This window comes from Dromiciops gliroides, chromosome 1, assembly GCF_019393635.1.
Source record: "Dromiciops gliroides isolate mDroGli1 chromosome 1, mDroGli1.pri, whole genome shotgun sequence".
Lineage (NCBI taxonomy): Eukaryota > Metazoa > Chordata > Mammalia > Microbiotheria > Microbiotheriidae > Dromiciops > Dromiciops gliroides.
In genome coordinates, this window is record NC_057861.1 from 761380347 (window position 1) to 761451209 (window position 70863).

The 70863-nt window shown below is 48.6% G+C and overlaps 1 protein-coding gene across 2 annotated transcripts; it reads left to right on the top strand.

Moving 5' to 3' along the window:
* The first annotated feature begins 996 nt into the window (after positions 1 to 996).
* Positions 997 to 43622, top strand: DCLK3 (doublecortin like kinase 3). Of its 2 annotated transcripts, none has more exons than XM_043978652.1 (6): positions 997 to 1308; positions 25176 to 27061; positions 32867 to 32999; positions 34421 to 34588; positions 36118 to 36258; positions 42657 to 43622. In XM_043978652.1, the coding sequence occupies exons 1-6, from the start codon at positions 1233 to 1235 to the stop codon at positions 42854 to 42856; spliced, it is 2604 nt and encodes an 867-aa protein (XP_043834587.1). In that variant the 5' UTR covers positions 997 to 1232; the 3' UTR covers positions 42857 to 43622. The 2 variants fall into 2 exon arrangements, with proteins under 2 accessions (XP_043834587.1, XP_043834588.1); XM_043978653.1 differs by having other exon boundaries at positions 1001 to 1308; positions 36118 to 36314; positions 42657 to 42789.
* The last annotated feature ends 27241 nt before the right edge of the window (positions 43623 to 70863 follow it).

Genomic DNA, 70863 nt, shown 5'->3' on the forward strand with positions numbered 1-70863 from the left:
AGGGGCAAGGGTCCTGTCCAGGCATCCTGTCATCTGCCCCTCCCCTTTGGCTGCCCAAGGGAATTTGGAGATCCCGGGAAGGGGACATTGGTGTCTGGGATATGAAGGGAGAAATGGAACCTCAGTTCCGTGTGTGTTCGTGCTTGGGTGGGTGGTCTCGGTGCAGCCATGATGTCTGGGCCATGGCGCTAGGGCTAGGGTGCTTCTTGTAGCCGGCTCACACTAGTGTCCAGGGCGTGTGTGTGAGTCTGGAGTCTCCCTGGTGTAGCCCCGGTGTCCTGCTCATAGGGCCGAGGTGTGGTGTCCCTGAGTGTAGCCAAGCTTACCTTGCTGTCGGGGCGTCGGGAGGTATGCCGGATATCAGTCTAGCGGGTTGGGACAGGGCGGGGCAGCAGGAGAAGAAGTTCCCCAGGTGTTGCCTCCGTTGCACTGGTGCTCCGTAGTGGGGTGGGGGTGGGGGGCTGGATGTCCCAGGTGTCTAGGTCGTTCAGGGGTGGGCATAGTGGGACCCAGACTTGGAGGGGGCGGACTTGATCTCCCTGGTGTCCCAGTCAGTGGAGACCTGGGGCTTGGAGATGTTGGGGGTGGTTTCCCAGGTGTCAGGGTCGTCGGCGTGTGGGAGGTGGTGTGTGTGTGTGTGTGTGTATGTGTGGCCGGGGTTGGGGGCGGAGGGGGGCCTGGGCGTGGAAGCCTCAGCCCAGGGCGGGGCTGGACCTCAGTCGCCCCCTCCAAGGCAGAGCCACGGGCGGGCGGACGCCGGGGAGGAGCGAGAAGGGAGGAGAGAGGAGAGAGGCAGGAGCAGAGGAGAGGAGAGAGGAGGAGGGAGCCTCTCCTCGGCTGTTGCCGCCGGTGCGGTTGCTAAGTGCCCCTCCCGCGGCCCGAGGGCTGTGCTCCGGGCGGAGCCGTCAGAGGAAGAGGAGGAGGAGAAGCAGGGGTAGAGGAAGAGCAGCAGCAGCAGCTGCAGGAGGAGGAGGAGAAGGAGGAGGAGGAGGAGGAGGAAGAAGAAGAGGATCTCGGTTGCCCTCGTTCTGCCCGGGGGCAAGGAGGCTCAGGGCATCGTCCGCAGCCCGGGCCCTGGAGGAGGCCAGCTCCCTGGGTCGAGGCCGTGCCCGCCCCCGCGCGCACGTAGGCGTCCGTCGGGCGGCCTCCCTCCTGGCTGGCACCTCTGCGTCCCCTGCCGCGCAGCAGCCTTCCCGCTCCGGCAGCCCCTGGTTGTAGGGAAGGGTCGCGCCATGCCCGCGGCGCCGCCCCCGCCCTCGCTGCCCGCCCCAGGACACCCTCCGGGCGGCGCCCCCCGGCCTGGCCCCGGTAAGTCCTCCCGTACCTCGAGGGCGGCCGCCTCCATCCAGTCTAGTCCGCTCGGAGGGAGCCTGGGCCCGGGGCTGGAGTGATCAGGCTCCAGGTTGGGGTCGGGGGTGGAGGCATTCTCGCTCCAGGTGGGGTCTTTCAGCCGGGCGGGCGGGGCAGGAGGGCGGGGTTCCAAACCTTTAGTTCTGGGCGCCGTCTCCGTCAGAAACACTCCGGGGAGGAAGCCTGGGGGGATGATTTTGTGGGTGTCAGGCAGACCCATGGACCCGCAACCCAGAACCCCGGCGCCTTGGTCCAACCTCTTCTCCTTTGGGATCTTGCCTCCCCCCCTCCCCCAACACACACAATGGGGTGGGTAGAGGAAACTCCAGCTGGGGACTGTGGTGCTGTCCACGGTGCTGTCCACGGTGCTCGTCGGGAGAGCCGGAGGCACCTGGGCAAGGCCAGGGCCCTGGTGAGCTGGCTCCAAACGATAGTCGTCGGTAGAAATCCTCTCTTGCCTCTGGCCAGAGCCCAGAGGTGGAGGTTGCCAGGAGTCTAGGAAATGGAATGGTGAAGGTGGGGGCTGGGTACTAAGAGCTGGGTGATGGCTAAGTCTGCTACTGTGGGGTGTCCCAGGGGCATCTCCAGGCCTGGGACTGCCCCATCTAACTGACTAGCCTGGACATCTGGGACCCAGACAAGTACCACAGTGAAGAAGTTGGGATGGTCAAAGAGGTTAGGATTTCAGCTCCTTCCCAGGAAGGGGGAGGGGGGGCTATGGAACTATGGAGTGTGTTTGTGTGTGTGTTTGTGTCCTGGTACCTCTCAGCATTTTAAGTGACTGTTTGGTTCAGTTGATAGAAACAACTTTTTTTTTTTTGGGTGAAGCAATTGGGGTTAAGTGACTTGCCCAGGGTCACACAGCTAGTAAGTGTCAAGTGTCTGAGGCCGGATTTGAACTCAGGTCCTCCTGACTCCAGGGCCGGTGCTCTATCCACTGTGCCACCTAGATGCCCCTTAAGTGACTGTTAAACGTCATTTTGTCTCACCATGAAGTAAATACCTGATGGACAAAAACCGAAGGAACCCACAGGAAGAAAATGAGAGAGAGGCCCAGAGAGCATAAAGCTAGCTTCATTTAGACTTGAAAAGACTCTAGCCTAGGACACTTGTGCAGCAGCAAGATGAAAAGGGAGGAAGGAAAGGCTTCCCTGGGTGTGAGCTGCCGAGTCGGGGGTGGGGGGGGTGGGGCAGGAGTGAGGAAGGGCCTTCACTTCTGAAGTCATCTCTTGGTAAATTTTTGGAATTGCCTCTCCCACAACGCCTTCCCCCCCCCCCCCGCCCCCATCCTGTCCCCAGCAGGACTGGAATATGGTCCTATCTCCCTTTGAGTTGGAAAGGGGAGGGGCAGGTCAGTATTGTAAAATACCCTGTGCTTTGTGGTTTTGCCCCTGCCAGCAAAGTGCCCGTAGTAGCCACCAAGTCTAGAATGGAGGGGCCGCCTGGCAGTGGGGCAGGAGGTCTCAAACCAAAGCATCAGAGAGAGGTGCGATGGTCAAATCACATGTGCTGTGTAAGTTCTGCACCTGGAGCAAAGGGTCCCAGGACCATAAGGTCACAGGGCTTAGAGACCTAAGATGACCTCTTAGGTCATCTCATCCAATTCTCTTATTGGACAGATGAGAGAAACTGGGCTCAAGGGATTTGCCCAGAGATAACCAATGGATAGTCGGGTGTGACCCTAAGCACACGTGCTCTTTGTCATCCACCATGCTGTGGCACCTGTGAGCCAATGCATGGTCTTCCCATGTCTCCTGAAGAGGACCCTCCTCCGAGTCTGCCTACAACCGGAGCTCCTTGGGAGCAGCTTTCTCTTTGAATCCCTAGCTAGTGCTCAGTCCAGGCCTTGGGCCATAGTCATTCTTGACACAATACCTTTGCAGCCCAGCCCAGCCCGGCCCGGCCCAGCCCAGCCCAGCCCAGCCCAGCCGATTCTGAAATAGCTGGAGGTCTGAGGGAAGAGCCCAGTGTTTAGGGACATGGGGGAGCCCCTGTGGAGGTTCGATGGGATAATGTGGACTAGAGGTATTCAAGAAGAGAAATCAAAGTCCAATCTGGATGTGGGCCTTGCAGGGTGTGCCAGCATGGAGCAGGCCATGGGCCCGGTGAAGTATCAAAGGTAGTGAAGGAGGAGGACTTGGCTGGTGGATTTGGGGCTGGAGAGGCCCAGATGGGGTGCCCTCCGTCACTCCATTCCCAAGCTTGGCCAAAAGCTCTGGTTCCAAGGTGTGGAAGGACACGTGCTGGAGAGGGGCTGGAAGGAAAGGGCTGGGGCAGCGGCGGACAGCCTCCTGGCCCTGGTCATAGCAGGGGAGCAGAGGGGCTGGGGAAAGCCTCCCAGGAGTCAGCAGTATTCGTCCCTAGACAGCTTTTGGGAAGCGTGGCCTGGAGGGGCCTGTTACTTCTGGATCCGAGCCAGCCCCCTCAGGTGACTGGAGGCCAAGCCTGTCTCAGGCCCACTGCCAGTGGGAACTGCTCTGAAGCTGATGTCACCTACACAGGACTGGGCGTGAACTGGATGTGCAGGCATGGATGTGTCGAGAGAGAAATGACTCCTAGAATTGAGTTATTGGGGGGGGGGCTCAGAGATAATCGAGTCCCTTCCTCCCCTCTCACAAATGAGGAAGCTGAGACCAGCGGAGGTGAAGTGACTCGCTCAAGGTCTCACAGGTCATCGGTTCGATGGCTGCATGTTGGGTTCTGGCCAAGTCTATGTGAGACAAACAGAACACCTGGTAGTCTTTGCCTCAGTCACCTCTCCCCACTGTGCTCCTCTCTCCTCCCAAGCCTGTCTCCAGGTTTGGCTGACTACCATGACTTCTGGGAAGAACTCTTCCCTCAGGTGCCTAGCATGGTTTTTCCTTTCCCCTTTCGAAACCCAAGGAGGCAGTGGTTGGGGAGGTTCTTGGTTCTTCTGCTGCAGACTCCCCCTTTCCTTTGCTTCTGCCATGTTCTTTGCCTTCAGTTTGGGAGAACGCAAATGGACCACTTCCCAACAAGCCTCTGGCCTTGCTAGCAATATGCAGCTGTGCTCTGGGGAGCACACAGCCTGCAAGCAGGGCCAGCCATCTCTGACGAATCATGCGGCAGGTAAGATGGGGGCCCTGGCATAGGAAAGTCATGGAGAGCAAACCCCAGCCCCAAACCTGCCCGCCTGCTGCTTTCTCAAGAAATAGCATGGCTTGGCCCAAGGGAAGATGCTGGAGATTTAATTTTCAAATGTCACTCCGTGTTCCACATGGTGTAAATGACTTAGCCCAAACTGACAGGCCAAACACAACCTTGCCTTTGGGTTGACCCACTGTTGGAAGGATCAGCGTGTATCCTATCACCTAAACTGCCAGGATCTAGAATCAGAGGGCTCAGTCCTACTGCTTCCCCTTTCACAGAGGGTCCAGCTCAGGTGCCTTTGGGAGCAGAAATGATTCAAGGTAAGTCAAACCCAAACAGCTACCAAGTACAGGGCAGGTAAATTCAAGAAGAGGGAGGGGAAGCACCACTGCACAGTAGGAAAAGTCCTGGCTTTGGAGCTGGGGGACCTGGGTTTAAATCCCCACATCTGCCTCTTCCCTTGGGAGCTGTGTGATCATGGGCAAGTCACTTGGTGTCTCTGGGCATTTAATGCTTTCTGCTCTATAAAATGAGAGGGTTGGGGTAGGTGACCTCTCTGGTCCCTTTCAGCTCAAAATCTCCAACCCTGTTATTGGAGGTTAAGTGGATATTGAAGTCAAAAGGGGAAGAAAATCTCCTGAAAATGCCTCCAGTCCCCATTGGATCCCAGTTTTGGAACCTGAAGGGACATGGGTGAATACACCCCACCCCATCCACCTGGGCCCAGAGAGGGGCCGTGACTTGGGATGTGTAGACACAGCCTGGTTTTGTCTATGTCGGCAGAGAGAATATTTTTGAGTCCTTTCTGCATGTGTTGTCTGTGGGGAGTTAAGGAGGGTGTCAATGAAACTTTGCCGAGGATTGTGAAGTGCTGCCCCAGAAACTGAAGGCTTTGTGGTCCCTGGTGGTGGTTTGTCACTGCTGCCAATGGAAGGTAGGGGCTTTGGAGGAGAGAAATGGATCCTGGGGGATGGGAACAGGTGGTGAAGAAGGTGGTGTCTGAAAACAGGATAGAGATTTCTGAAATGCAATTTCCAATCTAAGAGTGATAGGCTCCTGGCCAAAAGCCCAGGTACCTGATGAGGACCAATACAATTGTGCTTTGCCTCAGTCTTACTAGTCTAATTATAAGGGGGCTTTAAACTGAGTATCGAGGGGGAGGGCAAAGCTGCCCACACCCATCTGTCATGGCCTGAGGCCCTAGAAAGCAGCACCTACACAGTAGAGATAGTGAGGACAATTAATTCAGAGGGAAAAAAAACCCAAGAAAGGAAACAACACACGAATGACGAAGTCTGGGCAACAAGAGAAGTGAACTGGAAAGTCTAACTGAGGAGGCAAACCTGACCCAGCCCCGATTACTGCCACTTGGGGGTCAGGAATGAGACCAAGGCTGGAAGATCACTGGGGAAAGGGATGCCTCCTTTGAAAGGAGCAGAGGACTTCCAAGGGGTCATGAAGGGGCATGTACAGCGAGAAACGTTAGGGAACATCAGGAAATCCAGGGACTGGAAAGGGAAAGAATGCTACAGTGCAGCTGGCCAAAAGAGAGTCATACATGAATCAGCAGCATTCCCAGAGCACTCTAAAGCTTAGAAAGCATTTTATGTCACAACAACCCAGTGAAGTTGACATGACAAATAGGATTACCTTAGATTATAAAGAGATGCAGGAGACCGAATGCCAAAGAGCCACACAGCCTTGTGGAGATAGCATCAGAGGTGCGTTCACCCTAACCCTGGATGCGTGCTGACTGAAGGAAGGCCTGGGGGGGCATTGCTGGGGACAGAAAAGCTCCAATCCCCATTTTGTGAGCTCTAGGAGGGGAGGGTCAAGGGAGGATGGGATTACTTCTCATGATGTCTGGGACAATGAATGTAGAGAACAGAGACCAGGCCGAACTACACCTCTCTCATTTTTCTTCATCTTCTGAGTCAATGAAAATAACAGACCATCAAGGCAGAACAAAAATGGTTGATGGGTCCTTGTGGATGGCTAAGACACCTAAGGAGATTTTAAGAGAGCTCCAGTTCACCACTATATGTGTGTCCAACCCTGATGATCTGTGTCCTATGGGGCTGAAAGAGACGGCAAATGAGATTGCCAAGTGGCTGTTAGTGATCTAGAAAGATCATCCATGTGTGCTCTTTGGTAGCGAACACTCAAAGAAATAGAGATTGTGGAGATGGGGAGGTTTGTAACTAGTCTGGAAAAGGACAAGGACTTTCCTGATTTCAGAAAAGGGAAGAGAATGGAGTCTGAAAACTTGAAGCCACTGAGCTTGACTTGGATCCCTGTGAGGATTTCACAGCATGTTACCAAAGGCATGGTTTGTGAGCATTTAAAAAAGGAAATGGCAATCAGTAGGAGTCAGGGGGACTTCACCAAGAACAGGTTCTGCTTGCCTAACCTCGTTGCTTTTTTGGACAGGATGATTATGCTGAAAGATCAGGGTAATGCCTAGTACCAGCAAAGCACTTGACAGCCTCTCTTGCTATTCTTCTAGAAAAGCTGTTGAGGCAGGGGCTAGATAAGAGTACATTTCAGTGGACAGAGAAGTGCTTGAATGGCGGACCCAAAGAGTCATCCTGAATGGTTTGATGTCCACTGGAATGGGGTCTCCAGAGATCTGTGCTTGGGTGTGTGCTAGTCTGCAGACAACATGAAGCTGGGAGGGAGAGCTAATTGATTTTTTTTTGTCGGGGCAATGAGAGTTAAGCGACTTGCCCAGGGTCACACAGCTAGTAAGTGTCAGGTGTCTAAGGCTGGATTTGAACTCAGGTCCTCCTGAATCCAGGGCTGGTGCTTTATCCATTGCACCACCTAGCTGCCCTGGAGAGTTAATTGGGCAAAAGAATCTACATCCAGAAAGATCTTAACACACCATGATTAGAGCCTGAATGAAGTCAAGAAGAAATTTGACAGAGACACAGAGGTTTGAAATGATAGAAGTTCGTCCCAAGTAAGTTGTATCTGGACAGCAGTTCCTGTGCTCTAGACATCTGCAAGTTCAAAGGAGTCAGCAGTGCCACATGGCAGCCACAAACCACAGTATGCACTTGGGCCAATGAGGAGAGGCATCGTGGGCAGCACAGGGCCTGGCACAGAGCGCTGCTTCGAAGGTGCTTGTTAATTGACTGATTGACGGACACCCCCTGCATGCTCCTTGGGGCAGCTTGCAGATGAAGGGTTGTGGGGAGTTTTGGTGGCCAGAGTTTAGGAGGGATATTGCATGGCCCAGTGAAGGTGACTGGGACGGAGAGATGGGGACACTGGAAGCCATGCCATGCTCAACTCAAGGCAATTGAACGTATATATATGAAACACCTATTTTGTTCAAGACCATGCGAGATACGAAGACAACAATTAAACATGCCCTGCCCGCAGGGAGCTTCAGGCCTGGGGGCGTCATGGGCAGAGTACACAGCATGGCCCCAGCTCAGGAACACCAGGTCATTTGAGATGGGGCATTAGGGAGGGCTTCGTGGAGCTGGTGGTCCCTGATGTCAGCTTTGAAGCAAGTCAAGGATTCTGAGAAGCAGAGACATGTGTGAAGGCCTAGCAGTGTGAGATGGGAGGCTGAGCTAAGAGAACAGTGAATACTGTTGTTTGCCCAGAACACGTTTATGAAAGGGGTGTGTGCGACTAGACTGGGAAGGTGGTTGGGATCCAGATTGTGGAGGGCCTTCAATGCCAGGCCAAGGAGTTATCCTGTAGGTAATAGGGAATCCCTGAAGGTTGTTGGGGTCCCTTCAAGGTCTAGGCTCCCGTGACCACTGAGTTCTCTCGTTGTTTCAAGTCACCCCTCCCTCTGAACCTTCCTCCGCTTGCCCAGCAGAGATCTGCACCAGAACTGACGGTGTCCTGCTCCCTCCCCAGTCAGCTCCGGGCTCTTCCAGCACCACCTCCAGGTCCAGTGTCAAATCATTTGGCCTCTGGCGCCTCTTCCAGCCCGACCTTGGCCTTCCACTTGGCTGTCCGTCCTCTGGAGGAACCTTTCTGCTCTTCCCTGCACAAGCTGCTCCCTTTCCCGATGGTCCCTTTGTGCTGCTCTCCTCCACTCCTGGAGTGCTCTGCCCCCTCACCTCCACTTTCTGGCTTCCCTCAAGATTCAGCTCAAATCATTCCTTCTGCAAGGGGCCTTTCCTGTTTCCCTCCCCCCAGTGCTAGTGCCTCCCCGCTGAGAGGATCTTGCCAGTTAGGGCAGCTGGGTGGTGCAGTGTATAGAGCACTGGCCCTGGAGTCAGGAGGACATGAATTCAAATCCTGCCTCAGACACTTGACACTTAATAGCTGTGTGACCCTGGGCAAGTCACTTAACCCCCATTGCTTCAACCATCTGGTGCCATCTCCAGTCATTCTGATCTCTATCTTGCCACTGAACCCAGATGGCTCTGGAGGAGAGAGTGAGGCTGGTGACTTGGCACAGCCCTCCCTCACTTGAATCCAATTCACTGCAAGTGATGACATCACCTCCTGATGTCCTGGTCCTCTTGGAGAATGAAGGATGAACAACATTTCCCCAGTTATACTGTTCTAGGTCTTGTTGGTGCCTGGTTGTTTTCATGTTGTTTCCCCTACTAGACTGTGAGCTTTCTGAGGGCATCTCTGGAGCTCAGTATATAGTTGGCACTTAATTAATGCTTCTTGTTAATGATGGTGAAAGGGAGAGACTAGAGATGAGAGGGGAGCAATTGCTGGGATCAGCTCCTGTGGGAGTGAGGAGAGGGGAGGCACCAGGAGAGGAAACAGCCTTGGTGAAGAGAAATACCACTTCTTTATCCGAGGCTGAAGAAAAGAGTGAGTGATGACGTCGGGGAGATGCAGGCACTCACAGAAAATGGTGTCAGTTTTCTCAGTAAAGTAGGAGGTGAGGACATCTGTAGAGAGAGGTTTTGAGACAGCTGCTGTGGGGAACGCGGGGGATAAACATTATGCAGGGTGATGGTGAGGAACCAGCTGTGATGAGATGGCATGTCTTTGAGTGGGTTCTGTTGCACAGTGGGTGGACAGTGGTGGTCAGGGGGCATCCAGGGTTGAGCACTGGCAGAATGAGAGGACAAGGGAAAGGTGAGCCAAGGATAGAGAGAATACTTGGCTCATTCAACAATGGGGTCTGTGAAGGGAGGAAGGTGAGGTGAGGGTAGGAGTGATGGAGTAGGAAAGCAGAGAAGGAATGAAGGCATCAGAGGAAAGAGAATGGCTCCTAGGAGGAGTGAGGCTGGGAAGGGAGAGAGGCTGGGAGGCTGTGGTCTGAAGGACGGATTTCAGAGTCGGAGACCAGGGTTAGGGGCGAGGGTGACAGCGCGGTCTGCTCCAATGGGCGCCAAATCAGCTCTGGGGCTTTCAGAGGAGCCTGTCCAGAGAAGTGGGCTGGTCCACAGTGCTGCCCACCCCCCAGGGGCCCTGTGCTGGATGAGACGCACTCGGCAGGTGGGTTGTCTTCCCCAGTGCCATGGTGACGTGCCGGTCTGGAATGGCGTCATCTCTGTTAGGAAGGCTGCCAGGAGCAGCCTCCTCACGGGCACACAGAGCTGCCACCCTCCTTCTCTGGGTCTGCTCTGCCCTTCGTTTCCCTAGGATTTTCAGGCTCCGGCGCCCCGGAGGGCCTTGGTATGACTGACCGAGGAAAGGCATTGACATCAAGGCATGGAGCCCCACGCTCCAGAACAGAAGCTTTGCCTCCTTGGGCACACAGGAGGTTGCAGCTTTCCACATGGGCCTCTTGGCCATGGGAATAGCACCTGGGCTCTTCAGCCTCCTGCTTTCTGTCTGCTCTCAAGAGGCAGCCTTCTGTTTTGACCTATAATTGATTGGCAGTAGCGGACAGCTCATTCATTGAGGGAGCCAGAGGCAGCTTGGCTCAGGCGGTTCCATGCCTTGGACACTGTGACTCTGTCACTGACAAGCTAGAGGCTTTGACATGGGGAGTCTTTGCTGTTGGCTAGGAAGGCCTGTCCTGGGCACCAGCCTGAGCCGACGGCTTCACATTTGTCATGACCTGGGGATGGCGAAGCTCAGACCACCAACTTTAGATTCAGATTCCTTAATCAGTAAGTGCCTACTGCGTGCCAGACGCTGACCACCAGGTGCAGAGAAGCCAAGAATCCCACAGTCCCTGCCCACAGGGAGCAGCCATTCTATTCATCAGTGGCCAAATGGCGGTGGCCACCTTAGGCAGGGCCAGAGCTCTGAGCACACATTGTCATAAAGATTTGAAAGCATTCCTTCTCCTTGAGTCTTGGCTTTCTGGGGCTGCTTTTCTTCTGAAGCCAGTGTCTCCCTACGGGCAGCAGCGACTGTCTTCAGGAGCTAACAACAGGAGCACCCCAGGACAGGGTTTGATTTTTTCTTTGTCCCTGGCCCAGTGCTTGGCACATAGTAGGCACTTGATAAGTGCTTATTGAATGACTAAACAAATGCCAGGGGTTTCCTTTGGCCAAACTGAAGCAGGGAGGCCCTGTCATGGGCATCCTATACTTCCCTCCAGGGACTTATGGGAGGAAAATGAGCATGTCTGGGGGTGGCCACACTTTCCATGACTGATACGGAAGGGTGTGGTTTGTCTGAAACTTGCAGTGATCCTTACTGTCGTGAAGCAGGAAGCAAGCACACCATTGTCATTGTTATCTTCATTTTACAGAAGAAGAAACTGAGGCTCAGACATTGTCAGTGATTTGCCCAAGCCTGGTAAGTGGCAGAGTCACTTCCCTGCAGTTTGCTGGGGAGGGGCCAGGACCTGGCTTTGCCTCTAACCACCCATATGACCTCTTTCTGGGCCTCAGTTTCCTTGTTTGTAAAATGAGGGGGATAGAGTGGCTCACTAGCCTTTCCAGTTCTATAGCCCCAGGATCTGACTCTTCCTTGTCATTCAGTTTAGTTCTCTGACCATTTTGTCACGATTCCTCTTCCCTGCCACCTTCCATCACAGCACACACCTTGGGATGTCATCCAGAGTAGGGCGGAGCATGGGAGCGACCCTCAGCCTGGCTAATGTGATAGTTACTGATAGAAATGCTTCTGTGGACCCAGAAGAGGACCTCTCAGACATTGGAGAGATAAGCAGGGGGCGCTACCCTCATTACCTGTGCCCCCTGGCACTGGGGCAGTTTTCTGTGGGCTCTCTGAGGTGTCAGACCTTTGTAGTTGGCATCTTTCAGGCTGGTGCACCTCAGCACTGCCACATGCTGGTGAGTGCCGCAAGGAGGTGGGTGCAGGGCTGGGCTAGTGTGTGGGTCAAAGTTTAGCCTCAGTTTCCGGAGTCCAAGAATATTAACATTTGTTTGGGCACCAAATGGTCAAAGCTGTTGACTTCCAGACAGAGAAGTAAGTTCTCCCCGCATCTCTGTCTTTTCTTCTGGACTCTACACACTTGGGGCTGGGGGCAGGGTTGGGAGGGGTTTTTGAAGCTTCTCCTCCCCAGGCATCTTTAAAGGCCTGGTCTTGTCTCTGGAGATGCTGACGTGTTTAACAGTGAGGAGGAAGTTAAATCATGTGAGACTCATTATTGAGCTGCGAGGATGGGGCTGGGGCAGTGCCTGGGTTGGGTAGCTGTGCTTGACTGGGCTCCAGGGGCCTCTGGAGCTGTCCAGGGTAGAAGTGCTGAGGCTTCGTGAGGAAGGAGCAGCACCGATACTGCCCTGCCATGGCCTCTCCGAGGTCCCTTGCTTCCAAGGCTCAGTGACTCATCTCCCTCTCAGAGCCTGGAAAAACAATGCTCGGTGCTTCTGGCCCAGCGGGCCCCAGGAAGGTGGATGACCTTTCCAGTCCAGCATGTCCCGTCGGCCATCACTGGACTGTTTCCTGGTCCCCACCCTTTAGTCTCAGCCATGACAAGGCTCTCCAGCAGGATTCTCTCCTTGGCAGTGTGACTTGGGTTTGGAGCTGGTGTTTCTGCAGGGGACAGGCACAACGGGCGGCTGCCATCAGATCCTCAGAGCCTGTGGGGACCTTGGTGATGACACACCCACCACGTGGGCATTCAGCCTGTACTTGCGGACCTGTGGGGGTGGAGAAGGCAGCGGCTCCACTCGGGACGGCTCTGATTGTTGGGGAAGGTTTTCTTACATTGGGTCAAATGGCGCCTCTTTGCAGCCTGCCTCCGTGGCCCCTGGTTCTGTCCCCTGAGGCCAAGCAGAGCACATCGAATCCCTCTTCCACTCGAGGGCCCCTCTCATATCCTTCCTGAGTCTTTGCTTCTCCATTTGAAACATGCCCATTTGGCCCAACCAATCCTAGCCCGATTTCGATCTGGAAGGGGCCTTAGCACCCATCTAGCCTCGGCCCCTCACTTTACAGGTGAGCAGGCAGGTGCAGGGTGGTTGAGTGACTTGTGCAGAGCCCCACCCATGCTAAGGGGCAGGGCTGGGATTGGAATCCAGGTCCTCCTCTGAGCCTCAATCCAGGGTTCCTTCTATCTGGACATTGTGCTATCCCCTGCCTCCCATGTCTTCCTCTCCCCATTAGGTTCACCTTCCTTGGCAACCATCCAGCTTAACAATGTACTTGCTAGAACGTGGCCCCTAGAATAGAAACTCTGTTGCAACCGCAGGGCTCTGGAGAGATGTGGGTTCACTCACTGTGGGCAGGATCCCAGTCCTGTGAGTTCACATCCTTAAAGTGACTGGGATTCAGCCCATGTATTCCTGCTCCCTCTGTCCCTCTCACCCAGTGAGAGACCAACTGGCCCACCTGAGTTAAGTGGATAGAAAGGAGGCAGGCAGTCCTGGGAAACACCTGCTTTCAGTTAAATATTATCAGCAAAACATTCACAGTAGAATGAATAGCACTGAAGTCATCAATTTGTAAATATGATAGTATAAGAAGCCAGGTTGTGGTCCACCTGGACCCCTAGAATGTCTTTTTGGACATTCCTCCTTTACCAAACCCACCAAATCAGAAATGGGCACCTGTCCCTCTGATTAGGTTGAACAACAAATAAGACACAGGATGAGAAACACTTTCGAGGGGAAAAGGTGGGAGACGATGGGAAGGTGAAAGTGGTACCTTCATTCTCAGTCAGCTTGGCATCAATGGTCTTCTGAGAATAGTGTGAAGATGATGGGAGTGAACAAGGTAGAAGGGAGAGAGCAGTGTAGGGAGGCATCCAAATGTGACAAAAATACGTGTGAAGTTCCTCCTATGAACAAGGCACAGTGAGAGGTTCTGGAGATAGGAAAACCCATCAGCCCCTGCCCTCAAGTGGCCTACATTCTATGGGTAGAAACAACAGGTTCACACCTTGGAAACACAAGGTAGCCCCTAGGGTGATGAGGAAAGATTTCTGGTAGGATGTTGCACTTGATTGGAGCATTGAAGGGAGCAGGGAGTTCACTAGGGGGTCACAAGGAGGGGTGACATGCTGGGCATAGGGGACAGCCAGTGCAAAGGGACTGAGCTGGAAGAGGGAAGGCTGAATTGGAGAACAGCTAGTAGTCAGTTTGGCTGGAAGGCAAAGTGGATGAAGGGGTGTCTGGAAGGGTCAGTGGGTGCTGGATTGTGAATGCCAACATGACCATTTTACCTTGGAAGCAATGGGGAGCCATGGTAGGTCTCTGAGAAGGGGAGTGACATGGTCAGGTTTGTGTTTTAGGATGATTCATTTGGCATTAATGTGTGTGAAGCTGTTGAGGGTCCTGGAAAAAATCAGATGGCCCAGAACAGGAAGTGAGGAAAAAGAGAAAATGAGCAGATGGAAGGTGTGCATGACTAGTGCAGAGGAAGGGAGTGAGAAAATCGGGGGAGAAAAGACAAGACGGGTAGGTGGGAGCAGAGTGATAGAAAGCCTGGATGATGAAGAAAGCAGTTTAAATATATTCTTTCCAAAATACAGCGGTTAATAAATGAGGCAGGACGTGAGATCGTCTGTATGCCTGAGTGGCTGAAATAGTGAATTAAATATTTAAATGCATCAGCCCCTGGGGCATAGCAGAAGAGCCAGGAGGCAATGAGACTTTGAAATCCATCCATCTATCAGTCAAAGCAAAGAAAGAAGCACGAATTGTGAGGACGCTCTGAGTCCTAATGGGGCAGATGCTTTGTGAGTGACTGACCTAGGGTGAGGGACCATGGGAATATCCTGACATGAAGATACAAAGTTCACAGGTAAGAGAAATAAGTGTCCGATGCCTGGGGACCTGAAAGGAGCCACTGGGAAAAGGGCCTCGTGGCAATCACAATAGTTGGTGTTTGTTTAGCGCTCATGGTATTTTACAACACAGCCATAGACCCCCCTGATGCTCCCAGCATCCAAACTGGTCATTGCGGAGAGAGTATAAATGACTTGTCTAGTGTCACGCATCTGGTCAGTGTCACAGGGAGGACACATTGCCCTCCTGCCTCCAAGTCCAGCACTCTGCAGGGATGGCCTGTGAGCCCTATAACCCCATTAGAGGAGCAGATCCTGGCCCTCACTCAGGAAATGGTCTTTTCTCACCAAATGGTCATTGACCTGCCAGGCTCGGGTGGGCACCAATCCAAATAAACAGTTATGGGGGCTAGGAGTTAGCTCTGCCCATTCATTTTTCCAGTCCCGAGGAAGATCCTGCTGGCTTTGAATTGGAACAGAAGAAAACAAAATGGCCCGGAAAAGGCAAAGAGGTGTATTTCTTCACATGCTGAAAATCAGCTTTGTGCCGGGCTTAGCCCAGCATGATTTCCAGGGTGGATTATTTTTTCATCCCTGGCACCTTGCTTGGTGCCTTGCACACAGTAGGCACTTAATAAATGGACTTTGGGGACTGTATTGGAAAATAACTTCAGCCAATAACTGTTTTCTATGAAGGAGAGAATTAGAAAATTCTCACATGCCCCTTTAAGGCTTGGACCAGTGGATAATGTGAAGTTGGTCAGAGAAAAAAGGGAAGAGAAGATCTTGCTCTTCTTTCTTTTGGGGGTCTGAGTCCATGAGATCATTGGCATAGAGAACTCCTAGTGAGGAAGTTCCCCCTTCCCACACCGACTGGCCTCTTCTCTGCGCTGTGACGTGACTTGCCCATACTGTGTGAGAGGTGAACTGACACCCTGGTGAGGACCCTTCATTGGAAAGCTGCTCTCTACCCACTGTGCCCTCTGGCCCCTGTGGCTTTTATTGGTCAGTCCCATTCTAAGATCTACTCAGCTTTTCCAGATGCTAAATAGTACTGTGGAGAGAGTGCCGGACCTAGCATCAGGAAGACCTGAGTATGACACTTATTAGCTAGCTGTGAGACTCTGGCGATGTCATGTGACCAATTTCCTCATCTGTAAGGTGGGCATGATCAAAGCGACTCCCTCCCAGGGTGGTTATGAATGCTTTGCTGGCCTTAAAGTGCAATATAAATGTCAGCTCTTATTATAATCTTTCCAAAGTTTAATTTTCATGTTGTTTAATCCGTGCTTTCCAAATACACACAAAGCGATTATGTAAGAAAACCTTAAGATAACCCCTTGACATTCACAGAGCTTTTTACATGCATGATCTCATTTGGCCTCAACATCCCTTTGGGGGTGTCTGGAGGAAACAGAGGCTCAAGTAGCTTAGTGATTCATCCATGATCCTGAAGCCAATGAGTATCTGTGGTAGGACTGGAACCCAGGTCTTCCTGGCTCGGAGTGAGACCCTCTCTCTGCTGCCCTGCATTGGCTTATTTTCTGTAGCTACTTTAATGTTGCTTTTCTCTCAGTAAATGGAGCCAGCCCCTCTAGTTTCCAGCTGGAAATGTCTGGGAGCCTGGGTTTTCTCATTTATCTTGATGTCGCCCCCAGCTCCTACCAATCCATCCGTCACCGAAATCCTCGTCAATCAGCCTCTTTCCCATGCAGAAGCACTAGGCAGCTGAGAATGCCTTCTGTGGAGGGACTCTCAGCTATGTCTCTGTCTGTTTCAGAGCAGACCAGACTTGGGCTGTCCTGTGCACGGGGATGCTGCTACTGAGGTTGTCACCTCCCTTGCCGACTCCCTCAGCTTTCTTCCTATCCATCCATCCATTCAAAAAGTCCTACTTGATTTATTGTCATTTTGACAAGGCATACTTATGCTTTGTCAAGAAAGAAGAAATCAGGAGGCAGCTAGGTGGTGCAGTGGATAAAAGCACCGGCCCTGGATTCAGGAGGACCTGAGTTCAAATCCAGCCTCTGACCCTTGACATTTACTAGCTGTGTGACCCTGGGCAAGTCACTTAACCCCCATTGCCCCACCAAAAAAAGAAAGAAGAAATCATTAAGACCCTGTTAGGAGACTGGAAATACTGCCTTAGGAGGAATGAGCTCCCCATCACCCCTCGAATTCAAGCACAGACCGAGATGCCATGGGATCCTTTGGACCAGATGGTCTCTGGGCTCCCTTCCGCTCTGAAAGCCTGTGGCTCCATGCCTTTACATTGGCCCCTTGAGGACCTTTGCTTCCATTACCAGAACATTTTATGGGAATCCCAGGAAGATGCAACCTGGTCATAGAGGGTGGCTGGGGGGCCCTTCTCAAGGGCAGCACTGTGCCCCCAGTGCCTTGGGCACGGACATTACTCCAGGTGAGCAGGGTGTGTTCCGTTTCTTCCAGGCTAGTTCAGTCTATTTCTGGGGTCCGGGAGGTGTCCAGCAGGGACCAGCCCTTTGGTTATTTGTGGCTGTGAGAGGGGAGCTTGGGCCAGTTTCTCATGTGTCACATCCCAGCCGGAAGTCTGGTTTGGACATTTAACAACAACTCTTGGGTGCCCAGTGCCATGGTGGGTACTGTGAGGGGGACACCCAGAAGAGGAATGTGTGCCCTGCCTTCAAGCGTTGATGCATCCACACAGAGTTTAGAGCCTTGGGGTTCGTGTTCAAAGGGAAAGTCTGAATGTCTGGAGTGGTGGTTATGAAGGACTCAATCCCCACTGGGCTTCAGAGACAGGGTGAAGAGGCAGCCCCTCCCTCCTCCAGCTACGACTCTAGACCCATTTCTCCCCTTCTTGCTGTTCCTCAGTCCCTCCTGGGCTGCTGGCAGAGGGATGTGGAGAGGGCTCTTCCTCTTGTCTCTTAGAGCCCAGCACAGAAGGGTCAAGTCCAGATGAACCTCCAGCCTTCCTGAGGTCCCTGCTTACAGCATTGTTCTTGGCTTACCCAAAGGGCCAGAGGCTCCATGTCCTTCCATGACCTCCATGACTTTACAGGGGGCTTCATGAGTTATAGTAGCCCCAAATTCCACTTTTTCTGGCTTATTTCTGGTTGCCTGATTCATCCATTTATCTATCTAGTCATCTATTTATTTATTCATTCACTCACTAATTAATTAATTAGTCCATTCATTCATTCATTTGTTTGTTTGTTTTTGCAGGGCAATGAGGGTTAAAGTGATTTGCCTGGGGTCGCACAGCTAGTAAGTGTCAAGTGTCTGAGTCTGGGTTTGAACTCAGATCCTTCTGAATCCAGGGTCACTGCTTTATCCACTGTACCACCTAGTTTCCCCCACCTGATTCATTTAGCTGGGTGGAAGGATTAGATCCATCCTGGAGCCAGCAGGCACAAGGGCAAAGGGGCTGAGACCAGAAGTGGTGAGACGTCTCTTTTGGTGGGAAGGGAGAGTGTGTCAAGGGCCATACCCCGCAATAAGCCTCAATATTAAGTGGAAGTGTTCTTTTTCTGTTTGGTAAACAGTGGTTAACACAATCCAAAGACACAGCCAGATATATAGGTTAGGGAGAAAACATTGGCAGGAGTGAGAGATATGGATGGGAGAACATGGGATGAGACAGAGGGACCACCGACAAAGCAAGTACAGGCTGGGCCAAAAGTGGCCAATATTTAGTGGACCTCCTTTATTTTTTGTTTTTAATGTAAAATACCATGCCGTCACATACAGCATATATAGGACATGGATTTACATTACAGGTGGAAAATCAAATCTCATAAATGGCAAAAAATAAAGAATAATATTTTTCAAAAAGTTATTAACACATCAGACTGCTTTGTGACTTTTGGCCCCACAATCCCTGCACATTATGGGAGTCCTGCCTCCCCATGCTCCTCTTTCCCGTGTCATAAGCAGATTCTACTAGGGAAAAGGAGGGGGATACAGAAAAATGAGAGCACAAAACAGGTCTTGGTGAGAGAAGGCTTGGCTTGGCCATGCCTGGGAGGAGCTGCACTTTTATTGGGGTGCTTCCTGGGACTATGGCCCCTCAACCCCAGCCACTGTCCCCCCTGCCCCTCTCCTTGTCTCCTTCCTTTCCATCTCCAGCTCTGGGAACTACAATCGATTCATCATGACTTCTGCCTTTGGAGACTGTGTGTTAACTGACTTTCTCATCCTTGTGACTCCCTTCTTTGGCCACCACTTCCCTACATGGGCTGTCTCCACCATTATGATGCCAACTCTCACTTTTGTATTTGTATCCCTAGCACTGGGCAACAGAGTCACGGTCAGGGCTTTATAAATGCTTCTCATTCACTCACTCACTCACTCACTCACTCACTCACTCACTCACTCACTCACTCATTCAATCATTCATTCATTAACTCCTTGAACCATGATAGTGGTGCCTCCTTTGGCCAAGGCAGTGAGGGAGTTGGGCCAGGGATGAGTTAATAATAATGACAGATTTTGCCCAGAGAGTCCTGTGAGATCCAGAGAGAGCGATGTCTCCCTACATCTCCTCTTTGGATGTGTTGCCCATAACTTGTTATGATCTAACGTCAAACTCTGCTTACTCACACAGCCAAGGGAGGGGCAGTGTAGATTAGGAGGGTGTGTGCTGGGTTTGTGGCAGAGGTAGGGCTGTGAGTGGGGGCTGGGTTGAGGCTCAGCTCCAACACTCACCAACTGTGGGAGTCTTGCCCGGCCTCTGTCTATTTTCTTCTCTGTAAAATGAGAACAATCCTTTGTTGTTCTGGACATTCGCTCAACGGTCTCCCCTCCCCCAAGAATTCTGGCTAGTACCCAAGTCATGTGACCTATATGATTTTTCCCTGTGTATAAATGCATAGACATTTGCACATCTATATGTGTACAAGACAGGAACTGGATCTGTGACTTCACTGGTTTAGGAAACTCATGGGGGAGGAAGGTCTCTGCCAATGGAAGCCAACACCTTCTTTACAACTGAGTCTCCGAGCCAAGTGCCAGAGTACTGAGCGGCTGAGGGACCTGCCAAGGATCGAACAACTATAATGTGTCAGAGGCAGGATTTGAACCCAGGTCTTCTGGGTACTTGGTGACATCATCCAGTGACTGGTCACTTCCCCCCTCCCCACCTGGCAAGTTCACAATGAGCAAACGTTGAAAGAAAAGTGGTTTATAGGCCAGAGAACACAGATTGAGCCTTTTCAGAGTTTATGGTCGCTCACAGGGGGCCCTCTGTCCCTCTCATGGCCACTCAGAGTTGGCACCTACAGGGGCCGCCCATTGTCTTCTGTGCCGACCATGGCTCCCAGCAAGCAGAATGAGGCCCCTGTGTTTGGCCCTTCCCAGCCTGGCAGGAAGGGGCTTCAGCATTCTGGTGTTGTAGAGGACGGTGGACGGGAGGCCTTCCCCTCGATTCCTCTCCTGTTCTTGGGCCTTGAGCATGAGTTTGCTCAGCAAGCAGGTCCCCCTCATTTCCCACTGGTTGTCTGTCCTCAACAACCGCTTGGGTCTTGGGCATAGCTCACAGTCCGACATCCTCTTTCCCTGGTGCCTGGCCAGAAGCCTTCCTGCACTGGCCAGGTCCTCCCAGGACTCTCAGGGTGTAGAGAGCTACTACTTTACTTCCAGAAGTTCCTTCATGCCAGGGTCCACTTGGGAGCTAACTGGGAGAGGTTCTTCAGATGGTCCTGTGAAATGGGGACAATGAGAATGCCCACCTCTGTTTCCTCATCTGTCAAATAGGAATAATGATAGCTTCTATATCTCAGGGTTGTTGCATGGATGGGACAAAATCATATTCATAACGGACTCTGCAGACCTTAAAACTCTATGGAAACATATACTGTTCTTTTCCTGGCTTCTGCTTTATTAAATTCCAAGTTCTTGACATGTCTGTGAAGTCCTGTGAACAACGAGGCGTGTTGTAGTAACACTTAGTTTAAACTTTGGTTAATTTTTTTTTAATTCAATTTTATTTTTTTCAATGAAAAAAATATTTTCTTTCCTTCCCACCTTCTCTGCTCCAAGAGAATAAATGGAAAAACAAATTCTCATAACAAATAAGTACAGTCAAGTAAAATGAATTTCCACATTGACCATGTCCAAAGAATCCATGCCTCATTCTGCATCCTGAGTTCATCATTCAATACTTTGTCTAAGTTACTTTTTACTATTTTCCTGTGAATGGAAAATGTGTCCTCTCTCTTTCTAGTAAATTAACAGCTCAGTGTAGTCACTTTCTGCTCCCCAGGGCTGGGCCCAGAATTCTGTCGTGACTGCCTGCTGTGAACCCAAAGTCTTGGCATCAATGGAGTGTGACGCAAGGCTACTATCACTTGTCGCTTCTGATCTTCAGGCAGATACCAGTTGGGTGACAGGAAGCAGGCAGAGCATGAACTGAAGTGGCACCAGAGCTTCATGAGTCACTTGTACCTTGCAGTCTTGTCTTCTGTTTCCAGGCGCCATGCCGTCATAGCAAGGGTCCGCTTACTGCATCACTGAGTAGGTGTTGGTGTCTACATGGGACACATTTTCAAAACGGCATCTACCTAACTTTGAAGAGGCAGGGCTGTTATAGAAGTGGCCTTGGCTCTGCCATTTTCTAAGTGGATGACCTTGAACAAATCCCTTCCTTTTTTTTTTCAGGGCCCCCATGTGAAATGAGAAGGTTGAATGGGATGAATTTGAAGAGTTTCCCCAACCATGCTGGGTGCATCTCGTTACCCATATGAGTATATTGGTGTTGGAGCCACACCTTTTAGAAAAGCCACACCTTGGGTTGCTGTTTGTTTCAATACATGGCCATTTCTCCTTTCCCTGCCCCCCCCCAACATCAGACCAAATTAGACCCCAAATTCATGGAAGCAAGTCCTTCCACTAGTCTTCTGCACTTGCAGCAAGGTATGATTCCTTCCACATCTGCAGTCTTCTACCAAGAGGAGAAAAGATTTCTTTGTCCGTTCCTGGGGACCCAGAGAGTTTATGAGAATTTATCAGAGCTGGATGGCTTCTTGGGGTTGCTATTGCTTCCGTCACTGGTGACACTGTGCAGACTCTTCTATGGGTCCCACTTTCTCCACTCATTTGGAGACGCCTGTGAGGTGAGAGTGTGCCTTGCTAGACTATGAACAGTACATTCAGGGGCACATACTCCTGACTCTCACTCCTTAGTCTGCTACTGGTGCATCTTGAAATCTTTCTCCCACCAGGTTCAAAGTAGTCTAGGCAGGGCAAGCCCTGCAATACTCTCAGAAATTGCCAAAATTCCAGAAAGTCCCTTTAATTGGTTCAGCACCCACAAAGAAGCAACATTTGGGAAGTTTCATCCTTAAGTTAGTTTCCTTCCTTTTCATTTCAACCAAATTTATAAGCACAGGTCAGTCAATCAAGGAACACTTGTTAAGTTGAGCCAGGCCCTGTACTAAGTGCTGGGAATACAAAAAGAGGCAAAAGACACTGACCTCAGGGGCCTCACCATCTAATGGGGGAGACAACATGCAAACAAATATATATGAAGCAAGTTCTATACGGGATAAATAGGAAATAATCAACAGAGAAAAGGCACTAGAATCAAGTAGGGTTAGGGAAAGCTTCCTGCAAAAGATGGGATTTTAGTTGAGACTCAGACAAAATCATTATTAATGGCCTAACAATTTATTATTAGTACCTAGTAATAAAGAAGACCAGAACAACATTTAAATGAGGCATAGGCTGGATGGGGCTTGTAGCCAGTTACCTCTATGCTCTTAGGAAACAGGGGAAGGATGAACTAGTGCCCTGAATTCCTTTCAACAGCTGTAGATGTTCAGCTCTTCAATTAGGTAGCACAGTAGGTAAGATGGCTGGACTTAGAGTCAGGAAGACCTGAGTTCAAATCCTGACCCATACACCTAATAGCTGTGGAAACCTGAACAAGTCAGTACTTGTCTGTCTCAGTTTCATGAACTGTAAGATAGGCATTATCATAATAACACCTACTTCCCAGGGTTGTTGTGAGAATCAAATGATTTAATATTTGTTTTCTTTTGCCAAATGATTTAATATTTGGAAAACTCTTTGCAGACCTTAGAGTGCCATTCAAATGTTAGCTATTATTACTATTATCACTATGGCTATGACCCTGATTATTGCTGCTGCCACCCCTCTGGTTCATTAGTATACAGTGTGAGATGTTGGTCTGTACCTAGTTTCTGCCATACTGTTTTCCAGTTTTCCCAGCAGTTTTTGTCACATAATGAGTTTTGTTCCAAAAGTATGGCAGAAACTAGGTACAGACCAACATCTCACACTGTATACTAAAATAAGGTCAAAATTAGTACATGATTTACACATAAAGGTGATACCATAAGCAAAATGAGAGTGTATGAAATAGTTTATCTGTCAGATTTATGGATAAGGGAAGAATTTAGGACCAAAGGAGATATAGAAAGCATTATAAAATGTAAAAAATGATTATATAAAATTAATAAGGTTTTGCACAAACAAAGCCAATGTAACCAGAATTATAAAGAAAGCAGAAAATGGGGAAATTTTTTGCAACAAGTATCTCTGATAAAGGCCTCATTTCTCAAATATATAGAGAACTGAATAAAATTTATAAAGACACAAGTTATTCCCCAGCTGATAAATGGTCAAAGGATATGAATGGGCAGTTTTCAGACAAAGAAATCAAAAAATGCTCTAAATCACTATTGATCAGAGAAATGCAAATTAAAACAACTCTGAAGTAACACTTTGCACCTATAAGATTGGCTAATATGACAAAAAGAAAAATGTTGCATGTTGGAGGGGATATGGGAAAACTTGTACACTAATGCACTATTGGTGGAGTTGTGAAGTCATCCAACCATTCTGGAAAATGATTTGGAACTATGCTCAAAGGGCTATAAAACTCTGTGTACCCTTTGACCCTGTGTCTCCTTCCTTTCCATCTCCAGCTCTGGGAACTACTGATAGGTATATATCTCCAAGACATAAAAAAGGGAAAAGGACCTATTTGTACAAAAAATATTTATAGCAGCTCTTTCTGTGGTGGCTAAGAACTGAAAATGAAAAGGGAATGGCTCGGGGCAGCTAGGTGGTGCAGTGGATGGAGCACCGGCCCTGGATTCAGGAGTTCCTGAGTTCAGGTCTGGCCTCAGACACTTGACACTTAGTAGCTGTGTGACTCTGGGCAAGTCACTTGGCCCCATTGCCCCGTAAAAAAAAAAAAAAAAGGGAATGGCTGAACAAGCTGTGGCATACGATTGTAATGGAATATTATTGTGCCATAACAAATGACAAGCAGGATGATTTCAGAAAAACCTGGAAAGACTTATATGAACTGATGCATAGTGAAGTGAGCAGAACCAGGGGAATGTTGTGCAATGACAACAATATTGTTTGATGAAGAACCGTGAAGGACTCAGCTATTCTCAGCAATCCAGTGATCCAAGACAATCCTGAAGAACAAATGATGAAGCATGCTATCCATCTCCAGAGAAAGAACTGGTATTGATTGAATACAGGCTGAAGCGTGCAATTTTCCCACTTTATTTTATTTTTGTATTTGAGTCTTCTTGTATAAAATGACCAATATGGAAATGTTTTACATACTTTCACAGGTATAACCTATATCTAATTGTTTACCATCTCAGGGAGAGAAGGAAGGATAGAATTTGAAACTCAAAACTTTAAATAAAAATGTTTTAAAAATGTTAGCTAACTGTTCAGCCAAGGATTCTTTCTTATGTAGGAAAATTTTCCAAAGTCTCTGTGATCCTGTGCCTTGGCAGCCATGGTGTCTCCATGTTTCTCTGAATTCCTCATGTTTGTTAAATATGATGGTTCAATCTATTATGTTCATCACAGCCACAATTTGTTTCCCCATCAGTGGGGCATCTATTTTATTCCTAGCTTTTCTATAGTAGCCATCATGCTTCCCAAATACCTATGTTTATATATCTAAAATCACTGGAAGTCATTTTAGAATGTTTCAGATGCAGGTCACACATACAAGATAATATTTATAAGGGGCTTTGCAGCCCCTGAAGTGCTATATCAGTGTTAGCATTGATGATGGCTAAGGTGACAGCGATGATGACAACAATGGTGGTGAGCCTGAAGAGTCCTTGAAGCTGAGGTCATAGGTCTCCCTGGAACCCTGGCCTGACTTCTATGGAAGTCAAGAGGAGGAGTCTGTTGGTGTTTCTCTCTCACAGGGTGCTGACTGTGGGGTGGGGAGAGTGGGCTCACATATTGCCATTGGTGTGTAGGATCTTCAGGTATGTTGGCCACACTCCCTCTGTTGATACTGTTCTTACAGGCATAGGACTTATGAAGGGAGGACCCTTGAAGATAGAGCCTGTCCAGATCCCCTGTGTGATGACCAGAAGAACCTATATCTGGGAGAGGCCAAGGAGGCTGAATTGGCTTTAGGGCTCTTCTGGTTGGTGGTTGGGGTTGGGGGTTTGAGGAATCTGGGAATCTTAATGCCAACCCTTCCCCCCCCCCCAGCTGCCCGTAAAGTCTTAGACTTCCAAAGTGCAGCAGCCACAGAGGGGACAGGAGGAAAAGAGGCTTCCCCTGGTCACTGAAAACAAGAGTATTTTTGGAATAAGCCTTGAATGACAACCTAGTTTCCTTTTCTTTGTTTCAGGACACCGGGGAGGCCTTGACCATTCTTTAAAGTACTTGAGCTCAAGAATAACAGAGAGACGGCTGCAGGGTTCCTCTGTGCCCAGTGGTCGAGGAGGCCTCTGTGGAAAACCACTGGTAGGGGCTCAGAGATCTGTGTGCCCTGTGTTCAGCCCCCAGAGTGGCTTCCATCCCATCCACGCGGAGAACAGCGTCATGAAGCCCAGGGTGGTGACGGTGGTGAAGCCGGGGGGCCCCCCTCTCAGGAAAATCACCCTGCTGCTAAACAGGAGGTCAGTGCAGACCTTTGAGCAGCTGGTGGCTGACATCTCAGAAGCCCTGGGCTTCCCTCGCTGGAAGAATGACCGGGTAAGGAAGCTGTACAGTCTGAAAGGCAAGGAAGTCAAGAGCGTGTCAGACTTCTTCCGGGAAGGAGACGCCTTTATTGCCATGGGAAGAGAGCCACTGACCCTGAAGAGCATTCAGACGGCCATGGAGGAGCTATCTCTGGGCAAGCCGCGGGCCCTGACGCTGACTCAGCACAGCTGGGCACCTTCTCCTCGGCTGAAGAGCAGGCCGCACAGCAAGGCCTTGAAGGCCGAACAGCTCCTTGGGGACGCAGAGGGCCCTAAGAGCCGCAGCCAGGCCTCCTTCCCCAAGGTGGGCCCCAAGCCCGAGGGGAAGGCTGAACTCCAGCCAGGGGCCGAGGAGAGACTGCGGACCCAGAAGAAGTGGGGCCCTGAACATCATGCCAAGCCAGACCGGAAGGTGGGACAAGAGGAGGCCCCGCCCAATGGAGAGAAGCACCGAGACAGCCCGCTGGACAAGAGTTCGGGTGAGATGATCCGGTGTGAGAAGTGCAAACAAGAGAGGGCCCTGCGGAGCACTCCGCAGCGGCAGAGGCTGCCCGAGCTGTCTCTGGGCAGCAGCGAGCTGGACCTGGGCAAGGGCCCCAGGGGTCAGCCAGAAAGGATGGTGAGGATGAAGAGTTGCAGAGGACCCCTGTGGGGCACGTCTCCAACTGGGGACGAAGTCTGGGGGAAGGGCGCCAGCTGGAGGGACAGCCCCAGGGCCCCCAGCCTGGAGCTGGAGAGGCCCCCCAGAATGGCGGACAAGAAAGAGAGGAGGGACTTGGAAGCGCACGAGCGTGCCGAGCCAGCTCCAGCACCGGGACCAGCCGCCGCCAGAGGCAGGAGGGAAGGCGCTGAAGCTCAGCCCATCCCAGAGGGCGCGCCCCCGCAGGGAGATCCGCGGAGCGGCCTCCGAGCTAGACAGAGTGGCTGGCTGCTGCGGGAGCGCCAGGCCTCAGCAGAGAGGCCGCCGAGAGGCCCTGAAGCGGAGCGGGAAGACAGGGGTCAGCGGGGCTGCCTCCAGGGAGGCCGGCGACAGGCGCCTGGGGAGGGGGCCCTGAGCAGGCCAGACAAGGAAGCGAAGCTCTCCGTGGAGGAGCCCAAGCCGGGCCAGGCGGCGGGCAAGAAGCTGAGACTGGCCGACGGCAGCAAGGCCAATGTGGAGGCTCATTACGAAGTGGGCAAGGTCATCGGGGATGGGAATTTCGCCGTGGTCAAGGAGTGCAGGCACCTGGCCAGCCAGCGAGCTTACGCCATGAAGATCATCGACAAGTCCAAACTGAAGGGCAAGGAAGACATGGTGGACAGTGAGATCTTCATTATCCGCAGCCTCTCGCACCCCAACATCGTGAAGCTGCACGAGGTGTACGAGACCGCCGCCCAAATCTTCCTGATCCTGGAGTATGTGCGGGGCGGGGACCTCTTTGACGCCATCCTGGAGCACGTGAAGTTCAGTGAGCAGGATGCTGCCTGCATGATCACCGACTTGGGCCGGGCGCTGGTGCACATGCATGACAAGAGGATCGTCCACCGCGACCTCAAGCCGGAAAACCTCCTGGTGAGTCTAGAGCCGGGGCGCGGGGCACAGACTTTGGGGGGGTGGCTACCGGGCAGGCAGCCAGGGGAGGCCCGTGCTCTGTGGGGGGCCCCAGGCCAGAAGGCGTTTTGTTCATGCTTTTAACTTGGGGGGGGATCACTACCATTTCTCAGTTATCTTTCCCCCACAGCCCTTCCTTGGAATAATAGGAAATAGTGTTTCCAACGGAGCTTTCCACTCATCACCTCATTGGTCCTTCCAACGTCCCTTTGAGGGAGGCACTAGAGGTAGCCCCAGTTACAGACGAGGACGCTTAGGCTCGAGAAGGAAAATGACTTATCCATGATAACTCAGTTTGTTAGTGGTAGAGGCAGTATTTGAACCCGGGTTCCTGACTCTAAGTCTGACCAACACTCAACTATTGCCTCTGCTGCCTCTCTTCTGGAGCTAAGAGGAATGAAACAAAGCAAACGGAGGCATCAACTGTCTCTGACTTGTCACCTTTTGGACAAGCATTTGACCGGCTGTTCCAGGAGCCTGACCCTTTTCTCTCTCCAGGTCTCTCCTGGTGACCGTTTTCTCATACCATGATTTCACGATTCAGGGAGTCTCTCCCTCCCCTGCTCCCAGCTCAGAAAAGAAGCTAGCATGTGTGGTGGAAAGATGCTTGGTGGTGGTTGTCCTGCCTGCTCGTGTCAGGATCAAGGCACAGTGTGGCCAAGTGTGGCCGATCAGACCGATAGGAGCTCAGAAGGTGCTGCCACAGGTTGGGCACAAATAGTCCACATGAGCATTTGGAGGGGAGGTGACTGTCATTTCTGCTTCTCTATGGCAATTCTGCCTCACTCAGAAAGCACAGCGCCTTCTTGGATTCAGGTATGCCACACTGGGCAGTCCTGTACCACTGTCTCCCATGTTACGTAACTGATTCCACAGTTCTTCAGAGAGACCTTGAGAGTGTCCTTGTATGGCTTCTTCTGACCTCGCTGTGAGCACCTGTCTTGTGCGAGGTCTCTGGAAAATAGTCTTTTAGGCAAACGTATGTTTGGCATTCACACAATGTGTCCGGCCCATCAGAATTGTTCTCTGCAGTAGAGTTTGAATGCTTGGCAGCTCAGCTCTAGAAAGGACCTTAGTGTCTGCTCCCTTATCCTGCCAGGTGATCTGCAGAATCTTTTGAAGACAATTTGAACGGAAGCGATTCCGTTTCCTGGCATGCCTCTGGCAGACTGTCCAGGTTTCATAGGCATTCAACAATGAGGTCAGCACAACAGCCCTGTAGACCTTCTCTCCCACACTTTCCTTTGGAGCCTCCCCAAAATGGAGCTAACTGATAATCTGTGTCAACCTCATTCTCAATGTGTACATGCCTGGAAAATATACTGCCAAGGTAAGAGAACTCATGCACAGTATTCAGAATTTATCCATTTGCTGTAACTCATGGTTCCATAGGTGATGGTGTGGTGCTGACTGGGGGAGAACCTTTGTTTTCTTGGTGTTAATTGTCAGGTCAAAATTAGCCTAAGCAGCAGAGAATCGATCCATATACTCTGTTGCATCTCAGTCCTAGAGGCTGCATTGAGTGAACAATCATCTGTGAACAAAAAGGCATGTACCAATTCTCCTTCTACTTTAGTCTTGGCTTGTAGCCTTTTCAAGTTAAATAATTTGCCATCAGTGTTTTAGCTGACCTTGATACCATTTTTGTCCTCATGGAAGGCATCTGACAACCTGTCTGAAAACATTCTAAAAAGCAAGCATACAGCCTTGCTTCACTCCACTGGTGACTGAGAAAGTGTAAGAGCATCATCCATCATTCAGGACCCGTGCCGTCATGGAACTGACCATTCCTTGGATGCAGAGAGCCAGGCTTTTAGCTTCTGTGGCGTGACCAGCCAGAGGCCCACCAAATCTCTACCTCCTCTGGTGCCTGTAGGGAGTGAGCTGTTGAGGTAAATTGGCTCTAAACATCAAAGCCTCACAAGTCCAACTTATCCCCAGCAGTTCTGGTGCAGGCACTGGCCTGGGCAGCTGTCTGTCTCCTCCTGACCCTGGCCTGGAGTTAGGTGACTTGTCCAGGTTCAGCTAGTATGTGTCAGGGGCAGGACTCAGACCTGCATCCTCCTGGCTTCATTAGACTTTGAGGCTCTCAGATTCATAGAACTCGCCCAGCAATAACCCTGACAGTTGGCAGCAGGGCATCGACTGGCCGGCACCTGGCAGTACCTTTGCCTGTTGGCCTTCTTCCCTCGACTGTCAGCCACCTGCCTGTCTCTCAGTATTTCTGTGTGGAAGGGGTGTCGAAGCTGCCTCTTCTGCACTGTCTGCTCCTCCTTGCATGAGGCTTGCTCAGATCTAGAGGACAATGGGACCGTGTTTGTTCAAGAGTCTATTTATAGCTGACTGAGGAGCAGGAGAGACTCCATCTGTGAGCCTTCAGGGTTCCAGGCTCTGGCTTTTAGGAAGGTAGGCCTAGAATGCCAGTCCAGAGGTGGGGGTGAGCTGACCTTGTGGGGAGGAGTCCCCCCACCGTCCTTCCTTACCCAAGGTCCCCTAATAGCTCTTGGATCTCAGCCTCCTCTTGTGGACAGCAGAGGCTCTGGCTTGTTGGACACAAAACCACCCATTCATAGAGAGAAGAAGACTTGGAGGGGCATCGACAGGGGCTGCTTGGGAAGTTTAAGACTCAGAAACAACAGAGGGAATAAGCTGCTTCTGGATGAAGGAATCGACTTCCCGTAAGTCCATCCTTCCTTCAGCATGCATCTCTGCTGGTTCATGTGCACGAATGCTGAGTCTTAGTGCTTGCAGACTTGCACCTGTCCTTACCTCGTGGTAAAGTGAGCTCAATGGACTCTCATTTCACTAATGGCTTCCGTCTTCCATAGGCCAGTCCTAAGAAGAATGGAGCTGGGGTGGGGCAGGGGTTAGGTGGACTCGAGATGGTGGGCTCTGGCTAGACAGCAACAGCAGGAACTGGTGACAAGCATTGGCACTTCTCCCTGTGCCCGGCACTTAGTAGGTGCTTGCTAAGTGCTTGTTGACCCACTAACTGGCTGCAGCAATGGGCTCTCCTCTTCATTAGGACGTTTCCATTTCTCCCCTCTATTTCTGTGGGTTTTTTGAGAAGGGGCAGAGCTGGCTGTCCTGAGTCTTTCTACCTTCACAAAGGCATTTGTTTTTCTCAGTCTCAGGTTGCATTTGTGAGTTGCAAGGGGTCTCCAGCCCCTACATGGGAGGAGCCTTCACTCTAACATCTCCAACAAGAGGCCACCTGCTCTCTGCTTGAGGACCTGGGGGGAAGGGACTCACCACATTGGGATGGCTCTGTGGTTACAGAGGTTTTCCGGCTCTCAAGCCTCAGTTGGTCCCTTGGCAGTTTCCCCTCAGCTCTGCCCTCTGGGGTCAAATGGAACAGGCCGGTCCCTCCACAGACAGTCCTCAGTTCGGACCAATCTCATTCTCTCTCTGAGTCTTCTCTTCTCCAAACTAAATACCCCAGCTCCCTTAGCTGGACATCACAGGACCTGGACTTGAGGTCTTTTCCCATCCTGACTGTCCTTCTCTGGACACTCTTTGGCTCCTCAATGTCTTTCTTCAACCACAGTGCTCAGACGAGGTCTGAAAGGCAGCACACTGTGGGACTGCTGCCTACCCATTCCTGGAAGTTCTGCCCGTCTCCATGGATGCAACCCCAAAGGACATGAGCTTCCTTGGTGCTCACGTTGCACTGACGACCTACATGGCGCTGGTGGGCCATTCAGACCTCCGGATCTTTGCCAGAACACCTGCCTTCTATTTGGAAGCTGGTTTTTGAACTTTGGGTTTGATTTCGTTCTGGGGTCCAGTGCGCTCTTACCACTTCCTCGCTCATCTTAGCCCAGGTGGTTCGGCCCTTTCCTGCGCAGAGGCCGTTCACCTCCACACGGCAGAAGCACAAAACTATTCTGAGCATCTGTGTCTTCTTTCTGGTTTCAGTTGTCACGGTCCCATCTACCCCAAGTGGAGCTGGTGACCTGGCTCTCCGTCCCTCTGCTCTCCCTCCATCCCTGTTTCTGTCTCTGTCTTTGGATCCCACCCCCCCCACCCCCAGCTCCTCCTGAGATTTAGCATTCCCAACTCTATTTCGGCCTCCCGGTCTGGGCTGAGTTGGGCTGAGCAGGCCACAGCTGGGCTGGTGCACATGGGAATGCAGGCACTTGCTGCCACCTTGTGGCATAGCATTGCAAGCATTGCAATGGCTAAGTGGCCCCATGGCCACATTCATTCAACAAATCGAGGGCCTACTATGTGCCTGGGCCTCCTCCAAGGGATAAGGAGATGAAAACAATTCACACCCTGCATCTTTCTGGAATAATTCCCATCTGATTGGAAGCATGTGTCTTATTCGAGTCATTCCACTCCAAAGTGAATCCCATTCAATAATCCTCGATTCAGTGGGAAGGCCCTCTCAGGGCATGGGCACACAGAGACAGTAGTGCCCACATGCCTTGGGGGAATCTGACCCAGGCTCTTCTTAATGCCAAGAAGTTACACAGACCACTCCTTTCCTCTGAGGGTCCCCATCAGTAGCCAGCATTGACTGGAAAAGTGCAAGAGCATCTTGGACTCAATAAGTGGGTATGTGTGTCATGAGCCCCAGAAGCCTCTATGGGAATGGAAAATCAAAGTTCCCATGGCTGTTCTGGGGGTCTACATGGACCCCAAGCCTCCTTGGCCCACAGGCCAGGCACTACTGGCCTGGGGCGGGGTGTTAGGGGCTGGTGGGGATGGTCCAAGATGCCTCCAATATTGGAGGAAGGGTTAGCCTGTTTTTCCTTGATTATTGTGGGTAGAACTAGCAACAATGGGTGGGAGCTAGGGAAGGCGGTGTAAACAAAGTTTGAATGAATAGAGTGATCCCGGAAGGGAAGGAGCTGCCTCACCAGGTAGTGAGTTCCCCATCACTGGAGGCCTTCAGTGAAGCATTTTCCTGTAGGGAAGAGGGGATGACCTGCTCGGCTTGAGGTCCTCTCCAACCCTAGGACCCTAAAGTCCTGAGGAGCAGAGAGACCCCCGATGGGGTGGGGGAGGGGCAGGGAAGGCTTTGTGAAAGGTGTCTGGGCGGGGCCATAGGGATGACCAGGATGTTGAGGGGTGGAGTGTTCCAGGTAAAAAAAGGGCACAAATACCCAATGTTCAGGTTGTCTGGAGTGAGTATGATGGAGAGGACACTGGGACACAGGGTGAAGTGACTTGTCCAGGGTCACACAGGTAATAAGTGTCTTTGGGCTCAGGTCTTCCTGACTCTGGACTCGGTGGTGCCACCTAGTGGCCCTTCTGTGTACTAGGAGGCAGCACCATGTAGTGGAAACAGTCTGGTCATGAGCCCTGCATTCCAATCCTGCCTCAGACATTTTCTAGCTGTGTGAGCCCTCCCTTCTCTGGGCCTCTCTTGTCTCCTCTAAGGTGAGGCCTTTTCCCTCTCATGAGGCATGACGGCCCTTCTAAGGTATCTGTGAGAGGAGACTTAAGATATTTGCCCCAGGTTTGGGGCAGGCACAGATGTGCTGGAGAGGGAGCTGGGCCTTCTCTTGTGTGGTTCCCATTCCTGGGCAGTGCCCGGCTGCTCTTGTGCCCTGCTCTGGCCCCAGATTCTGTCTTGGAGAAGCAGCTTGGTGTGTTCCTGTGTGCAGACCTGCCCCCAGACACTTGGCCCTCTCTGGCAGATCCTGCTGCACATGTGGCTCCTTGCTAGGGCTGCTGGTGTTTTGCACATAGTAGGTACAGAATCACTGACTGTTGCACGGAGTGGAGAATTGAACCCGGGCCTTTGTTTCACCACAGGTCCAGCGAAATGCAGACAAATCCACCACCTTGAAGCTGGCTGACTTTGGCCTTGCCAAGCATGTGGTCAAGCCCTTATTTACCGTGTGTGGGACGCCCACCTACGTGGCCCCAGAGATTCTCTCGGAGAAAGGTAAATGGGAGACAACTGTGGGAGGGGCTCTCGAGCTGTGTGCCCCATTTCCTGACCAGTATTCTGGGGCTTCCCGCCTGTCACCTCCTCTGTGACTCCTGGCTACCTTCTGCTGGGTGGTCATGTTATTGTTTCAAGGTTGTTGGTGCTTTTGGTGAAGTCGAGCTATTTGGGAGGAGGCCTGCCACAGGATCACTGGATGGGAGGGCCTCTTGGACTTGGCACACATTTGGGGACAAGTAGGAGCTGGGATAAGGTGGCTTGGGGAGCAAGATCTGGTTCTTACTTTATTCCCGGCTCAGGCCGTGTCTAAAGATGGAGTGAACCATTTATCAGAAGGACCGCCCGAGCCCTGCTCTGAAAGGGAAAGGGAGACCTAAGGGCCTTGTCCCGGCTTCTTTGCTGTTGATAACGATTGTTATGAATTGATTATACTTAAGTGATCAATGAGAGATACCTAGTGTATCGATTATATCTCACTGAACAAAGGGGCAAATGGAGAACATTGAGACTGGCCTCCCCAGCACCCGGCCTGTCCTTTTTTTAAAAAAATAATTGACATTTTAATTTAAATTTTTGAGTTCCAAACTTTATCCCTCCTTCTCTTCCCCCACCCCCTCCCTGAGGTGGTAAGTAATCAGATGTGGGTTATACATGTGCAATTATGTAAAACATTTCCATATTAGTCATTTCATACAAGAAAACTTGAATAAAAGAAAAAATAAAAGAAAGAAAGTGAAAAACAGCCTGCTTCAGTCTGTTCCATCTATATCAGTTCTTTCTCTGGAGGTGGGTAGTCTGCTTCATCATTAGTCCTTTGGGATCATCTTGGATCATAGTATGGCTGAGAATAGTTACGTCTTTCACAGTTCTTCATCCAACAGTATTGCTGTCTCTGTGCACAAGGTTCTCCTGGTTCTGCTCTCTTCACTCTACATCAGTTCATACAGGTCTTCCCAGGCCTTTCTGAAGTCCTCTTGCCGGTCATTTCTTGTAGCACAGTAACATTCCATCCCCATCCTGTACCACAGCTTGTTCAGCCATTGCCCCATGGCTGGGCTTCCCTCTGATTCTTAGTCACCACACGAAGAGCAGCGTCACTATTTTTGTACAGAATGTTGTCTTGTTCTCTTCTGGGGGAGGGGAAAGGCTGCTCGTGAGCCCTTTGGGGTGGGGTTGAAGAAGCTCCAGCAGTGCAGACAGCTGAGGGCTGAGTGGAGAGGCTGGCAGTGTAGACAGCAGGCACAGGCCCGGTGCTGGGGAGGCCGGGCAGCAGAATGAAGACAGGCGGTGGGCAGCCCCAGGAGGTGCAGGCCTTGGCCGGCTGGGCTGTGTGGACCCCTCGCGGCTGCTTTTTCTGCCCAATGCCAGGGGCTGGTCTGGGGCAGAGCCTTTCAGCTTCTTGGGCCTCTCTTCCCCAGGGTACGGGCTGGAGGTGGACATATGGGCGGCCGGCGTGATTCTCTACGTCCTGTTGTGTGGCTTCCCTCCCTTCCGCAGTCAAGAGAGAGACCAAGAGGAACTGTTCGCTATCATTCAGCGGGGACGCTTCGATTTCCTCCGTCCGTACTGGGACAACATCTCAGAGGGTGAGCGGGAGAGCCGGCCGTCTTGGGGTCTAGCTGTGTGCCCCATCTCCACGGGTCTCCCGGAAGCCGGTAGAAAACCCTTGGGCCCCAAAGCCGAGCGTCCACAGGCTCCCCTGCCAAGCCGTCTGGGTGGCAGGTCAGCTCCCAAAGGAAGCATCCCCCTAGGGGTCTCACTTCCTGCTGGTCCTTAGGGAAGCTTCCTGAAAGTGGGTCCCCTTGGGGCTCTGACCATAGGGCCCGTGGTTATTAACATCGAGCGAAGTGTAGCCTGGGGAGACCTCTGTCCCAGCTGCCCCCGCGGAGGGGATGGACGCCCTGAGGATGCTGGGTCCCCTGGGCCCCGAACATGGCTGGGCTTCCTCAGTGACCCAGAATCCCTGGAAGGCCTAACGAGGTCCAGCCATCTACACAGGAATTGCTAAATGGATAAAATGCGCCTCTTGTCCAGACTGATGCCACTGGAGGGTCAGTAGCCTATGACTTCATATGTCTGAGACAGGCCCTGCAGAGAGACTGAGCTGGGCCCAGACCTGGGCATGGGAAGAGGGGGCCACTTCTCAGTCCCAAACCTGTTTCCTTAGTGCCCATTGCCAGGAGTGACACCACTGTCCCTGACCATCTAGTGACTTTGAGGGCCATAGAGAGCTGGTGGGGTATCAGGTTGACTGTAGCCCATTGGGCCTACCCCTTTTCAGGAAGTAGGTTAAGGGGGATCTTTGAAGAGACAAGGAATTGGAAGAAGAGTGAGGACTAACAGGTGGGCAGCCTGATGCAATCATGTTTAGGGCAAGTGTCCTATGTGGGACCCGTGGGGGCGTGGACCACACTGCCCCAGGGAGAAGACAGTGGGGGGAGGCTGTGGTGCCCCCCCACCCCAGGAGGGCACAGACACTGAGTGTCAGGCCCTCCCTCAGGTCTGAGCAGCTTAGGAAGACCTGGAGGCAGGGCCAGGTGGGGTATTGGGGAGTGGAAGACTGGTTTTTCTAATGCGTGGCCCCCCTTCCTGACTGGAGTATCATCCGAGGCTGGCTGACTGAGATGCTGGCTTCTGCAGCTTGGGAAAGAATGCAAAGAATAGGCAAAGAAGAGAAGCATAGTGTGTGTGTGTGTGTGTGTGTGTGTGTGTGTGTGTGTGTATACACACACTCACACACACACAGAGTTTTGTTCCTTGCATGGCCCGTGGGTGGCCAGAGATTTCAAAGCAGCTGGGGAGTGTTCCCACTTGTATATGGAATTAAGGTGAGACCTGCTAACTCTGAGGGGGAATTTTGGTGCCTTGTGCATCAAGGGAAGGGAACGTCAAGGTGGCTCAGCAGGGAGCATGCCGGGAGAGGAGTCAGGGAAACCTAAGTCCGAATTCTGCTGCAGACATTCGCTAGCTATGTGACCTTGGACAAGTCACTGCACAGTAACCCTCCTGGACATGCAGAAAACAAGCAATAGTGCAGCTGACTCAGCAGGAGAGTCCCCACACTCTTGGAGTAAGCCTCCTGTTTTGTCTTCTTTTCTCTGTGATTCTCCAATAGCTGCCAAGGATCTAGTTCGCCAGCTGCTGGTGGTCGACCCCAAGAAGCGCTACACGGCCCACCAAGTCCTTGAGCATCCGTGGATCAAGGCGACTGGGAAGGCGAGCCCGGTCTACGGACAGGCAGAAGTGACAACCGCCAGTGAGCTGTCCTCCAGGAGCCAGGGCAAGGACACCCTGGAAGGAGACACGTAGAGGGGAGGTGCCTGGTCTTGTGTCTGTGAGCAGCCCCCAGGGCAGGGCCCTTAGGGAAGCAGCCAGACACACCGACAGAGGCAGAGTGCATGGGGTATTGTTGGGTGTGTATGTGGGGGATAGACAGACGAGACATAGAGACAGGGAGAGGGGGAGAGAAGAAAGAGGGAGAGAAAGGGGAGATCGAGGGAGAGTGACAGAAAGAGAAGGGAGACATGGAGACAGGAAGAATGAGAGGAGGGAGGAGGAGACAGAGACAGAGAGAGATGAGAGGAGAGAGAGGGTGAGAGAGAGAGAAAGACAGAGAGACAGAGAGAGAGAGACAGAGGACAGAGAGAAGAGACAGAGAGAGACAGAGAGACAGAGACAGAGACAGAGAGAGAAAGACAGAGAGACAGACAGAGAGAGAGAGACAGAGAAACAGAGAGAGACAGAGAGAGGGAAGATATGGAGACAGGGAGAATGAGAGAGGAGGGAGGGGGAGAGAAAGACAGAGACAGAGAGATGAGAGGAGAGAGGGAGGGGGAGAGAGAGAGAAAGACAGAGAGACAGAGAGACAGAGAGACAGAGAGAGACAGAGAGAGAGAGAAGAGAGAGAAGAGAGACAGAGAGAGAGACAGAGGAGAGAGGAGAGACAGAGAGAGAGAGAGGAGATATGGAGACAGGGAGAATGAGAGAGGAGGGAGGGGGAGAGAAAGACAGAGGAGGAGAGAGAGAGAAGGGGAGGAGACATACAAGAGCGCGCGCGCGCGCGCGCGCACACACACACACACACACACACACACACACACACACACACACACACACACACACACACACACACACACACACACACACACACACACACACACACACACCCCCTCTGATTCCGGAGAGCGTTCAGCCCCTTGCAGACTGTCCCGTTCTCTGTCCTCACGTGGCTGTCTCTTCCAGGCCCCCCCCCCCAGCAGATGGTAAGCCCCTGAGGGCAGGCCTCTGGCCTATCTTCGTGTCCCAGTGCCTTGTCCCTAAGAGGCGCCCCACAAGTGTTTGTTGAACTAAACCGTTTCGTACACTGGAAGTGTTTCAGACTGGTGGCTTTTCAAGTGTATAAATGACCTCACTGATGACTCTGTTCTTGTACTTGTTCCGCTGTAACATGACGTGTCAGTTTCCCCTTGTAGCGAATGTCATGGTGTGACACATGAGCGTTAGCGCTGATTGGGGAAAGCCCCACCCCGACCCCGAGCCTCCCCTGTAGCCCGAGCACAGCCACGCGCCCGGGGGCTTTCTGGGGAATAAAGCGTTTGATGCGGGCTCAGGAGGCTTGGCTCAGCTCTCTTCTCCCCGCCCCCGCCCCGCCCCGCCCCGCCCCCAGCTCTGCGCTCCTCCCCTCTGGGAGGCTGCACCCTCCAGGTACAGAGCCCTCTGGCAGCAGGATGCCGGGAGGGTCCGATGGGGGACACTCCGGGCTCCCGCCAGGCTTAAGGATGCTTCTTGCCGCTTTGCCGTGGGACTCGGGGTCTCTCCGGCGCCCCCCTACCCCAGCCCAGCCCCTGAACCACTGTCCTGGGAACAAGAGTAAGAGCAGCAGCTGCTTCTTGTCCCCCGAGCTGGGCTCCCTGCTTCCCTGGGACCCCCATGAAGCCATGAGCTGTCAAGCACTTATTGATCACCTGCTCCGGGCCAGGCGCTGCCCCTTACGCAGGGGCCTGGGGACAGAAGTGCAGCAATTCCTGCTGTCCACCACTGCACATGTGTGCCCACAGGTACCTCTATCTCTCCACTGGGCATCTCCACTGGCAAGCCTCCTGGCTCCCTTCAGCTGAACCCCCACAGTCACCCTCAATCATGCTTCCCTCCCTCTTGGTTTTCCCAGTTCATCCTGTCTCTGGGTATTTGAACATAGTTGTTTGCATGTTGTGTCCCCCCCCCTCCCCCCGCATTGGAGTGTGAGCTCCAGGAGAGCCCTTTGCTTTTGTCTGCCCGGTGCTGTCACATAGTAGGTGCTTAACCAATGCTTAACCATGGATGATGGATGGACAGAGAGCAGACAGAGAGCAAGGAGCTGGGGCTTGAACCGAGCCTTGAAGGGAGAGGAGGAGCTGAGGAGGGAGGGCACAGCAGGTCTGAGGGATTGCCAGCGCCAAGGCGAGAAGCCGGGAGACTGAGGGGTGCCTTAGGGGAGTCTCCCATCTTGCCGGCACGACTCTCCTCCGGCCCAGAGCACGGTCTCACCTTTCTTCAGGATCTCAAAGTAGACCGCAAACCATCGAGGCCCACCTGTGCCTGGGCAAGGCTGCCCTCTCCGGCACCCCAGAGAGGGGCCCGTCCCGTGTTTGCCTCAACAGGAGGCCCCCTAGTCCTCCAGGGCAAACCTAAGTGTTCCATATTTTCTCAGAGGCCGAGCCTAATTAGGCCACGTTGCACCTCCCCCTTCTCACTCGTGGTTCTGTCCTTTGACCCCAAGAGAACCCACAAGCAGTCCAGCCTCAGTGGCCAAGCTCATGGTGATGAGCACCCCCTATCTCATTTTGGAGGAAAAGGAGAGAGGCAAAGGCCTTAGGCACCCAAAGGCTGTGGCAGGGGTGGTGGTGAGGGCAAGCTACACCTGGAGGAGCTCCTGTTTCAAATGAGATCAAGTGAGAGAATATTTGAAAGGCACTTAGCCTACCTGGCACATTGTAGGTGCTATAAAAATGCTCATTCCTCACTCTCTTCCTTTTCCTTCCTTTCCATTCCCCTCTCCTCCCTTTGCTTCTCTTCCCTTTCCTCTTTTTAAAAATCATATTTTTCTCCAATTTATATTAAAACAATTTTAAACATTCGGTTTTTTCAAGTTTTGAGTCCCAAATTCTCTCCCTCCCTGCCATCCCCCTTCTCTGAGATGGTAAGCAATCTGGTGACGGTTGTACATGTGCAATCCTGTAAAACATTCCCTCATGAGTCGTTTTGTATGAGACTCAAACACAAAAAAGAATGAAAGGAAGAGAGTGAAAAACAGCCTGCTTCCGTCTGTGTGCAGATAATAGCAGGTGTTTCTCTGAAGGCAGATAGCATGTTTCATCATGGGTCCTTTGGGATTGTCTCGGATCATTGTCTAGATCCGAGGAGCAGAGTCTTTCACAGCTGATCATCCCGCAGTGTTGCTGTTACTGTGCACAGTGTTCTCGAGTCTGCTCGATTCACTTCGCATCAGTTCAGGTAAATCTTCCCAGGTTTTTCTGAGATCGTCTGTCCCCGTCCTATTCCACAGCTTGTTTCAGCCACTCCCCAGTGGATGGGCAGCCCCTCAGCATCCAATTTTTAGCCACCACAAAAGAGCTGCTGGAAACATTCCCTTTCTTCTCAATGACTCTCCATCAAGTGTAATCAGCTCATTTCATAGAAGAGGAAGCAAGCCAGGGCAGAGGCAAAACGACTTAACCAAACTCAGTCTATTAATTAGCATTTGTGAAGCACCTACTATGTGTCAGGTGCCATGCTAGGGGCGGGGCTTAGAAGTCCAAAGAATGGAACAGTCTCTGCCCTGCAGGAGCTGGCATTCTTATGGAAGAGGAAGGAGGTATAGCTATAAAGGCATCTGGCATCTGATAAAGAGAAGCAGTCCAGAGAATTGGGTGGGAGCTTAGTACAAGTGGGGGGGTCAGATAGAAGATGCTGCTTGAGCTGTGTCTTAGAAAGACAGAGGAGAGAGAGAGAGAGAGAGAGAGAGAGAGAGAGAGAGAGAGAGAGAGAGAGAGAAGGAGAGAGAGGAAAGAGAGGAAAGAGAGGGAGAGAGAGAGAGGGAAAGAAAGAGGAGAGAGAGGAGAGAGGGAGAGAGAGAGGAGAGAGGGAGAGAGGAGAGAGAGGGAAAAAAAGAGAGAGGAGAGAGAGGGAGAGAGAAGGAGAGAGAGGAAAGAGAGGGAGGGAGAGAGAGAGAGGGAAAGAAAGAGAGAGAGGAGAGAGAGGAGAGAGGGAGAGAGAGAGGAGAGAGGGAGAGAGGAGAGAGAGGGAAAGAGAGAGAGAGAGAGAGAGAGAGGGAGAGAGAGAGAGAGAGAGAGAGAGAGAGAGAGAGAGAGAGAGGAGAGAGAGGGAAAGAAAGAGAGGAGAGAGGAGAGAGAGAGGGAGAGAGGAGAGAGAGAGAAGAGAGAGGGAGAGAGGAGAGAGAGGGAAAGAAAGAGAGAGAGAGAGAGAGAGAGAGAGAGAGAGAGAGAGAGAGAGAGAGAGAAGAGAGAGAGAAGAGAGAGGGAGAGAGTGTCTCTGAGGTAGGAGTAAAGATAGAGTGCATTCCAGGTATGGGGGGATGGCCAGGGCAAAGGCACTGAGATTCGAGATGGGTTGTCATCAGTTGACTAACAAAGGACCAATGAATGAATGGAAGTCTTTCCTGAAGGTTTGCTGTACATTAAGCACTGTGCTAAGCGCTGGGGATGCCAGTAGAAGTGCACAAGACAGTCCCTTCCCTCGAGGAGTTCACTGTAAGAAAGGCAGATGACACAGAGGGGACAGTGGTGGCCAGGGGCTCTATGGGGGTGGGGAGGTGTGTGGCAAGCCTTGGGGCAGGCTCAGCCTCCCATGGCTGGGAGCTTGAGACCCAGGCTGCAGGTGGAGGCTGGAGCTTGCGTGGAAGTGGTGCAGCAGGCTTGGGGCCTGGTGAGGGCAGGGGAGGAGAAGCAGGGGAGATTGTAGGACGTCGGTGGGGGGTGGTGGAGGAATGTCCAATGAAGTGGGGCCGGTAGGTTGGGGTTGGGCTACGAAGGGCTGAGAAGTGACACAAGCAGGATTCGAATGCAGGTCTCTACCGCTCCCTCCAGCACTCCCCTCCGCCTCACAGGGCCTCCCTCCACCCGGCCAATGGACAATAGCAGCAGGACCCTTGCTGCCCTAGCACAGCTGGATGCTGAGGAGCCTAACAAGGCTCCCACTGCTTCCTTGGCTGTGAATGAAGCCGTGCGTGGCTTTAGCTCTTGAGTCCAGGTGTGCTCTCCCGGCTTCCTTGGCTGCTTCTCCTGGTAGCAGAAACCAGCGGGTGCCGCAGCCTCCCTCCCCTCCCCCCCCCCCAGCCCCATCAGTCTGGGAAAACTGCACTGCTGCCCCCAGAGACAGATGGCCGACAGTGCAGGGGCACGGACCACTAATGGGCAACCCTTCGTCCTCTAGGGGTGTGAGGGGCCTCTGGAAATAACCTGGTCTGCCACAGGTTTGGCTACAAATCAGTTAGTGAGCGCTCCCTGCCTCTTCCCTGAAGTAATAATCATGGATGTGTATCGGTACACATACATTTATACACATTTTATTAATGCAGATTATGTCTATACAAGTATATTTATAACTCATGTATGTAATCCATGCACACACGCATACATATACATACACACATTACACTTACATACATATATTATTAATACAGTTTATGTGTATTTGAGTTTATACATAACACAAGCATGCAATCCCATGATTATACAGACACGTGTATACACACACATGTAACACAATACACTTACAGAATACATTATTTTTTGTTTGCTTTTTTTTTTTTTTAGTGAGGCAATTAGGGTTAAGTGACTTGCCCAGGGTCACACAGCTAATAAGTGTTAAGTGTCTCAGGCTGGATTTGAACTCAGGTACTCCTGACTTCAGGGCCGGTGGCTCTATCCACTGCGCCACCTAGCTGCCCCCATAATACATTATTAATGCAGTATATTTGTGTGTAAGTCTAGGCATAACAATGCACATGAGTCATGATCATAAAACACATATGTATACACGCATGAACATGTATGTATGTGTGCAGCCTTCCAACCATGCAGAGTTGGAGGTGGCATCTGACCTAGCCCTCCTTGACAGTAGGTCCAGTACAAATCACTGCACCATCCTGCCCCGCCTAGAGGGGAGCCCCAGAAGGCAGGAGACACCAGCAAGCCTGGTTTCATTGTCTGGATGATATTTCCAGCCGACTGGCCACCTCCCTGCCCTTCCCTGCGCTTCCCTTCATGTTGCAGTCAGCGTGTATTGGGTCACCTGTCATACTCAGGTGCAGGATCTGGCCAAGTCTTCCATAACGCTTTCCTTCCCTCCTCATCCTCTGCTGTGTCCCCTCTATGGAAGTCTATGCTGATGACTGTCCTGAGCCTGGGGGTGACTCCATATGCAGGGGCCAAGGACACACAGCACGGGGGTAGTCTGCAGCCTTTTTGGGTGGCTGGGAGTCCAGGAAGGGGGTGCCTTCAGAGACCACCCTGCTTGGTTCCTCTGCTCCAGGTTTGATAGCTTGGCTGTCTGCAACCAGTGAGAGGCCTTGGGTCCCTCCCCACTGAGGCTGCTGTGTGGCTCTGTGAAATGGGTCCCAGTCCTTGGCCTTTGTGCTTGTTTTTTCTGTTGTAGGTGAAGGGATTGGAGACTCCAAGCTCCTGAGTTTCAAAAGGACAGGAAATCAAGTATCTGAACGTTTCAGCAGCTGGGCTTTGCGGTCAGTGACCTTCAGGAGTGACCTTTGGGACCAGCCCAGTGGTATAAGGCGTGAGGACTCATCCAGCAGTTATGACACATCTGGATATCCACATGGTAGAACCAGTGTTATGTAGAGACCATAATGAGTGAATGTGTTCTCCTCAGAGATGGACGTGACAAAGAGGAGAGAGGGCCCCCAAGGTGGGGGAAGGAAACCTTGGCATTTTTGTCCTTGTTATGTCTCACAGTAAATCTCTTTATAAAAGCTAATTGATGCTCAGTGGTTAATGGAACTGACCAGTCCATCAATAATCATTTATTAAGCACCTATTATGTGCCAAGCCGTGCTGAGCGTTGGGGTGCTCAGCACTCACTGGTACCTAATCGGGAAAGACACAACTAGTGGAAGCTTGAGCTGATGGCAATAGAGAACCTGAGCCTGGGGGTCTTTTTGTTGTTGTTCTTGTTGTTTTTTGTTTTTGGAGCCTGGGGGTCTTTAAGGTCAGGTATGGAGCCAGTCAGGCTCTGGGATGTTGAACCAGAGTGTGGTGGCCATCACACAGGCTGCCCCTGGGCCAGAGACGCTGTAAGGAAGCTGCGTGCCTTTACTTCCCTAGCATGGACTTGTTACCAGGAAGGCCCCAGGTCCTGCAATAGGAGGGTGAGTGCCCAGCTCGCCTGAGGTTATCCCCTTTTTGCTGTGGCCCTGATGGTCTTCTGAGAAGCAGGAGGCCTTATCTTGTTGTCAGGGGTCAGTTGCTACCTGGCCATTTTGCTGAGAGAATCGGGATGTTGAATGGGACAAGAATCAAGAATCAGTTCTGGATTGGTCCCGACAAGCTACCTTGCACTGTGCTTGCCTGGAAGGGAAGATGTGGCCTGGAGCACACTCCCATGTTAGGCACCCCTGCCGCCCTAAACACCTTCTGGGGGTGGGTGTGAAGGTAGTGAGGATTTATGTGGGCGTGTGTGTGTGCATGTGTGTGTATGTGTGTGTATATGCATGTGCATGTAGTACACATGTGCATGTCTCTGTGTATATGTGTATGTGCATACATGTGTGTATATGTGCATGTATGTGCATATGTGTATGTCTACGTGCATGTGTATTGTGTACATGTACACATGGGTATGTATATGTGTATTGCACGCACACATGTATGTGTGTGCATGTGCACAGTGCATGTATATGTGTGTGCATGTGTGTACACATGTGCATGTCTCTGTGTATATGTGTATGCATGTGCATATGTGTATGTCTATGTGCATGTGTATGTGTGCACGTATACACACGGGTATGTATATGTGTATGTGCATGCATGCACACATGTGTATGTCTGTGTATGTCTGTGCATATATGTGTATACATGTGCATATGTGTATGTCTGTCTGTGTGTATATGTGTGTATGTGCATATGTGTATGCCTCTGTGTATGCATGTGCATGTGCGTATGTCTATGTGTATGTCTGTGTGTATGTATATGTGTGCGTGTATGAGGGTGGGGCAAAGCATTGGGAAGATGAGAAAGTAAGCTTCAAGTGAACGCTCCAGCTCCCCCAGGAGCTGATGCCCACGGCAGACAGCATCCTTCTGACTTCTGGAAGGAAACTAGAAGGAAACCCAACTGTGGAGCCTTGAAGTGGAGGCTGCTTTCACTTCACAGCCACTGCCCTGGGTTCCATGGTAAGGGACATCCAGAGAAGACCCTCAGGGGTTACCTGGGAGCCCCTGTGAAGGCCGATCTTGGGAGTCTGCAGGAAGCAGACTTCCTTTGTCTGAAGTCTTTCATAATTTTTTTTTGGTAGTGTGTGTATGATGGCTCCAACCCAGGCCTGGCACATGAGATGGCAATTCCTGGATGCTTATAGCCGTGATGGCTGGCATAAATGATGACCGGAAGCTTTCCTTAATCCAAGACCTCTGCTGGAGGACCTTATCCAGGCTTCCCCTCCACACATTCTCTTCACTGACGGGGCTTCTCTGCAGATCTGCCCTGAAGAACTCAGGGCTAAAGCCTACTAGGCCCATAGAGATGGAATTTCTTTAAAAATATTTAATTTCCTCCCATTTATGTATAAAAAACAATTTTTAACATTCAATTAAAAATTTGAGTTCCACATTCTCTCCCTCCCTCCCCTGCCCCCTTATTGAGAATGTAAACAATTTAATGCATGTTAGACACGTTCAGTCACACAAAACATATTTCCACATTATTGTTTGTGCTTTGTTCTCAAAGAGGACCGTGACATTAGGAGGTGATGTCATGACTTGCAGTGAATTGGATTTAAATGATGAAGGGCTGTGCAAAGTCACCAGTCTCTCTTTTCTCCAGAGCCATCTGGGTCGAGTGGCAAGGAAAACTGGAGATGGCCCTGGATGTTTGAGGCAACCAGGATTAAGTGACTTACACAGGGTCACACAGTTAGCAAGTGTCAAGTGTCTGAGGCTGGATTTGAACTCATGTCCTCCTGACTGTAGCGCCAGGGCTCTATCTACTGTGCCACATAGCTGTCCCTGTTTCCACATTAATTGTGTTGTGAAAGAAAACACAGCCCCCCCCAACCCCACAAAAATGAAGAAAGTGAAAGTGGATATAAAGTGAAAATGAAGGAAGTGAAAAATAAGGAAAGTGAAAAAATTTGCTTTGATCTGCATTCAGATTCTATCAGTTCTTCCTCTGGATGTGGACAGCATTTTTCATCATGAATGATTTGGAACCGTGTGGGACTATTGTATTGCTGAGAATAGCTGTCATTCATAGTTGATCTTACAATATTACAATAATTGTGTACACTGTTCTCCTGGTTCTGTTCATTTCACTTTGCACCTGTTCATGTAAGTCTTTCCAGGTTTCTCTGAAGGCATCCTGTTAATTCTTATATCAGGATAGTATTCTATCACAATCATACATCACAGCTTGTTGAGACATTCCACAGCTGGTGGGTATCCACTTAATTTCCAATTCTCTGTCACTACAAAAAGAGCTGCTAAAATTTTTTTTTTGTAGATATAGATTGTTTTACTTTAAAAAAATCTATTTGGAATACTGACCTAGTATTGGTATTGTTCTACCTCTCTTATTTGACCTCTTCCAGGAATTCTTTTTGTGCCTGAGACCAATTCACATTTTTCTTGGGTGTGTGTGTGTGGGGTACTTTGGATGTAGCCATTTTGACTTTATTGTCTTCTCCTGAGTTTATGTTTTGATCTTCTCTGTCACCATAGTAATTTTCTATGGTCATTTTCTAGCCTATTTCTTGACTTTTAGTTTTATGTCAAGGTTGGGCTCTGCTCCTGGGATGGAGGGGGCATTGTCCCGAGCTTCATGTTTTTTGGTGCAGCTGTTTTCAGAGCTAGTTCTTATCATCTTCCAGTTCAGGTCTGACCGCAGCCCTCGCCGGCTCAGGAAGAACCAGGGTCTCCCTAGTGGCTCCAGCATGAAATGCACACTCCTCTGGCAGAAAGCGCCTCCTTCCAGGCTGAGTCTTCATCACTCCCTCCCCCAGGGTTGTTGGAGGATCCAGTCAGTCTTCAAACCCTCCAGGACTAGACAAATGCCGCTATTGCTCTTAGGACGAAGATGGCCCCTTCTTGGGCTCCTGCTCCTCTGTTTTCTGGCCTTGCACTTTCAAGGGGACGGTAGAAAAGGGGCTCACCATGGAGAAGGCTACCCTGCCACTCCCATCCTGGGAGCACCCCAAGTACTTCCAAGATCTTGCCAGCAGGTGGCGCTGTTACCCCAAGCTCCAGCCGAGCCTCTACAGCTCTGACCCCTCACTTCAGGGCATCGCTGCTGGTCTTTTAACGAGCAATGGGTGGAGTGAAGGAAGAAAGGAAACGAATATTTATTAAGCACCTACTATGGGCCAGGCCTTGTGTTAAGCATTCTAAAACATCTCATTTGATCTTCTCGAAAATCGGGGGGGGGGAGTGTTGTTATCACCTCCATTTTACAGTGAAGAAACAGAGGCCGACAGAGGCGAATGGCTTCCATAGCTGTCAACAAGGTCTGAGGACAGATTTGAACTCAGGTCCTCCTGGCTCCAGACCAGTGCTCTGTGCACCACAGCGCCTCCTTGTGGCTTTGGGAGCGACCCTGTACAGTCTCTGCATGCCTACTGTATGTGCACACCCCTGCACGTGCTGCTCATCCCTGTCACCACATGGAGGGCAGGGAAGGCCTTGCTTCCGTCTCAGCAAATGCGGGCTGCTTGATTGACTGACGGTTCCCCCAGGGGCTGGGCCTGGCCGGTTGGAAGCCCAATGGACCGGAGCGGCCGTGAGTGCAGGCGCTGGCGTGGCTTGCGTTCTGCCGGCCACAGGCATGGAGGCCATGGCCGAGAGGACCACCAGAGCCAGCCTCTCTCCTCGGCTGGTCCCACTTCCAGCGTCGGCTCTGCAAAACTCAAGGCTGAGCTGCCTCCGGGAGCCTCCAGATGGCGTCTCTACCAGAACTGATCAAACCCACCTGTCCTCAGGTGTGCCCAAGCCCAGCGGAGGGGCTGGGGCGGAGTGGTGCTGACGGGGCCTCCTGGCTCTCCTCCGGGTCTTAGGAGACTCTGCCTGGGCCTCTTCCGCTCTGGTGCCAGCACCCATTTCCGCAAGACCACAGCGCAAGGCTACGCTGCCTTGGCCAAGGGTGGCAGGGCACCTGCCTCTAGGCACTAGAGGCTGACGGAGGACATTCCCCTGAGACTCGGTCTGGTACAAGAGCAGGATGGCTGGTCTTGGAAAGTACCCCGAGGTCTCTGGTGTGGAAGGTGGCCTGCTGGGGGGGAGGGGGCGGCAGCAGCCAGGGCAGAGGCTCGCCTCTTCTGGGGGGATGGGCTTCCGCACCCCGGGACTTTGGTTGGCTCCCTTCTGGAGGGCCAGGTACCGAGCTCTCAGAGGGGTTTTTAGCCTGACTGACAGTGGAATTTTCTGCCTGGTTACAAGGAGGTCGATATCTCATTAAAGGTGATGACAGAATGTCAGGACTCAAAGTCAACCCGTGCCAAATGTGAAACAGCCAATTTGTCTATGGAATCATTTAGTCTACAACCACTGCGCAGGCGCAAGGGCCCCGGCTCCCCGCGGGGGTGGGCAGGCCAGGTGTGCTTGTGAATGGCAGACCCGGCCAGGCAGAAGCATCTCCTGGAATCGGGGTCGCAGACTCTTCTCCACTGCAAAGCCTCACTGCCCTGTTTCTTCCTCTGCTTTGTCCCACGGCTGCTCGCTCTTCTGTGAAGGCACTGGGGGCATTGAGCTGGGGGTGACCTTCCCTGCTTTCCTCAGGAAAGAGGACTCTTCCATGCTAACACGAGGCTCTTTTGGTCCCTTGAGAAGTCAGAGGTCCTGTGCGACTGGAGGCTCTGACAACAAAGACTAGAAACCATCGAGTCCTGCTCAGGTCTGAGAGACCCTTTTCTTAGCCCTGTCCGTCCCTTTTGATTTCTAGGGTCAGCTCAGAGTGCTCCCTCCCTCCCTCCCTTCCTCCCTCTTCCCTCCCTCCCTCCCTTCCTCCCTCTCTTCTTTCCCTCCTTCCTTCCCTCCCTTCCTTCCTCCCTTCCTTTTCGCTTCCTTCCTTCCTCCCCTCCTTCCTCCCCCTTCCCTCCCTCCCTTCCTTCCCTCCTTCTCTCCCTTCCTTCCTCCCTTTTTCCTTCCTTCCTCCCCCTTCCCTCCCTCCCTCCCTTCCCTCCTTCTCTCCTTCCCTCCCTCCCTTCCTCCCTCCCTTCCTTCCTTCCTTCCTTCCTTCCCTCTCTCCTTCCTTTTTTCCACTTAGTGCTTCTTCATAGATCATGTGGGAGTGGGGCTGGGGAGATTAGTGGATTTAGGGCCAGGAAACACCTTGCTTTGAATACCAACTAAGATACTTATTAACTGTCTGAAAAAGTATCTATTATAATAGATAAGTACGTCATAGGATGTCATTGTAAGGGGCTAAAATTCTAGCTAAACTATCTAAAATCTAATGAATGGTCGCCAATAAATTATAAGCCTTAGCAAGAGTATTTAAATGTTTAAGTATTTATTAAAGAGCATTAGGATCAGAGAGGAAGGTAAAAATCTAACTATTTCTAAGAGACCCCATCATCCGACCCACCATGGCAAGGTCAGGAACCAAAAAGAAAGAGAACCCCTCCCCAGTGTCTGCTTCCTACTTGTGTCCTCCTCCCAGAAATGGGAAGCTCCACAAGTTGATTGGCTGGTAGCCTTGATAGACAGTATCCACGAGCAAACATCACTTCCTGAAGCTAAGGACCTTGACCACATGGCTTGCCTTCAGAGGCTTTCTCCTCATGGTGGAGCTTTGCTACAGTAAGTCTCCAGCAGGTGACGTCATTCCAATCGTTACATCATTTACCTATAAAATGGGGATAATAACCCTTGTAGTACTGAGCTCATTGGGTAGGATAAATGAGATAATGTATGGAAGGTGCTTTGTAGAGAAATGGCAGTTTATTATTATTATTATTATTAGTTGTTTGTTGTGCTCATGGTTGTTCTCTAAGATCTGGGTCCTGCCTACCTAGATCCATGGTTTACCCAGCACATTGTTTCCTCACTGTTGGCCTGCACAGCATGGACCAACTGAATCAAAGACTCCTGGAGGTGGGTGGGACCGAAGGGCTGGTGTTGTCCAATCTGACAGAACAAGAAACCTTGGATAACCCGGTCCTCACACAGTCATCTGGACTTCCCTGAGCTGGGTGGGAGCACCCCCCACCTCCTGAAGCAGCTCCTTCCATATTTGGGCATGGTTAGGAAGGTTGTCTTGCCATCAGGCCTAAATCTGCTTTTCTGGAACATCCACCCATGATTCCTGACTCTATTCTCTGTCTAATCCCTTTTCCTCCAGACAATCTTTTAAAGTACTCTTACACCTTCTTGCAATCTCCTCTTTGACAGGATTCATCATTGTTTACAACACAGCGGTATTTCATCATATTCATATAGCAGAACTTGTTCATCCATTCCCCAATTAATAGACACCCTTTCAGTTTCCAGTTCTTTGTCACCACAAAAAGAGCTGTTATAACTATTTGTGCAAATATGGGTCCTTGTTCTCTTTCTTTGATCTCTTGGGGGGGAGGTGTAGACCTAGGAGAGATATCACTTGGTTGAAAGGTATACACAATTTCATAGCTTTAGATGCATAGTTTCAAATTGCTTTCCAAAATGGCTGGACCAATTCACAGCTCCACCAACAGCTCATCACAGTATCTGTTTTCTCACAGTCCTTCCAACATTTGTTATATCCCTTTTTGGTCAACTCTGCCAATATGATAGGTATGAGGTGGTGCCTCCAGGTGTTTTAATTTGCATTTCTCTAATTATTTAGAGCATTTTTCATATGGCTTAGATTTCTTCCTTTGAAAATTGCCTGTGACCATCAATCAATTGGAGAATGGTTCTTGTAAATTTGAATAATTTTTCCTGTATATATCTTAGAAATGATACCTTTATCAGGGAAACTTGCTGCAAATATTCTTCGATTTCCTGCTTCTTTTTAAATTTTAGATGAATTGATTTTGCTTGTACACAAATTTTTTAATTTTATGAAATCAGAATTGTCCACTTTATTCCCTTTGAATCTTCTCTATCTCTTGTTTGATCATGAACACTTCCCCTATCCATAGATCAGGCAGGTATTCCATGTTTTCCATGTCATTCAGTGACCTGTTCTCAATCCTCATTCACTTTGACCTTTTTACAGTCTTTGACACTGTGGATCACTCTGTTCTCCTTGATACTGTTTTCTCTCTAGGTTCTCATTGTACCTATCTGACTGTTCCTGTTCTGTCTCCTTTGCTGAATTTTCCTCCAGATCATGCTGGTTAACAGTAGCTATTCCTCAGGGCTCTGACCTAGATCCTTTTATCTTCTCTCTCTCTCCTACTCTATTTGGTGATCTCATCAGCTTCCATAGATTTAATGACCATCTATCTCTATGCTGAGGATTCTCAAATCTACCTGTCCTGCCCCACCCTCTTTGCTCACATCTCCAACTGCCTTTCAGATATCTTGAACTGGGTGTCCAGGAGACACATGAAACTCAACATGTCCAAAACAGAACTCATCTTTCTTCCTAAATACCTCACCCCCTTCCTATTCCTGTTGAAGGCAACACCATTCTCCTAATCCCTCAGGTTTATAACCCAAGAGTCATCCTCAACTCCTCACTATCTCTCAGCCCCACATCCAAGCTCTTGCCAAGGCCTGGTGATTTTACCTTTGAAAGATTTCATGATTATTACCCTTTCTCTCCTCTGACACTACTCCCACCCTGCTGCAGACCCTAGATACTGTAATAGTTGCTGGTGGTTTTGCCTGCCCCTAAGTCCTCCCACTCCAATCCACCCTGCATTGAGCCACTAACGTGATTTTCCTAAAATGCATGTCTCATCATGTCACCTCTCCCCCCTAAACTCCAGTGGCTCCTTGTTGCTTTAAACATCAAGTACAAAATTCTCTTTGGCATTCAAAGTCTTTCATGACCTAACCCCCTCCCATCATACACATTCTAGGCTTCTTACACCTTACTCCCTGGCATGTTCTTTTTGATCCAATGACACTGGCTTCCCGGCTGTTCTGTGAATAAGATGCTTCTTTCAGCTCTGGGCATTCTCTCTGGCTATCCTTCATGCCTGGAATGCTCTCCTCCTCTCTGCCTACTGACTTCCCTGACTGCCTTTGAATCCCAACTAAAATCCCTCCTTCCACAGGGAGCCTTCCCCACCCCCTCTTAATTCCAGTGTGGCCCCTCTCATTTATTTCCCATTTATCCTTTGCTTTGTACTTAGGTATTTGCATGTTGTCACCCCCATTAGACTGGGAGCTCCCTGAGGGCAGGGACTGTCTTTTGCCTCTTTTTGTATCCCCAGCCCTTAGCACATGCCTGGCACACAGGAGGTGCTTAATTATTATTTATGGAATTAAATATCATAAGCTTCTCAATTTGTTTGTGACGTCACTCTTTATGTCTAAATCATGCACCCACTGGGAGTTCATTTTGGTATATACACAGTGTAAGAAATTAGTCTATGCCTAGTTTTTATCAGACTGCTTTCCAGTTTTCCCAACAGTTGTCATAATTCTTGACTTTGCTTCTACATGTTGTATACCTAATCTTTTCCATTGATTAATCTATTTCTTACCTAGTACAAAATTGTATTTGTTTATTTATGTTTACAATATAGCTTTGTAGTATAGTTTGAGATCTGGTACTGGTGGGTTCCCTTCTTTCCCCCTTTTTGCATTAATTTCCTTGATATTCTTTGACCTCATCCTTCAGGTAAATTTTGTTATTATTTCTAACTCTAGAAAGTAGTTCTTTGGTAATTTGATTAGTATAGTACTGAATAAGTAAACAATTTAGGTAATATTGTCATTTTTATTATATTGGCTCAGCCTTCCCATAGACAATTAATCCCTCCAATCTGCCTTTATTTGAGTAAAACATGTTTCATAATTGTGTTCATATAGTTCCTCTGTGTGCTTTGGCAAGTAGACACCCAAATATTTTATACTATCTGTGGTTATTTTAAATGGAATTTCTCTTTCTATCTGTTCTGTTTGATTTTGCTGGTAACACACAGCAAAATCAAAATCGTGATGTTTTGTAAGGGTTTCTTTTTATATCCTGTTACTTTGCTGAAGTTATTATTTCAATTCATTTTTAGTTGATTCTCTAGGGTTTTCTAAGTAAACAATCCTAACATCTGTAAAAAGTGATAATTTTCTTCCTTTTTGCATATGCTTATTCCCTCATTGTTTTTCTTGTCTTATTGCTAGAGTAGTGTTTCTAGCATCATTTTGAATAATAATAGTGATGGTGGATATTTTTAGTATTTCCTTTAAACAACATGTAATTGGATTCTGATTCCTAATCCATTAAGCTATCCTCCTCCATTTTATGGTTGAATTCATCCCACTGATATTCAAAGGTATGATGGTTAATTATTTATGTCTATCTTGTTCTTTTATACTGTACTTTCCCCTCTGCTTGTTTGTAAACCTCCTCTTTAAGAGTTTGCTTTGCTTCTGACTAATTCATTCCTTAATCTTTCCTCCCTCTTATTTCCAAGTTTCACATCATACCTTTCCCTCCTATTTGCCTGTTGAGTGAGACATATTTTTGTATCCAACTTCACTGGGCATTAGCTTGTGGAGCTTCTCTCTCCCCTCAGCTTCTGGCTCCATCTAGAGTTCTCTATGGCAGCACTTCTTCTTCCTCATCAGAAGAGGAGGCTCTGTCAGGGCTCTGTTAGCCTGAAGTTAGAGACTTTGCTGCTACGGCTCTTTTAGAAAAGGCAGGGTGCTCACATCCTTAAAGAGGAGTCTGTAGATCTTTTCAAACCTGGGTAGACATGGGTATTTTGTCTCCATCAAGACATTTCCTCACTGGCCCTGGGATCAGGAGGACCTGAGATTATTTTCCAGTATGGCCCCCTTTAATCTGGAAAATAATGTCAGCTGTCTTTTTGTAGGTTTTGTTGCTCCAGGGCTTGTTTTATTGCTGTTTTGGGGGTAACTGTGTCAGGAGCTCTGTGTGTTTAATGTCTTTCCTCCACCATCTTGGCTCTGCCCCCTCAATTCTCATTTTCAAAGAGTTATTTTCTTGGTTAATGTTTTATACCTCTTATTCCATGTTGTTAATTTTCTTTCCATATCTTTCTATCATAGCTCTAATTTCTTTCCCCATTTTTTTCCTCTACAGATTTCATTTGGTTTTTAAAATAATTTTTTGCTTTTTAAAAAAAATTCTTGCTTTATCTCTTCCAGGAATTTTGGTTGGACTTCCTTCCCAAGCTGCATTTTCCCTTGAGGCTTTACTTGTTGATATTTTCAAGTCATTCTTTTCTTATGACTATAATAGTTCTTTATGGTGGGATTGTTTTTGTTTAGTTATTATTTCAGTCTGACTATTGACTTTGGGCTTTTTGTTAGGAATGGGCTCAATGCACTTCTGGAAAGGATGACTGGCTGAATTTTTGTCCTCTTGCATACTTCTGGTGCTGCTTTTTTGGACTGTTGAATGTCCTGTTATTGCATGACTTCAAGGATAGCTTAGGCTACAGACCGTCAAGTTTTCAGTGCAGCAAATTGATGTGATGGGGGCAAAGTCTGCTCATTGCCCTGATCTGAGTCCTGCAATTCAGGATTCAACTTTGTTGGCTTGTCTCTGGTTAGAAGTTCTAGTAGAGTGCTAGTAGATTCAGCTACTGGGGAGCTCAGAGGCTTTGCATGTTCAGAGTGACTGAACTGCTGGATTGGCTTTGGTGTGGGATTCTTGCCCTGGGTGTTACACTGCAGGCTTCAGCCTGGGCTGGAGGCTGAAGCTGAGTTCCTGCAGTCAGAACCACAAAACTACTCTTTGCTTCTAGATTCCTTCTTAGCTCAGTACTTAGCTAAGGCCATGACTGCTCCTCTCAGCCACTCCTGGGAGCACATCCCCTGCTCAGTTCACCCTGCATCCATGAGGCAGAATTGGATGGTGAGGGATAGAGCTGCCAGATGGCTCCCATTCCCACATCCTGGTCCAGTTTGCCACAACCCTCTGGACTCTCCTGCCCTGGTACTTCTTGCCCTTGTGTACAGTCTTGGTCCTCTCTCAGTCCCTAGGTGCTGGAAGGTTCCACGATGTCTGTAGACTTCTCTGTCTGAGCACCCTATGCCTGCTGGGCTTGGGAAATGAGTCACTGTGACTTTTTATTGGACTTCCTGATCAGAATCCAGTCCAGTACATTTTCTAGATCTTTGTGGAGAAGGTATGATGGGGAGCTAGGTCAGCCTCCTTCCCACTACCCTGACTTCTTGTAAACATAGTAAGTGCTTAATTATTTTTTATTGACTGACTGCTGGGCTGCCTATGCTGTGTGGCTCTTGTTTATAATCTCCCATCAAAGCCACCCAAGGAGTTCACCCAACATGCAGGAGGCCGTTTTCTAGCTCTAGAGGTAGTGAGGTCTTCCATGTGCTTCTGTTGGTAGATAATCTTGGGCCAATAGTGTAGAACCTCCTTAATAAGATATATATCTCAGAAGAGTTCAGTCTAATTATATATGCCCACAACTAAGTGGATGAAGAATGTCTATTGTCCAGGCCATACTATGAAGTTAAATGGACAACCTATCCCCTACATCCACAGGGAAGGTGAAGGGAATAAGCATTTATATAGTGTCGACTATGTTGCAGACATTTGGTAAACATCTCATTTGATCCTCACAACAACTTTGAGGTGGCAGTTATTATTCATCCCATTTTACATTTGAGGAAACTGAGGTAGGCAGAGGTGAAGTGACTTGCCTAGGGTCACACAGCTAAGAAGTATCTGAGTCTAGATATGAACTCAAATATTCCTGGCTCTGGGCCCAGCACTTTATCTGCTGTGCTAGCTAGCTGCCTCTATATCTATAGTTCATATATCTTGGACAGACACTTTACACTGACAATTATGTGGACCCATAACTGCATAGGAGGTAGAAAGGAACCTGAATGGCCTTTAGAAAATTGCAGTTCTCTTAATGACCCCCAAGCTTCTCCCTGAACAGAGGCCATTTCTTTCTTTCTTTTTTTTTTAGCCCAACAATCTGCCAGAGACATTGTTTGGCTGTGAGTCATGGAACATAATCATCTCCCAAGACTGGAAATTACTCACAAGGGCAATGTGGAGGCCACAGGTGGGTGTGTACCACAATGTGAATTCAGAATTGTGCAAAGGAAGGGGAACAAAGGCAGCAATGGGAGAGATGGATGACTGCAAAAAAGGAGAACTTGAGCACATAGAACTGCAGTGAGAAGAAGGGGAAATGGTGGATGGTTCCTATGCTCCACTGATATGTTTAGAGGACTGGAGAAAGATTCCCAGCCCTCTCCCAGTACAGCAGGGGGAGCCCTCGTGGAATATTAGTAGGAGACTGCACCTCAGAGGAGCCGTGGTTAGGTTGAGATCTGCATTATTGGGGAGAATGTCCCATTTAGATAAGACCATTGATCATTAGCATACCAAAGGGTAGTCCAGGGAATGCAACTGTCTTCCCTTGGCTCTACTATGGTATAGTAGTGACCAACTGTACACCAATGGGACTAATTTCAATTCCTGGGATATTTCTAGGCCACATCATAACAGGGATGGTCCTTGAGCAGTTGGAAAGGAAGCAGCAATCCTTGTGAACAAACATGGATTCATTCAAGTGGACCTTGGGAGCTTGTTCTAGTAGGCGAGCATATCTACTCACATATCTTTGATCCAAGAATGGTCGGCCTCTATCAGGGAAGGTAGTTCTCTTTGACTGAGTGTGCTGCTTCAGGAGGGATGCACATTGTTGTTGTTATTGTTTGTCCTTTCTTGAAGAGGATGACAGATGTCTTGACTTGCAATGAAACTCATTCACTTCTCTAGGGCCATCTGGGTCCAGTGGCAAGATATAGATCAACTACTGGAGATGCCCCTGTATGTGTAAAGCAATTGGGGTTAAGTGACTTGCCCAGCGTCACACAGCTAATAAGTCTCTGAGGCCAGATTTGAACTCAGGTTCTCCCAATTTCAGGGCCAGTGCTCTATCCACTATACCACCCAGCTGCCCATGGAGCAATGAGGGAGGAAGGGACTCTTGCCTTGCCAGTCAGATCAGCTGATTCAACCCTAGTGATCAATGGGGTGACAGATGTCCCAGGCAGATCCTCACATGCATGTATTCATTCAAAACCCACCAGTCTAACAGGAGCAAGGACCTCCATGACCATCTAATCTAATCCAGACCTGAGCAGCACCCCTCCCAAGCAGTCATCCAGTCTTTGCTTGATAGCCTCGAGTGTGGGAATGGGGACCCCCTCCTCCTTGAACACCTCTTGAAACCTTTGTGTAGCTCTAACAGTTGAAAAGTTTTTCCTTATTTCAGGATTAAGTTTTCTCCTTTTTATCATCCACCTGTTGTTCCTAGTCCTACCTTCTGAGGCCAAGCAAAACAAGCTGAGCAACTTCCCTGGGACATTCCCCTTCAAATACTTGAACCTTTCATTGAGCAAATGAGCTAATGCCTATAAAGCTCTTTGGAACCTTGGAGAGCTCCGTAAGTGCTAATGATCACTTCATCATTGTTGTCATCCTCATCCCATCACTATTGTGATCATCTCCTTTCCCAAGTCTTCTCTTCTCTAGGTTAAATATCTCCAGGTCCTTCAATTCATTATCCTATGGCATGAATTGAACCCTTTCAATGTGCTGGCTGTCATTCTCTGGATATTTTTCATCTCATCAAAGTCCTCCCTGACGTGTGGCCTCAGGACTGACACATATGGGGTTTGACCAGGGAAGAACATAGAAAGACTATTGATTCCTGATTCCCAGAAGTCATTTCTATTAATGTGACTCAAGATCCCATTCAGTTCCTCAGAGAATATTGCTGACTTCTATTGAACCATGGCATCCATGGACACCTTCAGCTATTTTTCTGACAAATAGCTGTCTATCTCTGTGTCCCTGACCTTGGTCTTGGGGACTTGATATTCATTCCTATTAAATTTCATCTGATTGGATTGGATTAGTTTTAGCCTATGGAGCCCTTTCTGGATGCTGACTGTCATCTACGATGACTCTCTGGCCTTTGTGTCATCTGCCACAATGAGGGACATGCTACTAAATCTTTATCCAAGTCACTAGTAGCTTTCTTAAGTATCCCAGACCCCTGGGGCTCCTCAAGCCCTCTTTTCAAGGTGATGTTGAGCCATTAACAACCATGGGTCTGGCCATTTGACAGTTCCAAATCCATCTCTTCACTTTTATCTAGCTCACAGCTTTCTTTAAGAATAGGATGGTGGCTAAGAATTGGAAATCAAAGGGGAGTGGCTAGACAAGCTGTGGTCTATGATGGGGATGGAATATTATTGTGCTATAAGAAATGACCAGCAGGATGATTTCAGAAAGGCCTGGAAAGACTTTTATGAACTGATGTATAGTGAAGGGAGCAGAACCAGGAGAACCTTGTGCACAGAGACAGCAATATTGTTGGATGAAGAACTGTGAATGACTATTCTCAGAAATGCAATGATCCAAGACAATCCCAAAGGACTAATGATGAAACATACTATCCACCTCCAGAGAAAGAACTGATACTGATTGAACACAGACTGAATCATGCTATTTTCACTTTCTTTCATTTTTACTTTTATCTGAGTTTTCTTGTACAAAATGACTAACCTGGCAATGTTTTACATAATTGCACATGTATAACCTATATCTGATTGCTTACTGCCTCACGGAGAGAGGAGGGATAGAATTTGGAACTCAAAATCTAAATAAAAATGTTTATTATTATTTTAAAAAATAAAGATAAATGAAAAAGAAAACCCCAAATGTGGTCCCAGAAGAGTAGGATGCCAAACCACTCTCATGTTCTTTTAAAAACAGGGTGCCTTTGTTACAGGGAAATGCTTTCTGGGGAGAGAGAAGGAAGGAGAAGGCACCAAAATATATTTAAAAACCCAAGGTAATTACAGTGATAGGTCAAGTGACCTCATGCTTAGGGCTGGATGGGAGCTTAGTCCTCATTTTAATGAGGAAGAGAGAGGCATAGTAATTTTCCCAGCGTTACACAGGTACCAAGTGGCAGTGCTGGCAATTGAACTTTTGTCCTCTGCATTTAATCCCAGCATCCTTTGTGCTCTGCTTTTTGGCAAAGCCTTAGGTGGACAGGTGTGGGCTGGAAGCCTTTTCCTTTCCTTTCATTAAAGTACTGAGAAAGAACTGGGGCTAGGTGGCTTGCCAGTCCTCTGAGAAGAGATCTGTGAGTGAGGGGAAGGCCGGCACTCCCAGGGTCACCCTACAGTGGCACAGCTGGAGGGGGGCAGTAGCCGCTGGTGGGCCCTAGGCCTTTTCTGAGACAGGTAGAGACAGCATGGGCAGGGACACAGCTCTGGAGCCACAAGGGATCAGCAGACAGAGGGAGTGATGTCCACAGGTCACATAAAGCAGTTGGTCCACACTGCATAAGGTTGAGAGAAATTCCCTGCCTTGATGAGTGCGTCCTTGGTGGAAAGGTGGGGGAAGGAAAGCCTTTCTGAGTTGGTGTCAGAAGGTGGCTGTCCATTGTCACTCATGGGATTTTAGAGCCAGCAAGCCCCCTGAGAGGTGAGCTCATCCAGCCACTTTTCAGAGGAGGAAACTGAGGCCCAGAGAGGGATGGGATCTGCCTAGGCTCTGCAGACTGAGCCAGTGCCCAGGTCAATGTGCTTCCCATGGTGCCCTACTCTCTCCCTCCTTTCTACAGAGGAGGCTCAGAGGAGACAAAGATTTCCCCTCTAGTTTCCGTCATTATTTTACTCCTAAAAAGTCTCAAATCCATGTTAACTGGATTTGTCTGAGTGGTTACAGATGTAAAATGATAGCCTTTGTTTATGAGAATTACAGGGAGGAGCAGGGACCATAGAACTAATGGGGCATAGAATTGGAAGGATCGTGGTGCAATTAGAGTCCCCCAGCATGGGCGGGGCAGGCAGCTGCTGGCAATCAACGCTCTTTTCTGAGCTGCTGTGGAGTTTAAAACTCGGCTCCAAATACTGGGGTATTCCACAGGGGCTTTCCCATTTGTCTGAAAGGTTTAGAAAAGGGAGCGTGAGTGAAAAGAGGATGCTTAGCTTGAGTTTGCAAACCGTAATGGGATGGAGTCTGAAATCTAGATTGGATTAGAGCTGACTGCGGTTGGTGAACTCAGGGAGGACCGAAGGTGTCTGGACACATTCTGGTTGGGGTGGCTTTTTGCCAAAAAGGAAGGATGAGGGATAGTCATGGCAATTCCAGAGCCACTAACCACATTTTCAAGACTGAAATAAAATAATTTTTAGACATTGTAGAGAGAACAAAAGTACTTAATAGTCAGGGGCAGCTAGGGGGCGCAGTGGACAGAGCACTGGCCCTGAAGTTGGGAGACCCTGAATTCAAATCTCACCTCAGACACTTATTAACTGTGTGACCCTGGGCAAGTCACTTAACCCGGGCAGGGGGAAGACATATGTGGCCAGTGGCCAGGCTCTGGCCACACTGATATTTGCATGTTGGCCACGAACTAAGACAAGATCACCTTAACACCTGAGTCCAGTTATCCAGGTGGTTGTTGATTGTTGTGAGGTAGGTTCAGCAAATATTATTTTCTCCATTTTATGAAAGAAACTGAGTCTTGGAGAGGCTAGTAAGCCTTGGAGGGAGGGTCTGAACCTTCTGCAGGGGCTTAGCCCTGGGAAGTTCTCTCATTCTTCTCATAATTACCCTCAACAAGGTTGGGCTGCCAATGGATAATAGTCTTGCTTGTCTCCTGCTTGTAGCACAGGAATGTTGACTCCTACCTCAGCCTTTCCTGTTTCCTGTGGACTTGATGACTATGTGGGCCCAGTGTGTACTGGTGGAAAATCCAGGGTTCTCGAAAGCCAGCATAGTTCTCTTCCTCACCATTCCTTTTGTTTACGTGAGACTCACGGGAAATCATTTAGCATCTCTCTAATCCTTTTGCTTTTGAAAGTGAAAATGAGGGGCAGCTAGGTGGTGCAGTGGATAGAGCACGGGCCCTGGAGTCAGGAGTACCTGAGTTCAAATCCGGCCTCAGACACTTAACACTTACTAGCTGTGTGACCCTGGGCAAATCACTTAACCCCAATTACCTCACTAAAAAAAAAAAAGAAAGAAAGTGAGAATGGTGAAACCCATTTGCCTTCTTCTATGGCCGAAGGGAAGAGATCTCGTGAAGTGCTTTGAAACCCTCAATGAGAAAGCCCAAAGCCTCATCTCTAGGAGAGGTGAGTCAGAGAGGCTTCAATTCATGCCTGGGTGCCTGCAGTTGCCACCTCCTCCTCCCTTCTCCCCTTCTCTTCTCAGCATATGTGGCTAATGGCTCTGCCTTCACTCACCTGCAGATGTTCAGTTTGTATGGGGCTTTTCCTCTTGGAGCTCCTGCACCCACAGTCAAAACCCATGGCAGGGATTTGTTCCATTTGCGAGCAGACTCTAATGGGTAAAAAATGCCATTTGGAGAATGAGAATGGGTGGCATTTCTGTAGCACTTAGAGGTCTGGAAACCACTTTACATAAATTTATCTCATTTGGTTCTTAAAACAAACCTGGCAAGGAGCTGCTCACACCTGATTTGCATTCTGTAGATGAGAGAACTGAGCAAACTTAACTGTCCAGCCTCTGTCGCTAGCCATCTAGTGAGTGCTGGAGCTCTCTCCTCTTTCCACACCACACTGGAGGGAAACTTCATGTTTGTGAAGTGGTGTCAGGTCAGATGAGACTGATGAGATGTGGGTCTAAGGGCTGTGTCCCAAGGGTAGGAAGAAGAGTGGAAATGTGCTGTCAGGTGTTGTGTTGTGTTGGGTATCTGGAGACCCCAAGTCTCCCTGCAGTGTGATGCTGCTCCAAAAGGAACTCCTCAGGTCTCTCCTGCAGTACTGTACTCAGCGATAGGGGGTGCCACAATTTTGGAAGGAAATTAACAAACTGGAATGTGACCAGGAAATTAACAATGACGATGGTGGTGGTGATATTGGTGATTAGCATTTACATAGTGCTTAAAAAACCCCACTATATTGCAGCTCTTTTTGTGGTGGCTAAGAACTGGGAATCAAAGGAATGCCCATCCATTGGGCAATGGCTAAACAAGCTGTGGTATATGATGGTCATGGAATGTTATTGTGCTATAAGAAATGACAAGCAGGATGATTTCAGAAAGGCCTGGAAAGACTTGTATGAACTGACATGTAGTGAAGTGAGCAGAAAGAGAACATTGTGCACAGAGACAGCAATGATGAAGAACTGTGAAAGACTTAACTATTCTCAGCAATACAATGATCCAAGACAATCCCAAAGGACTATGGATGAAATATCTCATCCACCTCCAGGGAAAGAACTGATGTTGATTGAACACAGACTGAAGCAGGCGATTTTTCACTGTCAGGGGGGAATAGGTGGTGGGGATCCTTAGGTCTTCCTCTTTTAAGAATTACACCTTCTCAACACAATCCAATTAGAATAAAATAGTCTTTTATTTAGGTGCTAGAGAAAGTGACCAAGAAGGAAGTCAAAGACTTCTCTCAAGGGGAGAAAATGGCTTAGAGACAACATAATTCTCTGAGGCACATTTCTCCTTGACCGGAAGGGGGGTCAAAGCCTTTATAGAGGACAGTTAGTGGGGGTACAGATGGGGTGACCTCCTGACTATTGAGAGTTCCCTTTGGGGGTGGGGAAAGTTTGAGTGAGGGGTGGTGGTCCTGACTTCTGGAGTTATCTCTGTCTCTTGGAACAGATGAGGCAGCAGTCATACCTTATCTCCCTTACTTCTTAGGTGTGTCCATCCTGATAGCTACTTGGCCAGTTTAAACTTTTTTTTTTTTGTTTGTTTTTTGTTTTGTTTTGTTTTTTTTGCAGGGCATTGAGGGTTAAGTGACTTGCCCAGGGTCACACAGCTAGTTAAGTGTCAAGTGTCTGAGGTTGGATTTGAATTCAGGTCCTCCTGGATCAAGGGCAGGTGCTTTTTCTACTGCGCCACCTAGCTGTCCCCCAGTTTAAACTTTAAAAGTCTCAACCCCCATGTCAACTTTCTTTCATTTTTTCTTTTATTTGAGTTTTCTTATACAAAATGACTAACATATTAATGTTTTTCATAATTGTACATGTATAACCTATATCTGATTACTTGCTGCCTCAGGGAAGGGGGAGGGAAGGGAAGGAAGGAGGACTAAAATTTGGAATTCAAAACTTAAAATAAAAATGTCAGTTATTAAAAAAACACTATATATATTTGATACAATAATCCTGGGAGGTAGGTACTATTGCTGCTGCTGCTGCTACTACCACCACTAACTACTACACTCCCTTTTATAGATAAGAAAACTGAGACAGAGGTTAAGTAAGCTCTCATTTAACTTGCCCAGAGTCATTTAGTATCCATTTAAGTGTGAATACCTTTTTTGAAGACCTTCTACTGATTATAATGTTATTGCATTATGGTAAGTAAAAGACATTTCTTAATATTTCTGGCTTTGGCATTTGTTTATGAAGATTTTCATGTTTCATGGGGTCATTTTTGTAAAGCTGTTGTGCATATCTGAGAAATATATATACACCTTCCTATTCCTATTCAGTAACTGCCAGAGATCTATCATATCTAACTTTTCTAAAATTTTATTAGGTGCTTAGGTTCTTGTTTGCATTTTTGTTCAATTTGTCTGAATCTAGAGGATTAAATTGACACCTACAACTATTATGACTTTGTTATTTCTCCCTATAATTAAATTAGCTTTTCCTTTAAGTACTTACATACTATGTCATTAAGTACATATATAATAATTATTTCATTATCTGTAGTGCCTTTAAGCATAATGTGATTTTCTTGTTTATCTCTTTTACTGTAACTCTCTATTTTTACTGTTGCCTTGTCTGAGATCATGGTTGCTATTCTTGCTTTTTCAAAATTCATTGTAACAAGTGGGATGATTTCAGAAAAACCTGGACTTACATAAACTGATACAGAGTGAAGTGAGCAGAACCAGAAGAACGTTGTGCATAGTGACAGCAATATTGTTCAGTGAAGAACTGTGAATGACTTAGCTGTTCTCAGCTATACAATGATCCAAAACAATTTTAAAGGACTAGTGATGAAACATACTATCTTCTCCAGAGAAAGAAGTGATATTGATTGAACAGAGTCTGAAGCATGCTCTTTTTTACTTTCATTTTTTCCCTTTTATTTGAACCTTCTTCTACAAAATGTTTCATATAACTTTACATGTATAACCTGTATCTGATTGCTCAGGGAGGAAGGATGGTAGGGAGGGATAGAATTTGTAACTCAAAATTTAAAGTAAAAATGTTTATTAAAAATTTCAGGGGCAGCTAGGTGGCGCAGTGGATAGAGGACCAGCCCTGGAGTCAGGAGTTCAAATCCGGCCTCAGAATGTTGACACTTACTAGCCGTGTGACCCTGGGCAAGTCACTTAACCCCAATTGCCTCACTAAAAAAAAAATCATTGTAGGGGCAGCTAGGTGGCACAGTGGATAAAGCACTGGCCCTGGATTCAGGAGGACCTGAGTTCAAATATGACCTCAGACACTTGACATTAGCTGCGTGACCCTGGGCAAGTCACTTAACCCCAATTGCCTCACCAAAAAATCAAAAACAAAAAATTCATTGTAAGAATAACACATTTCACATCCTTAACTATGTGGATCTTTATCTTTCGAGTGTCTTTCTTGTAAACATGTTGTTGGATTCTGCTTTCTAATTTATTCTACTCTCCTTTTCTGTTTTATGTGTGAGTTCATCCCTTTTACTTTTATGGTTAGGATAGCTAATTGTTTATTCCTCTCTATCATATCCCTTATGCTTTTGCTCTCTTTGTCCCCTACCCATACTTTATAAAGAAGAAGGTGGTTAATGTGATCCAGGCTAGTGACCTGCAATTTAAAAATCTGCTTTCACCTCACTGCCCCTTTTCCCTTCTTCTAGTTCCTGAAAACTGGTTCTTTAATTTTAATTTTCCCTTTCATTTCCCCCATTTTGACTTACCCTCTGAAGGTGATGTTTGTTTTGCTTGTGACTATTTCCTACATGACTCTGCCTTTTCTCTCAAACCATTCACTCCCCTTTCCCTCTTCCTGCTTGTTTCTTTGGTGAGGGTGTGTGTGTGTGTGTGTGTGTGTGTGTGTGTGTGTGTGTGTGTGTGTGTGTGTGTGTGTGTGTGTGTGTGTGTGCGCACGCGCGCTCCTGTGTGTTCAAGTCTCCTTTGTCATGTTCAGATAAGAATGAGATTCATGTCAGCCTGCTTCCCTCACTTCTAGCTCTTCTTACACATCCCAAATTATGTGACATTGTAAGCTCCACCTCTTTTGTTCCTGGTATATTCCTTTTTCCCATCACCTTTCTTTCCTTTCTCCAGATCATCAAAACATCCAGGTCCTGCATCTTATTTAATTCTCTTTGTGACCCTGCTACACATTAGGATTCTGAAGGGACACTTATCCCTTCTCTCTTTATTAGAATGGAAATTCACCATTGAATTCCTTTCAATTGCTCAAATATATTTACCTTTCTATGTTTATCTACACTCTTGTGTATACAATTGAAAGCGTCTACCATCTTATCAGAAATGATTGAAAGTTCTAGTCCATTAAAATCCATTTCTCCCTCTGTAGGAGTATACTGGGTCTTGCAGGGTAAGGTGTGTGTGTGTGTGTGTGTGTGTGTGTGTGTGTATAGGACTAGAGAGACAGACAGAGAGACACAGAGAGAGCAAACTAGAGGGAGCTTTTATCTTTTGCCTTCTAGCATATCACATTCTAGGATTTTCTCCTTCTTTAGAGTCAAATATCTACTGCCAGAAGGAAATGGCAAACTTCTCCAGTATCTTTGCTAAGAAACCTCCAAACGGGGTCACAAAGAACTGGACACAGCTGAAATGCCTGAACAATAGAAAACATCTACTGCCAGGTCTTTCATGATCCTGACTGTGGTTCCTTGGTACTTGGAGAATATTTCTTTTTTTTTGTCTTTGAATAGAATTTTATTTTCCAAAATATATGTAAAAACAAAATTTTAACATCAATTTTTAAAAAAAAACCTTTGTGTTCCAACTTCTCTTCCCCCTCTCCATTCGCAACCCCCCACCCACAAGAACTCAAGCAATTCAAAAGAAGTTATACATGAGTAGTCATGGAAAAATCCCCATATTAGCTAGTTGTGAGAGAAAACAGTCAAAAAAACCTCAAAACTTCAGATTAAGAAATTGTCGGGGGCAGCTAGGTGGCGCAATGGATAAAGCACTGGTCCTGGAGTCAGGAGGACCTGAGTTCAAATACGGCCTTGGACACTTAACACTTACTAGCAGTGTGACCCTGGGCAAGTCACTTAACCCCAATTGCCTCATTAAAAAAAAAAAGAAATTGTCAAAGAGGAAAAGAAGAAAAAATTTTAAAATGTGTTTCCATCTGTTTTCAGATACTATCAGTTTTTTTTTTTTCTGCAGATGGGCTGCAATCTTCATAAGCCCTTCAGGGTTATATGGGATCATTGCCTTGCTCAAAATAAGCACATGCTTCCCAGCAGATCATCCCCCACTATTGCTGTTATTTTGTATACAGTACATTTCACTCTGCTTCAGTTCATGTAGGTCTTTCCAGGTTTTTCTGATAGTATCCTGTTCATCATAACCTGTATATAGTACCTTAAGCTTGACAGAGAATTTTCTTCATAAAAGCCCAGCAAAGTAGGTACCATACGTTTTGCCATTATAATCAATCATCATAACTATTTCCCTCCATCCCACTCCCTTCCCATGACATTTGCTCTCTCTTCTTTTTACCTATTCCTCCTCAGAAGTGTTTTACTTCTGACTATCCTCTCCCTCACTCTGCACTCCCTTTTTTTCACCCTTCCTTCCTTATCTTCTTCCCCTCCCATTTTCCTGCAGGGTTAAATAGATTGCTCCTCCCAATTGGGTATGAAAGCTATCCCCTCCATGAGCCCACTCCAATGAGATCAGGGCCCCTGAGCTAATTCTTGGTTCCAAATTGTTCTTTCTCCCTCCCTCCTCAACCCTCCCTATGAGATCAAGCAATTCAATAAGTCATACTGGTGCAGTAATGCAGAACATCTTCATCTTCCTTGAAAGTGTTTTGCTTTTTATTGCTCTCTCTCCCAATCTGCCCTTTCCTCCTTCCCCTCTTTCCCCCTCCCCTTTTCTCCCTCCCCCCCTCCTCAGGGCAAAAATATATTACTATACCTATTTGAGTATGTATGTTAGTCCTTCTTTGAGCCAATTCTGATGATATTAAGGTTCACTCACTCCCCAACTCCTTCCCACTCTTCTACTCTCCTCCATAAGCTTTTTTTCTTGTTTCCTTCATGTGAACTACATCTCCCCAGACCATCTCTCCCCTTCTCCCTCCCCCAGTTTATTCCTCCTACACCTCAACCCTATTTTAATGATGTCATCATGGATTAGTTAGGTGGCACAGTGGACAAAGCACCAGCCCTGGACCCAGGAGGCCCCAAGCCCAAATCCAGCCCCAGACTGGATACCCCACCCTGTCTGCCCTACAAAGAATAAAACATAAATGCTTTACAGATATAATCCCTTCATATTCAGTTCAGCCCTGTCTTCTGTGAATTTCATACTGAGATAGTTCTTATGATTTCAAAGTATTATCTTCCCATATAGGAATGTTAACAGTTTGATCTTTTAATATCCGTCATGAAGTCTTTTTTTCTGTTTACCTTCTTATGCTTCTCCAGGGTGTTGTATTTGAAAGTCAAATTTTCTCTTCAGTTCAGGTCTTTTCATCACAAATGCTCGAAAGACCTCTTTCTCATTGAAATCCCATTTTTGCCTCTGAAAGATTATACTCAATTTTGCTGGGCATGTGATTTTTGGCTGAAGTCCCAGTTCCTTTGCCCTCTGAAATATCATATTCCATGCCCTTCAGTCCTTTAATGTAAATGCTGCTAGATCTTGCTTTATCCTTATTGGAGCTCCACAGTATTTGAATTCCTTTTTTTCTAGCTGCCTGCAGTATTTTCTCCTTCACCTGGGAGTTCTGGAATTTGACTATAATATTCCTGGAAGTTTTCCTTTTGGGATCTCTTTCAGGAGGTGATAAGTGGATTCTTTCAATTTCTATTTTAGCTTCTGCTTCTAGAATATCAGGACAATTTTCCCTCACAATCTCTTGGAGGATGGTGTCTAAGCTCTTGTTTTGGTCATGGTTTTCAGGTAGTCGAGTGATTTTCAAATTATCTCTCTTAGATTTATTTTCTTGGTCAGCTGTTTTTCCAAGGAGATATTTCACATTGCCCTCTATTTTTTCATTCAATTGGATTTGATTTACTGTGTCTTGGTTTCTCATAAGGTCACTAGCTTCCCTTTGTTCGATCCTAATTCTTAGGCAATTATTTTCAGCAGACAGTTTTTTAATCTCCTTTTCCATTTGACTTTTCAAACTGTTGACTTTTTTCTCATGACTCTCCTGCATCACTCTCATTTCCCTTTCCATTCTTTCCTCCTTTTCTCTACATCTTCTTTCTATTTCTCCTACTTTCTCTTCAAAGTCCCTTTTGAGAGCTTCCATGGCCTGAGAAGCTTTGGATGTTGGAGCTTTGACCCTGTTATTATTATTATTATTATTATTATTTTGGTGAGGCAATTGGGGTTAAGTGACTTGCCCAGGGTCACACAGCTAGTAAGTGTTAAGTGTCTGAGATCAGATTTGAACTCAGGTCCTCTTGACTCCAGGGCTGGTGCTCTATCCATTGCGCCGCCTAGCTGCCCCCCTGTTATTATCTTCTTCTTCTGAGGTTGTATTGTGGTCTACCTTACCCTCAAAGAAGTTTTCGATGCGATGGTCTTCTACTTTCTCTGCCTGCTCATCCTGGCTTACTATTTCTTGGCTTTTAACTCCTTCTTAAAGTGTGGCGCTGCTTCCAGGACACACTGTTCAAACTACAACATGGCCCGGGACACACTGTTCAAGCTACAGCGTGGCCCGGGCGATGGTTGGGCTTCTTCTCAGCCTGCTTGGCCTTGTTTTCATTTGATTTTAAACTCTCCACTGGGTGGGGGGAGGTGTTTCTCTGCTCTGCTCCTGTTCTCAGCTTCAGAGGGTCCCAGGTGTTTGGGGTTGAGGCGGGCCAGGTTTTAATCTCACCTGGCCTGTTCTCAGGTCCGGAGATAACCTCAGGCCTATTTACTAAGACATCAACCAGCCAAGCTTTCTGTGGTGTGGTTCTCAGCTTCCGATGAGACTGCTCCCCTGCTTCCCTCCCCAACCTGGGCCTTCAGCCACTCAGGATTTCTTCCTGGTTGCCTGCTGGGGTGGGACAGTCGAATCCTTCCCCCCAGTCCACTGGTACCCCTGCACTTAACCCCCAGGTCAGCTGTTCAGCCTGACCCCGTTCTTGGTTCCAGAAGATGCAGCCGATTCCGAGGCACTGGGGCAAATTCCTCTGGCAGGTGTCTGGTGTGTTGGCCGGATTGCGGGGTTAGGCTTTATTCGTGGCCCAGCACGGCCCCCTGAAATCTATCTATAGTTGGAGAAAACTCTCAGCCCGTATTTTTGTGTGTTTTTCTGCCCCAAGGGTTATTTTATTGCTATTTTGGGGGCGATTGTATCAGGAGCCCTGTGCATTTAATGTCTTTCCTCCACTATCTTGGCTCCCCCCCCCCCCCGAGAATATTTCTTTAACTAGGAAGTTCCCGATCTTGATTATGGCATTCTTGAGTGTTTTCCTTTTGAATTTTCTTTCACAAAGTGAGTGGGGGTGTCTCTATTTGTTGCCCTTTGGTCCTAAGAGAACCTGGGTGTTTTAATTTATGATTCTCTGAAATATGGCATTTGTACAAGCAGATGCCATCCCTTCCTCCATCCTGTGGCCTCCTTTAGGCTGCACATTACAACTGTCTTAAAATATTAGGACAATATCTTAAAGTCCTTTGTCCCATCTGAATAAGAAACCCTTATTAGTCTTTTTTAAACTATCAGTTCTAAAACAAAGCTCTACAATGAGCTCTTCCTGAATGCCTAACCAGCTTCTAACACATCCTCAGGACCCCATACAACTGGTTGGCTTAGGAAGGACTCTTCCATGAAGTAATTAGAATAATCATCAGATAAAGGGAAGGAAGAAGTCTACAATTATGTCAGTGAATGAAATGGTAGCTTATATGCCCCTTTGACCAGATGGAAAGAGGGAAGAGAGAGATTGAATGATTATAAGGAAATAATTCTCTGTGGTGCTCCAAATGTGAAGAGACTATTCCATTCCATCTGATCAAGTTAGCAAAGTTCTTGTTTGCCTGGTCTTTGTAACTCTGTTCTATCCTATTGGAGGATTTTCTGGATGATTTCGGGATGCTCTGAATACTAGTTCCAGACTGACCAGTGGCAGAGAGTTTTTCAAAGGCATGGGGAAACTATCCATTTTGGCATCTCTCACTTGGTGAACAGAAATGCTGAGAATCTGTTTGATTCAATTCATAACTTCTCTTTGGCACGAGTCTGTATGAAATACAGATGGGATCTCCCCATCCCCCTTTGACAAAGCTACTCTCTTTTGGGGAGGGGAGTTATGTTTTTTTTTGGAGTCACCTGATTCATTTGATAGTAGGTGCCTCATGCCTCTTGCTTTTTTTGTACTAACCACAATTCCAACTTTGTCTTTTGCTTTTATTCTAATATATTTTGTTGTTTCATGCAATCAAGTTGTGTTTGGTTTATTTTAATTTTCAGAGCTCCATTACTTGGGTAGAGTTTTCTCTCTTTTAGGGTATTTATTTTTCTTCCTATTTTTTCCCTTGAGCTCTTATTTTATTTAAAAAATGTCTCGCTTCCTTATTTGTACAAATATATTTCTAGCAGCTCTTTTTTGTGATGGCTAAGAATTGGAAATCAAAGGAAAGCCCATCAAATGGGGAATGGCTGAACAAGCTGTGGTATATGGTGGTGATGGAATATTATTGTGCTCTAAGAAGTGACAAGCAGGATGATTTCAGAAAAGCCTGGAAAGACTTGTATGAACTGATGTCTAGTGAAGTGAGCAGAACCAGGAAAACATAGTGCACAGAGACAGCAATATTGTTGGATGAAGAATTGTGAAAGACTTAACTATTCTCAACAATACAATGCCCCAAGACAATCCCAAAGGACTAATGATGAAGCATACTATCCACCTCCAAAGAAAGAACTGATATTGATGGAACACAGACTGAAGCAGACTATTTTTCACTTTCTTTCATTTTTTCTTTTATTCAAGTTTTCTTATACAAAATGACTAATGGTGATATTTTATATAATCATACATGTATAACCCATACCTGATTGTTTGCTGCCTCAGGGAGAGGGGAGGGGAGAGAAGGAAGGAGGGATAAAATTGGAACCCAAAACTATAAATAAAAATGTTTATTCTAAAAAACCATGTCTTGCTTCATTTCCTCCAATTGCTGTTGTAGTCCTTGGGACTGAATGCTCTTCTCCGGAGGCTCTGCTGGTACTCATCATGAAGTTACTCTGTCTTCTGAGTTTATGTCTTAGGCCTCTTCTGACCTATAATATTTCTTCATAGTTTTTGTTGGGTTCTTCTGCTTACTCATATCTCCAATACCGGTTCCTGATTTGGGAAT

Excerpts from the sequence above, each read along its gene's own strand:
- DCLK3 (XM_043978652.1), top strand. The coding sequence starts at position 1,233 with ATGCCCGCGGCGCCGCCCCCGCCCTCGCTGCCCGCCCCAGGACACCCT. Across the intron at positions 1,309-25,175 it reads CGCCCCCCGGCCTGGCCCCG|GACACCGGGGAGGCCTTGAC; the intron begins GTAAGTCCTCCC and ends TCTTTGTTTCAG. Across the intron at positions 36,259-42,656 it reads GGCAGAAGTGACAACCGCCA|GTGAAGGGATTGGAGACTCC; the intron begins GTGAGCTGTCCT and ends TTTCTGTTGTAG.